General features: G+C 34.7%; 5 protein-coding genes across 7 annotated transcripts; 2 read left to right on the top strand and 3 right to left on the bottom strand.

Moving 5' to 3' along the window:
* The first annotated feature begins 29,140 nt into the window (after positions 1–29,140).
* Positions 29,141–32,045, top strand: LOC132279316 (UDP-glucuronate:xylan alpha-glucuronosyltransferase 2). Its single transcript, XM_059781255.1, has 3 exons — positions 29,141–29,418; positions 29,541–30,174; positions 31,003–32,045. Exons 1-3 carry the CDS (start codon positions 29,173–29,175, stop codon positions 31,935–31,937), a joined length of 1,815 nt encoding a protein of 604 aa, XP_059637238.1. The 5' UTR covers positions 29,141–29,172; the 3' UTR covers positions 31,938–32,045.
* Positions 32,046–34,846: 2,801 nt separating this feature from the next.
* On the top strand, positions 34,847–44,325 carry LOC132276276 (protein WEAK CHLOROPLAST MOVEMENT UNDER BLUE LIGHT 1-like). Of its 3 annotated transcripts, XM_059777629.1 has the most exons (5): positions 34,847–35,005; positions 35,122–35,166; positions 35,263–35,361; positions 40,085–40,997; positions 42,105–44,325. In XM_059777629.1, the coding sequence occupies exons 4-5, from the start codon at positions 40,119–40,121 to the stop codon at positions 43,983–43,985; spliced, it is 2,760 nt and encodes a 919-aa protein (XP_059633612.1). In that variant the 5' UTR covers positions 34,847–35,005; positions 35,122–35,166; positions 35,263–35,361; positions 40,085–40,118; the 3' UTR covers positions 43,986–44,325. The 3 variants fall into 3 exon arrangements, with proteins under 3 accessions (XP_059633612.1, XP_059633611.1, XP_059633613.1); XM_059777628.1 differs by lacking the exon at positions 35,263–35,361; XM_059777630.1 differs by lacking the exon at positions 34,847–35,005 and having other exon boundaries at positions 35,040–35,166.
* Positions 44,326–44,513: 188 nt separating this feature from the next.
* Positions 44,514–46,574, bottom strand: LOC132276279 (photosystem I chlorophyll a/b-binding protein 5, chloroplastic). Its single transcript, XM_059777632.1, has 6 exons — positions 46,317–46,574; positions 46,087–46,219; positions 45,332–45,444; positions 45,125–45,229; positions 44,959–45,047; positions 44,514–44,863 (listed from the first exon to the last, which is right to left on the bottom strand). The coding sequence occupies exons 1-6, from the start codon at positions 46,538–46,540 to the stop codon at positions 44,721–44,723; spliced, it is 807 nt and encodes a 268-aa protein (XP_059633615.1). The 5' UTR covers positions 46,541–46,574; the 3' UTR covers positions 44,514–44,720.
* A 723-nt stretch (positions 46,575–47,297) lies between these two features.
* On the bottom strand, positions 47,298–53,058 carry LOC132276278 (protein CYPRO4). The gene is made up of 2 exons (XM_059777631.1): positions 51,249–53,058; positions 47,298–48,095 (listed from the first exon to the last, which is right to left on the bottom strand). The coding sequence occupies exons 1-2, from the start codon at positions 52,875–52,877 to the stop codon at positions 47,814–47,816; spliced, it is 1,911 nt and encodes a 636-aa protein (XP_059633614.1). The 5' UTR covers positions 52,878–53,058; the 3' UTR covers positions 47,298–47,813.
* A 5,359-nt stretch (positions 53,059–58,417) lies between these two features.
* LOC132278841 (sterol carrier protein 2) lies at positions 58,418–59,601 on the bottom strand. The gene is made up of 4 exons (XM_059780737.1): positions 59,299–59,601; positions 59,135–59,195; positions 58,833–58,935; positions 58,418–58,712 (listed from the first exon to the last, which is right to left on the bottom strand). The coding sequence occupies exons 1-4, from the start codon at positions 59,425–59,427 to the stop codon at positions 58,631–58,633; spliced, it is 375 nt and encodes a 124-aa protein (XP_059636720.1). The 5' UTR covers positions 59,428–59,601; the 3' UTR covers positions 58,418–58,630.
* Between the last annotated feature and the right edge of the window lie 12,488 nt (positions 59,602–72,089).

The raw sequence follows: 72,089 nt of genomic DNA, 5'->3' as shown, positions 1-72,089 counted from the left end.
TGTTGATTGGATGAATTTAATGATCAGTGATTTGTTGTTTAAAAAAAAAAAAAAAAAAATTAAAAAGGAAAAAATTGAATTTTTTTTTGAAAAACTCAAAAAGATTTTTTATTTTTTAGTTTTTAGATTTTTTTGTGTTTATTCTAATCACTTGAGTGTTTTGAAAAATTCATAAAAAGAAAAGAAAATTTTTCTTCAAAAAGTCACTAAGAATTTCAAGACTGCACGTCTTGAACGGGTTCCAAAAGTGGTGAACCGGTTCAAGAAATCCAATTGGTTCAACCAAAATGGAGTGCCAGTCTTGAACCGGTTCCAGTTTTGATGAACTGATTCAAGGCTGCGGGGTTAGGCTTTTTAAGGTTGCCTGGTTGCGCGCTAAAGGGCACTTTGCTCTCTCTCTGCGAATTTTTGCCCATTCTCTCTATGTTGCTCACATAATCTCATATCCTCTCACAAGCTCATATTCACATACATCACTTCATACATATTGTTAATCATTCCATTATGACATTGCATATTTGGATTGAAAAACAGAAATTGAAGTTTGAAAATTGTTGGGTTTAAATTGAATTTGGAGTTTGGGATTTGAATTTAGAGGATTGGTTTAACTTGAATGATTTCTTGGGTTTTTGAAGCTTCAAAATTGCAATTGATATTGCAATATACTTATTTAAATAATTGCGTTGGGCTGAATTATTCTTGTTAGTTTTGCATGCTTGCTTATATTGTTATTTTTTGCTATGGTTTAAAATTATTCACTAGGATTTGAAATTGTTAGTCTCAAGTCTCATTTAATGAACAGGCTCTTGTTCAGCCCGTCGAAAACTGGTTTAAAATTATGATTGTGACCAGATATAACATTTATATCGTGTGTGTGTGTGTGTATATATATATATATATATATGAATTCTTGTTGGGGGTCCGAAGTCATTACACACCCCATAAACTGTCCAATTCGATCGATTTATACTAATATTTGTCTGAAATAGTTACCACAAATAATACCACGATACGAACCATGCATGCTGCAAACATATTAGATGATATTGAATGAGTGGGGGAGAGAAACTAGTAATTTTTTTTTTTTTTTTTTTTGGGTAAAGAGAAACTGGAAATAGTTTAATAATACAACATAAACCAATTAGGTGTACCTTCCAAATACTTGGACTTGGACATGCACACACTTACATTGGCAATTATTTTATTAAACCATACCCTGCATTGAAAATGTCTAGTACTTGACATCAAATCCCACTTTCATAGCATATTTCACGAGTGCATGCATCTCATTCTCACCGACGCATCCATCTCCGTTAGCATCAACAGCCTGGATACCAAGCCAAGCTCTAGCTCCGGGCCAACGTGAACCGAGTTCGTCAAACGCTTTCTTCAACTCTTCCATGGACAGAAGTTTATCCTTGTCTTTGTCGTGCTTCCAGAAAATTTGCTTCAGCAGCTCCTCTGGATCTTCCGTTGTCCTGGACTCGATTTTCTTATGCCCGGATTTATTAAACATCGGCATTTTAATTTGTACTTTGAGGAAATTTTGGTTAATTTGTAAAGACTCAATAAACAACTATATATAAAGACTTTCTTCCTGTGTAACCTTAAGTTATTCCTACTTATCTTCATGGAATTTCTATCTTTTTTCTTCGTGAGGTATGTATGTAACAGAATCAGAATTTTGAAGCTTGCAACTACAAGTGGGTGCTAGATTCCGGATATTTTTACTTATCTTTTGTTTTAAATAATTTTTTTTTCTTTTCCTTTCATATTTTACTTGTCTTTTGTTTTATATCTTTTTCTTCTAATTATTATTTTTTTTAATCTCTTTTGACGTTAGTTTATGTATTTTTTCTTTTTTTCTTTTTTACAAAAAAATTACATTTTTATCGGATCGAATATCCGTTTATTAACAAATCAGATTCAAATTGACTTATAGAATATCTGTCGGATTATCGGATCAGAACGGATCAAGCAAAATGATTATCGGATTCGGATCAAATCAGGCCTGATCTGATTCGTTTATAGGTCTACCCATAAGTGTTATGGTAACGCGCACACAATGAGTACATATAACAGATAAAAGCACACACAAGCAGCGAAACAAGACTTACTGGTTTGGTAGAACGATTTGTTTTTTTTTTCAAAATTTAATTGCACAATCTTTCTCTTTTCACAAACTAAACTCATTTTTTCTCTCTACAATTATTTTTCACTTTTCTCTCTACTAATCTTTCACACTCATATCTATTTATAGAGTCTTCACACTTATTGTTGAACAAGAATTTGCACTTTGCCTATTAAGGAATTTCCATATCAATCATGCTCAGCAACTTTCTAAATTGGAATAGGAAATTAATTTATAAACATTCTCACTAAAATTTTGAGCCACAACTCTTGCAATAAGGTCGGTACATCATCTGTGTAAGATGGATGTGAAGTACTTATATGTATTAGTATTATGTCCAAATGATGAGGTGAACTTTAAAAATAAAACTATGCGAACTTAGACCCAAAACAAATAATATTATATCATGTGGTGAGGTGGGACCTCGTTACAAATGGTATATAGTATATATGATTTCTTAGCATCTAATCGGTATATGGATAGAAACTGACTGGGCATATTAAAAGGCTGGGATCATCACTTTAGATCGCAAATTTAGCATCTCATCGTGGCCAAATGAGGTAAATTGAAGTTGAAGATAAAATATTCCAATCAAAGATTCTCTCCACTAACGATTTTTTTTTTTTTTACTATTTCATAGGACACCTCTATAATGATTTTTTTTTTCTATTTGTATTTATTTATTTATAAAATTTCACTATTATTGTGGTAGAATTTACCATTAAAAGTGGTAAAATTCATCAATAAAGAAAAAATCATTACCAAAAGAAATTCGGATCCAAAATAAATTCCTAGTAGACATAATAATACTAGTATTTGGGTCTTCCAAACGTAGTTATTAGATACCCCAATTAAAAATAAAATAAAATGATAAAGAAAAAAATATATATATATATATATTTTCCTTTTTAGTCAAATGTTCCAACATACCATGGTGGTGGTATCTTATTCAATCATTTTATCTTTCTACTATAAGAATTTTTTGTGGAAAAAGCTGCAACTGAATTGATAATTTCAGGATATGTAACGCATTCATTTTAGTATACAAAGATGTTACTGGACTTTATGGGTAGGAAGCATGGACACTCTTTTGATATTGTTAGAGCGTATTTCATAATTATATATAAAAGGACGACCAGATATAACATTTAACCTAAGAACAGTTAATGTCAACATCTAGTATATATGATTCCTTAGCATCTAATCGATATATGGATAAAAATTGAATGGACATATTAAAAGGCTGGGATCATCACTTTAGATCACAAATTTAGCATCTCATCGTGGCCAAATGAGGTAAATTGAAGTTGAAGATAAACCCTTTTAGTCAAATGGTCCAACATACTATGGTGGTGGTATCTTATTCAATCATTTTAGCCATTTCAGAGTCCACTTTAAACTCTCTACCATAAGAATGTTTTTATAGAAAAAGTTGCAACTGAATTGATAATTGATAATTTCAGGATATGGAACACATTCTTTTTGGTATACAAAGATGTAACTGGACTCCATGCCTAGGAAGCATGGACACTCTTTTTATATTGTTAGAGCGTGTTTCATAATTATATATAGGGTTAAGTATCGAAAACACTTCTAACGTGTATTTTTTGAGTAAATAATATCTCCTCTTTTACGTTGGGTATATAACTCTTTCAAGAATCTAATAATATTGTAAAAAATGATTTTTCGACTGTTATTATGTGGTTCATTTCTTCCTAGTATATATGATTCTTTAGCATCTAGTCCATGAATGGATAGAAAGTGAGTGGGCATACCGAAAGGTTGGGATCATTACTTTAGATCACAAAGTTAGCATCTATCCATTAACAATTTTTAAAATGATAAAATTTCATCTATTTATATTGAAAAATGATAAACATCAGGAAAATTTTCTCATTATTTCATCATGAATAATGTGGCAGCATTCCATTTGCAACGTTTTTTTTTTAAATTTATTTATATTTCTTTCTTTTTTTTATTTGGAAAGTTTTTATTCCTTCTTTAAAAGAGAGTAGATACATATTTATTTTGGGAATGCATCTCTCTCTCTCTATGTTGGGAGGAAAAGAATATGATATGTATGTATAAGAAGAGATAGAGAGGATTAGTTGTGAAGAAGGGTTTTTAGTCAGAAAAATGATTATTATTTAATAAATATAACCATGCTATCATATTTTGGGAATGAAAATCAATCTTCTATTTGCAAAAAATTTCTGCGCTAGTGATTTCCGTGATGTTAATTGAAAAACTTCAGTTTTATTCCGTGTGATTCAAATTCGATCACAAGAGATAAAAAAATCATTAAATTAAACTTTATTATGAAAACAAAATTTAATTAAGCGATATTATGAATTTTTTATATATTTATTTGTATTACATCATTCATTTGTCCACTTTTTTAATCGGATTTCATTTAAAACAAATTCACTGTATTTTAGGCTTTTGTAAAAGATGATAATTTTTTTTTTTAGGTAAAAAAAAGATGATAATTTTATTTACAAGAATATAGCTTAAAATTACTCATATTACCATATATATATATATATATATATATATAGATATATATATATAATTTGGCCTATGAGAGAGAGCCACGTATCATTCAAAATCCAAATCATGAAATTTATTCATTCATGATGTGTATCACACCGCTCATTTATATTTGCTTATCCAAATCATGAAATTTATTCATTCATGATGTGTATCACACCGCTCATTTATATTTGCTTATTTTATAAAACTTTACCATTATAATGTTTAAATCTACCATTATTCACTTAAAGTGATAAAAATCACGAATCACGTAAAAAAAAAAAAAAAAAAAAAATTCATTACCAAACAGATTCGGATCCAAATTAAATTACTAGTAAGAAGCATTTTTTCTGGTCCACACTTTTTTATTAGATGCCTCAATTAAGGATAACGAATTCTTTTCCTTTTTAGTCCATATGGTCCAACAACCAATGGTATGGTATCTTATCCAATTATTTAGCCACTTGATAAGTTCATGTATAACCAATGACTCAAAATCTGTTAATTATTTAACTATAGCATATTTTGAAGATAATAGAAGTCTTTCATAAGAGCGTAGGATCATGGCATTTTTATCTTCTAGATTCAATCGAGTTGTAACTTGATTCAACCAAAATATACATGTACGATGTACGATACATTATTATTTGGTGTAACACTTAATCTCTTTTCAAAATGCTAAATATAAAACTTAGAAGAAAAAATTCTAAACTTTAAATACAAAAAACTTTAATATGAGATAAAATTGAACTTAAATTCATACTTTATCCATGCTTGAATGAGAATTACTATATGGTGTTGTGATTAAAGCTGGAATAATTAATAATAGAGTTTGAACAAATTCAATTGATTTTATGCAAGTAAAAGAGTCAAAATTATTAATGACATTATCATAACATCAAGCCTTGCTCACATAAATCAATTATAAATTGTAATCAATTATAAATTGTCCATCCGTAAGGCTCTCTATTGTTTTCCTTAACAAAAATCACATGCATTAATGATTGTTTTTTTATTCTAAAGTTGGATAAAGGAGTTCCATAATTGATGCTCCTTCTGATAAATTTATGTCATTTTGAAAAGCATATATGACACCATCAATGTGATGTCAAATTGGTGTCACTTCTCTCAAATCCATAAGAGAATCGAAAGTTCATTGTTAGTCCATCAGTGCCACACAAGTTGTTTGCAAGTTGAGAGAAAAAAAGACACTCATTACAAACAGCATCTTTTGCCGTCCAACCGTTTTTTCCCTCCAAATCATGGAAAACCAATTCTTTTCCTTTGAAGTCATATGGTCCATGGTGTTGTATCTTATCCCATCACGTATAAAGTCATTTGATAATCAATCCACTTTAAGACTTTTTATCATAAAATTGTTTTTCTAGAAAAGCTTTTTGTTACACTAAGATGTAACTTGCTATGAAGAATGACACTCTTGAGACGGGACTAAGTATCCTAAAGGACGACGACCAAATCGAACCGCTAAAAGTGCATATGGAAAACTGGGCACTTTGTAACGGAGTCGATAAATATTAGTGTAAATTGATCGATTTATAGAGTTTATAACGGTATCAGATCCTTAAAAAAGAGTTATAAACCAAATAATACGTTGAAATATTGGCCGATACGGCAAACCATCCACGTACACTAGACTAAAAAACTGTGACATACAAGCACATCCCTAATAACTATACTCTCTCCCTCCCATCCAAGGAATCACTGAACCACCATCTGTCCTTTCATATCCCCAATTTGGTCTCATATTTAGAAGCTATGTTGCTTTACTCCAGGTCTCCCTCATGGAATGATTTTCGTCCAATGGCCTCTCATCACTCCGCAACAAAGAACATAAACAATGGTATTAACAAATTGGCACTCTCAGCAACCTTCTACTGAATTTGGAAAGGAACTCTCGAAATCTTCAGAGTCCTATGTAAACCACAAAGTTTTGTCCTCTCTAAAATTAATTATATTGTCGATGAAAAATAGACTGCTACGGATGTCCCAAAACTATGGTGTGGCTCCTCGATGTGCTCGTAGCGTATGGGACTTTCCATCTTCGTTCATTCACCATCCACCGTTTTAGAATTTCATGCACATAATTGGTAAATAGAACAGATAAAAGTACTCGCACAAACAAAATGAGATTTACGTAATTCGACAAATTACATACATCCACATGTGAATAATGACAAGAGGGGTGCTAATCACAGTCGCCCCAGCGATTGTGGAATCTCAGTCGGTAGTTTAGTGGTTGACGCGTATATTTTCTTTCCCGATAATTAATTACTATTTTTTGATGGGATTTATATGCCTGACATAGCAAATTCCTGTTTGAATTAAAGTGACATATGTTCTTATCGTATCTGAAATATTTATGTTTTATACAATTGGCGAATTCTATGTATTATGTTTCGATTCATTATGGAATTGATAGGGTCCACTTAATTACAAAAGATATGTATATATGTATGTGGTGGCGATCAATACATGAATATAAATAGTAATCATAAATTATTCATAGTCGGTAATTATGGATGGACTCATAATTAATTAAGACTTGAACCGGATCCGCATTAGGTTGAGATATATTGCGAGAGCCGTCGTATGTAATTGCTCCCTATCACTGTCGTGTCATTTGACTCTGACAGAAATATAGACTATTTTATTAATTAGTAATTACTTTGATTTGTACGGCGGAATCTTCGGAATCCTTAGACCGGCACTTTGGGTAATTATGTAATTAATAGTTAGAGGGTTATATTTTCAATATTTGCATCATTGCTACTTGTATTTATTTTGTATTGATTATGGTTGATCACAAAGTAAATTCGAAGGCTTTCGTGTGTTTTTAGACAAAATGATTTATTATATATTTATTTATTTAAATTATTATTTTTGTCAAACAAATATTTTATTGTGATCGAGCCATAAATAATCAAAGGTACCAAAATAAATATATTAATTAAATAGTCAGATTAATGACTTTATTTATCCGATAACTAATTATGCGTAGAGGGGTCAAAGTGCAACATTGACTTAGAGGTTATTTATTATTTAATTGGAGTTCAATTAATTTCTTTTAGTGGAGTAAAAATTAATTAATAAATTAATTTAATTGGGTCCAGGGATTGAGCCAATTATTAATTCATTGTAGCCAAGAAAATAATAAGCCCAATAAGATTCTCACTCATAGCTCAACTTGATATTGGAATCCTATTAGATTTGAGATATGTGAATTAGAGATGGAGAATGATTTATGATTTTCTTTTCTGATTTTTATGTTGCCTATATATACATGGGTTCATATATATTTTAAGAGAGACTTTTGGAAAAGAAAAAGGAATATATTTTTTCTCTCTCTAGATTTTAGGGTTTGCTTTCTCATCTAATGGAGGCTCCCACAAACCTAGTTTTCCAAGGTCATTCATGGAGGCTTATAGGTGATTCCTAAAGGTAAAACCATTACCTAAAAGATAGAGATCCAAGAAGAAAGTATCTAGCAAAGGGATCTACAATAAGTGAGAACATTCACTTTAGAGGAGGGATCTAAGGTTTACTCAAGCCTTGATGTAAATATTCAATCTATTAATTGAATGATACATCATATTTTATTTTTGCATAAAACTTGTCTCTATGTGATGAATCAAGATCTATGAATGAAAATCCCTCGAAAAGTTTTTAAAACTTGCATATTTCCCAACATTTTTATGCTAACTTTCTTTTGAGTCTCTCATTATATATAATTACTATACTAACCTCCTAACTGAGAAACCAGTTAAAAAAGTACTATAATCTGGTTCTCTCTCTAAAATTATCTGATTTTTTCAGATCCCTATTCTCTGTTTCGAAATATTCGGTTGTTTTTCAAATCAAAAAATAAAATCAGATGAAAAAAAAAAAAAAAAAAAGTATAATCTGAAGAAAAAAAAAAATTATAGTACTTTTTTCTTTTTATTTTATGATAATTTTTTTTTTTTAAATCTGAAAAATCAGAACAATACTTCGAATACAAAGAATACGGATTTGAAAAAATTCAGATTTGAACTTCAAACATTTAGATATGGACTTTTGTATAAAGAAAATTTTAGTGTTAGAACTTCAATCATTTAGATATGGAATTTTGTAAAAAAATAAAATTTTAAAGTGAGATGGAACCGTGGAGGTTTCAAAATAAAAAAATCAGTAAAAAAAAGTACTATCAGATCCCTATTCTCTGTTTCGAAGTATTCAGTTGTTTTTCAAATAAAATCAGATAAAAAAAAGTATAATCTGAAAAAAAAAAAAAAAAAAAAAAAAAAAAAAAAAAAAAAAAAAAAAAAAATTATAGTACTTTTTTCTTTTTATTTTATGATAAATTTTTTTAATCTAAAAAATTAGAGCAATACTTCGAAAACAAAGAATATGGATCTAAAAAACTTCAGATTTGAACTTCAAACATTTAGACATGTACTTTTGTTAAAAAGAAAATTTTATTGTTGGAACTTCAAACATTTAGATATGAAATTTTATAAAAAATAAAATTTGAAAAGTGAGATTGAACCGTGTAAAGTGAGATGGAACCATGGAGGTTTATGAAGTTTCTCAGTTAGGAGGCTAGTATAGTAATTATATATAATGAGAGACCCAAAAGGAAGTTAGCAGAAAAATAGTAATTAATTATCGAGAAAGGAAATACACTCGTCGATCGCTAAATTAGCAACTGAGATTCCACAGTCGCGGGGCGACTATGATTAGCACTCCTCATAATGACAATTTTTACTTTAAGATCCAATAGTACAATGCAGAAAAGAAAAGAACACACTCATCTAAGTATATGAGAGGCATCAAAAAGAGGAGTATAACTTCCTTCTTATTAACATTCTACAAATCATATGTAATAGGGCAAATTGCAAAAAAAACCCCTTGACTATTACTCACTTGCAAAAACCCTCCCTTATGAATACTTTTAGCAAGAAACCCCCCTCAAATATACTGAGGGGTGTATTTTAACTTAACACCGTGTAATGATTTTTTGAGATAATTTTTTGGACCAAATTACCACTCAAAAACACTATTCATCTTCTTCTTCACATCTTTTAAAAAAAAAAAATTTCTTACAAACCTAACCTCTCTCTCCCTTTACTATTACACCCAAACAACACACCCAAACAAAGAAAACTAAACTAGGATGATGGATCATCCCTACCTACCCAACAAGGAATACTACTAGCGTCAACTTGGAATCCCATAGAACCCACACACACACACACACACACACACACACACACACACAAATACAAACACTATTCATCTTCTTCTTTGCATTCTTCTGATAAAAATAATAATAACAATAAATAAATCCTTAATTCTTTCTTAAGCATCACTGGAGCCCAAGTATATCCCGACAAGTATTTTCCTTAATAAAATACAACTATAAAGTCAAAATCTATTTAATTTGGAATATGAGACATTTATTGCAACATAAATGTTCTTGGATTGATTCTTGCAGCATTTCATTCATTCTTTACTTGTTAATGGTTACTGAACATGTTTTTTGTTTCCAATTTTAAATTCTGTGTTACAATAAAGGCAAAGAAAGAAATAAAATGGGGAATGTAAAAACTACATTTATTTCTCATAAAGGTTCTTGTATGGGATGTCATGAAAGATTAGTTTGGGCAAGAAGCAAAGGGAGGCCAAATTTTTTTATAAGCGCACAAGAGGATGACTTGATTGGCTTGGTGAAAACCTTCTGTTTTCGAGAAAGAAAGGTTAGGTAGGACAAGAAAAACAAAAAAACAAAAAAAAAAAAAGGTTTATCAGAAGGATACAAAGAAGAAGATGAATAGTGTATGTATTTGTGTATATATATGTGTGTGTGTGGGTTCTATGGGTTCCAAATTGACACCACCAGTATTCCTTGTTAGGTAGGTGGGAATGATCCATCATCCTAGTTTTCTTTGTTTGGGTGCAACAGTAAAGGGAGATAGAGGTTAGGTTTGCAAGAAATTTATTTTGTAAGACGCGAAGAAGAAGATGAATAGTGTTTTTGAGTGGTAATTTGGTCCAAAAAATCATTACACAGTGTAAAGTTAAAATACCCCCCCCCGGGCCGGTATAGTTGAGGGGGGTTTCTTCCTAAAAATAGAGTTTTTTGAAAGTGAGTAATAGTCAAGAGGGTTTTTTTTGCAATTCGCCCTCTGTTATATTATAAAACAATATGCACATTATCTTGAAGAAATAATTAGACAAAAGGGCATTATCATCCCTTGCTATATTATATGGAAAGTATTCATTACCTGCGTCTTTTCATTTCGCTGAGAACGAGCAGCAAATTGTTCAATTGTAGCAGTTTGTTGGTGTGGGTTATACCCACTATCCATACGGCCCTACCCAAAAATAAGGTTCAGTTAAATGATAAAAAAGATAAGAAAACTTTTGAAATTTATCATTTTGCTATAAAGTTACGTATTGATAGGGTCAGTTTTGAGTGGTATATGAATATTGTTCACTATGAGCAGCGGGTTGGTTTTCATTATCTCTACCATCCATTTGGACATGCATTCCGATTACCAGTTGTTTCATTTTTGTTCGAAACCCTAATGCATTATGACAATTGTTCGATAATAATGTACTTAAGTGAGCAACAAATTGTTAAGTTGGAGCAGTTTGTTGGTATGGGTTATACCCACTATCCTTCTGGCCATAAAAAAAAATTAAAAATAAAAATAAAATTGAGGTTTAGTTAAATGGTAAAAAGATAAGGAAGCTTTTGAAATTTGCTATGAAGTTACTTGACTAGCATGGATAGTGTCAATTTGAGTGGTATATTGTTCAGTATGTGCATCCTGTTGATTTTGGTTATCGATCTCTAGCATCCATCCGGCCCTGCACTTCAATTATTCGTTGCTTCATTTTTGGATTTCTACTTTTAAATCATGCAGTTCTTCTTCACAAGCCCTTCTAGCCTTTGAAGCCTTCTTCAATGACTTCACACAACTAGGTGTTGTGCCCCAACGATCTGACGGAGAGGGACCCAAACAATACGTGCGAACCAGGCCATGTCTATCTTCGCCAACTACTTGGGAAAAGATGTCATCTCTAGCAGTTCCATAAATAATGAGGCATTTTTGTAAGTTGAGAAAATTTTGGTTAACTTGTAAGACTTAAGCTACACTCTCTTGCCTTATAATCTAGCTATGGAGGACACAAGTTCATACTTATATAGAGTTTTCAGTGGACAGTGGTCTTCCTGCATGTGTAGCTTTTAAGTTATTCCTACTTTTATCTTCATGGAATTGCTATCTTTTTCAGGTTGTGAGGTAACCACAATTCAAGGTGGTGCTATATATGGGCCCTGCTATATATACACCGATTCCTACATACATTTGATCTTTAATTTTATATGATTAATTTCCTTTTTCTTTTTCTTTTTCTTTTTTTTTTTTTTCTTTTTCATTCCCTTTCACGTAAAGATTTATCATACATGCACTAAGTTAAAAATGAAATATATTTTTAAGGAAAAAAAATGAAAATTTTATTGAGATAAAATTATATCAATAATTCTTGCTTAAAAATAATTTTTTACCTTTTGAGATGCAAAATATTTAATAAAATTTTGCATTGAAGTTTTTCAAATATTATATATTAAGTGACTTCCTTTTTTAAGAAGAAAATTCTTAATTCAAAAAATAATAATAAAAAAAAAATTAAAAAAAAAAAAAAAAAACTAGCATAACTTTTGTAGGTATTCAATTTTTTTCTAGTGAAGAAATATTGTAGTCAGCATCAGTCATATAGTATGTATGTGATTCACTAGCAACCAATAGATATATGGATGGAAACTATAAATAGATTAGGAAACTCATTCCCCGCACAAATTAGCCATGGGCAGTCCAGAAAAGTTGGACAGTAGTCTATAGTTTCTCAGGTGTTGGACTTAGGGCTACAAATTGGACAAGCCCAACTTAGCTCGGTCCCAATCTGACCTCAACTCGAAGTCGGGTTGGGTTCGGCCAGTCTAATGCCAAACAAAATTGGGCTATGCCAGTAACCCAAATCCAAATATTTTCGAGTTGGGCAGCCTAACCCGTTCAACTCATTTTTTTATTTGTTTTTAAATAATTTTTATTTTAAAATTATTCAAAAAAAACTCCTAAAAAAATACAGGAGTAAACCCTAACACAAGCCGCCGCCATCGGAGACCAAATCAAGAGAGGAGAGAGGAGGAGCCCGCTGAGCACTATGTGGGGGCTACGGGTGCAACCTATGTCTAGGTTCTGGTCTAGGTTCCGAACAATTTTGAAAATTGTCAATATAATGGAATGGTATGATTAGACCCGAGGGGCCTTTTCGTTTTTGATGATTTCATAGCATTTTTTATTCGTCAATTTATATTCATGTTCATGAATCATTCATTCTAATAGTCATTTTATATAGAAATTTATTATTGAAATGTATTTATAGAAATCGATATTAATATATTCTACCCATCCTTTTATAGGACGGACCAAGCCTAAACCGGTTGGGCTAGCCTTTGCATTTTTTTGATTCTTTGCTCTTTTCAGACACCCCTTAATCGTGAATCATACTCGCATGTGTCTCATAGGTGCTCCAAGAGCCCAACACCACCATGATAATATGGGCCACAAATGGGGAGAGTAATAGTATGTAGAGATATATATTACGCGAAACACTAAATCATATACATAAACTTTTGTCGAAACTCACTCTTGTCATTGATGCTCTTCTTACTCTATAAAATTCATAAACTGCCTCTGCTCATCATCTTTCCTTGTGAGTCAAGGGCAAATTCAGAAATTGTCAATGGAGTAGGCTAATATTTTTTTGGACGGACTAATATTAGTAAATTTTATTATTATTTTTTTTAATATTGGACTAAAATTTACTATAGTAAAAATAAATAAATAATAATAATAATAAATTGGGGGGTGCTTGAGCGCCCCCCCCCCCCGGGCGGCCGATCCGCCAAGTTGTGAGAATGCAACACGCAATCTCATAAGTCCCCATTTATTGTTGGACGGGGATTATAATTCTTTGGAGGCCGAAAAAAAAAAAAAAAAAAAAAAAAAAAAAAAAAAGGGCCAAAAAGTTCTTAAAAATTATAACTCAAATAGAAACTTGAGTATAATTTGTGATACATAACATGAACTATATCCACCCCCATCAAACTAGAAATATTTTCTTCTCGTTGTAATTGATAGCAATAATAATTGAAATTCCTAGCAAGCAAGTAGCTACACTTGTGTTTTCACTTTATCACAAGGACTTTGAAGCACAATAAATAATTTAAAGAAGCACACGTAGACGTTTTGTACAAAAGCATAGTCAAGTTACCAAACAAAAATTTCTTCTTTTATCAACCTAGGAAAAAGAAAAAGTTAAAACCAACAAAATTAAAGAAAAATCAAAGGTCTACTTACATGTTTTTTTTGTTTTTTCCAACCTCACATAACTAGATAAACAGTTAGATTAATTAGACCATTTCAAAAAATAACGGTCTAATTAATGTTAAATCCCCATTTCATGGCAAATTTGACAAGCTCACCCATCTCCTCTTCACTAATATGTCCATCCTCATTGGCATCCGCATGGCGCAGCGCTTTGCCTGCTCTCCAGCCGCTAAACCGCAAGCCCAAGCTCCGGAAGGCCACCTTGAGCTCTTTCTTACTCAGCCTGCCATCGCCGTTGGTGTCGTGTCTCTTGAGCAGACCCTTCAGTTGCTCTTCAGAAATGGAAACACATGCAGATCTCCATATGGCCATATTGTCACAACTTGTTTGTATATATGTTCTTAGGAAGTATTTTTGGTTCACTTTGAAACTTGAGGAGTGAGACACTTATATATGGATTGAAAATGTGAAATAAATAGTGTAGTACTTGAATATCTAGTGAGAGGGCATATCTGTAATATTATCCTTGGGTTTTCTTCACCCTTTTTGGGGATAAGTACTAAAAGTGGGGTCCAAAACCCGTGTTGGTACTTTGGTTAAAGGGATATATGGATAAAGAGCATAATAGAATAAAATCTGATTGTTTGTTGTAAATAACTCAGAACAAGAAGAAAGGGATACAAATTTGTGATCCATTCCCAAATATCAAAACATGATCCTTAAAAGGGTATCAATAATGTGACTAGAATTTAAGAACTAATCCTAGTCTTTCTCTCATCTTGAATTTTTACAACAAACAATCAGATTTTATTCTATTATGCTCTTTATCCATATATCCCTTTAACCAAAGTACCCATATATATATATATATATATATATACATAGATATGTATATATATATATATCCTTGTGATGCTCTTGAGCTATATAATTGTTCAAATCTCAAGGTATCCAACCTGAAGTCCAATTGACATGCTGGACTGTTGTGGGCTTACCAACGGGCCGCTGTTATAAGTTAAATAGGGCAAGCTAGGCCCAGTCTAGTTTAAAGTGTCCTTCGTCTTTCTCATAATTACAAACCGTGTCCTCTCTGGGTGGGTGTGTTGGTGTTCGAGTCGCTGATTCTTAATTTGATGAACGACAATTGGTATACTAGAGTTAGGGTTACCATTGTGTTGAGTTGTGGCCCAACATATAAGGATACTAGTGTTTGTATTATTTAAAGAAAATACGAAAAATTGATATCGAGTGTGGATGAATGACAAATGGTATATTAGTGTTAAAGGGTATATCATTCATTGGGTTGTGGCTCAATGTACAAGGATACTCGTGTATGTGTTATTTAAAGAGAATGAAAAATCAATATAGAGAGTGGGTGAAAGATAAATGGTATATGAGGGTTAGAATACACATGATGTAGGTTATAAGTCGAATCGTATTAAATCTTCACATTTTGTATCGTGTGCGATTTTCGTTTTCTGTCAATTCTTAAAATTATGTATGTCCCTTTCCTTGTGATTGATGTAGAGCTTTCCTAACATCAATTCGAAGCTACTTATGAAGGGGCGTCCTATAAATAAGTTGAGCAGGGACCTCTTAACGTTGTGATTTACTACACATCATCCTCAAATGAGTGATGCTTCATATCTCTAAATCTTTTTTAAGGCATTTTATATCTTGTGATGACTTCATTTCAACTTATCAAACTCATAAAATTTATGAGTTAGAAAAAGGAAAAATAATTGATTCCATCGAGCAAGACTTGTTAATCAATGAACCTGAATACTACTAATCACCTTAATCTAAACACTCCATGGCTTTCTTTCATAATATATGCCCTACACCTCCCATTGGCCTTTCTTTAAAATTGTGATGCCAGTATCAAATAAATCTCGAAGGAGATAAATAATAGAAATATGAATATAATAAGTATATATATATATATATATATATATATATATATATATATATATATATTATTTATAGAAAGAAAATTAATTAATACAAATAAAAAAAAAACGTAAAGAAAGAAAATATATATATGTAAATATGAGTATGATATATAGAAATGAGAGATATAATATAAGTAGGAGAGAGAAATATGAATATAATGAGTAATATATATACAAAATAGGAGAGAATAACAAATTTTAAAAATTATTTTCATGTTTACAAAAAAACCCCTGTATTTTCAAAAGTGTGCAAACAAACCCTTGTGGGCATTTTGGGTAGTGTAAAAGGGTAGTTTTGGTATTAAAGGCCAACTTTTGGTCACATGCTCGGCACATGCCAAATTTGTTGATCAGAAACCCTTATTTGTAACTTTTTGAAACTAGAAGGATTAAGTTTGAACAACATGAGTGTTATTTGTACATACTTTAAAATATAGAGGTGTTTTTTACACTTAAAAATGATAAACATGAGGAAAATTTTATCATTATTTTCATCATGAAAAATGTGGCAGCATTCCATTTGCCACGTTTTTTTTTTAATTTATTTATATTCCTTTTTTTTATTATTTGGAAAGTTTTTATTCCTTCTTTAAAAGAGAGTAGATACATATTTATTTAGGGAATGCATCTCTCTCTCTATGTTGGGAGGAAAAGAATATGATATGTATACGTATAAGAAGAGATAGAGAGGATTAGTCGTGAAGAAGGGTTTTTAGTTAGAAAAATTATTATTATTTAATAAATATAACCATGCTATCATATTTTGGGAATAAAAATCAATATTCTATTTGCAATAAATTTCTGCGCTAGTGATTTCCGTGAAAAAAAATAAATAAATAAATTGAAAAACTTCAGTTTTATTCCGTGTGATTCAAATTCGATCACAAGAGATAAAAAAATCATTAAATTAAACTTTATTATGAAAACAAAATTTAATTAAGCGATATTATGAATTAATTTTTTATTTGTATTAAATCATTCATTTGTCCACTTTTTTAATCGGATTTCATTTAAAACAAATTCACTGTATTTTAGACTTTTGTAAAAGATGATAATTTTATTTACAAGAATATAGCTTAAAATTACTCATATTACCATATATATATATATATATATATATATATATATATATAGGCCTATGAGATAGACATATCATTCAAAATCCAAATCATGAAATTTATTCATTCATGATGTGTATCACACCGCTCATTTATATTTGCTTATTTTGTTAAAAAAATCATTACCAAACAGATTCGGATCCAAATTAAATTACTAGTAAGAAGCATTTTTTCTGGTCAATTCTTTTCCTTTTTAGTCCAAATGGTCTAACAACCAATGGTATGGTATCTTATCCAATTATTTAGCCACTTGATAAGTTCATGCATCAACAATGACTCAAATTCGGTTAATTATTTAACTATAGCATATTTTGAAGATAATAGAAGTCTTTCATAAGGGCGTAGGATCATGGCATTTTTATCTTCTAGATTGATTCAACCAAAATATATATGTACCACGTACTATACATTATTATTTGGTGTAACACTAGATCTCTTTTCAAAATGCTAAATATAAAATTAGAAGAGAAAATTCTAAACTTTAAATACAAAAAACTTTAGTATGAGATAAAATTGAACTTAAATTCATACTTGATCCATGCTTGAATGAGAATTACTATACGGTGTTGTGATAAAAGCAGGAATTATTTTATAAAAGAGTAATAATAGAGTTCGAACAAATTCAATTGATTTTATGCAAGTAAAAGAGTCAAAAATATTAATGACATTAACATAACATTAGGCCTTCTTCACGTAAATTAGTTAAAAATTGTCCGTGAGACTCTCTATTGTTTTCCTCAACAAAATTCACATGTATTAATGATTGTTTTTTTATTCTAAAGTTGGATAAAGGAGTTCCATAATTGATGCTCCTTTGGATAAATTTATGTCATTTTGAAAGGCATATATGACACCACCAATTTGATATTATGATGTCAAATTGGTGTCACTGCTCTCTCAAATCCATATGAGAATCGAAAGTTCATTATTAGTCCATCAGTGCCACACAAGTTGTGTGCAAGTTGAGAGAAGACAAAACACTGACAAACAGCATCTTTTGCCGTCCAACCGTTTTTTCCCTCCAAATCATGGAAAACCAATTCTTTTCCTTTGAAGTCATATGGTCCATGGTGTTGTATCTTATCCCATCATGTATAAAGTCATTTGATAATCAATCCACTTTAAGACTTTTTATCATAAAATTGTTTTTCTAGAAAAGCTTTTTGTTACACTAAGATGTAACTTCCAGGAAGAATGGACACTCTTGAGGCGAGACAATATCTAAAAGGACGACGATCAAATGAAACTGTCAAAAGTGAATATGGAAAATTGGGCGTTGTGTAACAGAATCGAACGAATATTAGTGTAAACTGGTTAATTTATAAGATATACAACAATATCAAACCTTTAAAAAAGAGTTATGAACTGAGCAATACGTCGAAGTATCGACTCATACGACGAATCATTCTACACTTGACTAAAAATCTATGACATACAAGTACTCTCTCCCTCCCATCCAAGGAATCATTGAACCACCACCTGTCCTTTCATATCCCCAATTTGGTCTCATATTTAGAAGCTATGTTGCTTTACTCCAGATCTCCCTCATGGAATGATTTTCGTCCAATGGGCCTCTCATCACTCGCAACAAAGAACATAAACAATGGTATTAACAAATTGGCACTCTCAGCAACCTTCTACTGAATTTGGAAAGGAACTCTCGGAATCTTCAGAGTCCTATGTAAATCACAAAGTTTTGTCCTCTCTAAAATTAATTCCTCGATGTGCTCGTAGTGTATGGGACTTTCCATCTTCGCACCATCCACCATTTTAGAATTTTACACACATAATTGGTAAATAGAATAGATAAAAGCGCACGCATAAGCAAAACGAGATCGATTACATACATCCACAGGCGAATAATGACAATTTTTACTTTAAGATCCAATAGTACAATGCAGAAAAGAAAAGAACACACTCATCTAAGTATATGAGAGGCATAAAAAAGAGGAATATAACTTCCTTCTTGTTAACATTCTACAAATCATATGTTATAGGGCAAATTGTAAAAAAAAAATCCTTGACTATTACTCACTTGCAAAAAACCTTCCTTATAATTACTTTTAGCAAGAAACCCCCCTCAACTATACTGAGGAAGGTATTTTAACTTAACACCGTGTAATGATCTTTTGAGATAATTTTTTAGACCAAATTACCTCTCAAAAACACTATTCATCTTCTTCTTCACATCTTTAAAAAAAAAAAAAAAATTCTTACAAACCTAACCTCTCTCTCCTTTTACTGTTACACCCAAACAAAGAAAACTAAGATGATGGATCGTCCCCACCTACCCAACAAGGACACACACACACACACACACAAATACAAACACTATTCATCTTCTTCTTTGCATTCTTCTGATAAAAATAATAATAATAAATAAATAAATTCTTAATTCTTAATTCTTTCTTAAGCATCATTGGAGCCCAAGTATGAGACATTTATTGCAACAGAAATGTTCTTGGATTGATTCTTGCAGCATTTTATTCGATTCTTTACTTGTTAATAGTTACTGAACATGTTTTTTGTTTCCAATTTTAAATTATATGTTACAATAAAGGCAAAGAAAGAAATAAAATGGGGAATGTAAAAACTACAATTTTTTCTCATAAAGGTTCTTGTATGGGATGTCATGAAAGATCAGTTTGGGCAAGAAGCAAAGGGAGGCCAAATTTTTTTATAAGCGCACAAGAGGATGACTTGTTCAGTACGTGCATCCGGTTGATTTTGGTTATCGATCTCTAGCATCCATCGGGCCATGCAATCCAATTATATGTTGCTTCATTTTTGCATTTCTACTTTTAAATCATGCAGTTCTTCTTCACAAGCCCTTCTAGCCTCTGAAGCCTTCTTCAATGACTTCACACAACTAGGTGTTGTGCCCCAACGATCCGACGGAGAGGGACCCAAACAATACGTGCGAACCAGGCCATGTCTATCTTCGCCAATGACTTGGGAAAAGATGTCATCTCTAGCAGTTCCTTAAATAATGAGGCATTTTTGTAAGTTGAGAAAATTTTGGTTAACTTGTAAGACTTGAGCTACACTCTCTTGCCTTATAATCTAGCTATGGAGGACACAAGTTCATACTTAGGTTGTGAGGTAACCACAATACAAGGTGGTGCTATATATGGGCCCTGCTATAAATTCATCGATTCCTACATACATTTGATCTTTAATTTTATATGATTAATTTCCTTTTCCTTTTTCTTTTTCATTTTTTTTTTTTTTTTTTGTCTTTTTCATTCCCTTTCACGTAAAGATTTATCATACATGCACTAAGTTAAAAATGAAATATTTATTTAGGAAAAAAAATGAAAATTTTATTGAGATAAAATCATATCAATAATTCTTGCTTAAAAATAATTTTTTACCTTTTGAGATGCAAAATATTAATAAAATTTTGCATTGAAGTTTTTCAAATATTATATATTAAGTTTAACTTCCTTTTTTAAGAAGAAAATTCTTAATTAAAAAATAAAAATAAAAAACAAAACAAAACAAAAAAAAAACAAAACAAAACTAGCATAACTTTTGTAGTTATTCAATTTTTTTCTAGTATAATTAACCTAAGAACTATTATAGTCAGCATCAGTCATATAGTATGTATGTGATTCACTAACATCCAATAGATATATGGATGGAAACTATAAATAGATTAGGAAACTCATTCCCCGCACAAATTAGCCATGGGGAGTCCAGAAAAGTTGGACAGTAGTCTATAGTTTTCCAAGTGTTGGACCTAAGGCTGCAAATTGGACAGGCCTAACTTAGCCCGGTCCCAACCCGACCTCAACCCGAAGTCAGGTTGGGTTCGGCCAGTCCAATGCCAAACAAAGCTGAGCTCTACCAGTAACCCAAATCCAAATATTTTTTGATTGGACAGGCTAACCGTTCAACTCATTTTTTTATTTGTTTTTAAATAATTTTTATTTTAAAACTATTAAAAAAAAAAAACCCTAAAAAAATACGGGAGTAAACCCTAACACAAGCCGCTGCCATCTAAGACCAAATCAAGAGAGGAGAGGTAGAAAAGCATCGACCATTCAACACCGAGATGCTGCAAGAAACGCAACCAAAATAGTGGGATCTTGCGACTAGGTCATTGTGGGTATGGGGCCATGCGAATGGGGTGGAGCCCGCTGTGCACTATGTGGGGGCTACGGGTTCAACCTATGTCTAGGTTTTGGTCTAGGTTTTGAACAGTTTTGGAAATTGTTAATGGAATGGTATGATTACACCATAGGGATCTTTCCATTTTTATGATTTCATAGCATTTTTAATTGGTCAATTTATATTCGTGTTCATGAATCATTCATTCTAATAGTCATTTTATATAGAAATTTATTATTAAAATCTATTTATAGAAATAGATATTAATATATTCTACCCATCCTTTTATAGGACGGACCAAGCCTAAACCGGTTGGGCTAGCCTTCGCATTTTTTTGATTCTTTGCTCTTTTCAGACACCCTGTAATCGTGAACCATACTCGCTTGTGTCTCATAGGTGCTCCAAGAGCCCAACACCACCATGATAATATGGGCCACAAACGTGGATAGTAATAGCATGTAGAGATATATATTACGCTAAACACTAAATCATGTACATAAACTTTTATCGAAACTTACTCTCTCATCATTGATGCTCTTCTTACTCTATCAAATTTATAAACTACCTCTGCTTATCGTTTTTTTTGTGAGTCAAGGACGAATTCAAGAATTGTAAATGGGATGAGCTAATATTTTTTTGGTTAGACTAATATTAGTAAAAAAAAAATTTTAATACACTATAGTAAAAATAAATAAATAAATAAAATAAAATAAAATAAAATTGTGGGGTGCTTGAGCCCACCAAAGCCCCCCTTAGATTTGCCAAGTTGTGAGAATGCAACACGCAATCTCATAAGTCCCAATTTATTGTTGGACGGGGATTATAATTCTTTGGAGGCAAAAAAAAATGGCGAAAAGTTCTTAAAAAATAAAACTCAAATAGAAACTTGAGTATAATTTGTGATACATAAAATGAACTATATCCACCCCCAACAAACTACAAATATTTTCTGCTCGTTGTAATTGATAGCAATAATAATTGAAATTCCTAGCAAGCAAGTAGCTACACTTGTGTTCTCACTTTATCACAAGGACTTTGAAGCTCAACAAATAATATAAAAAAGCACACGTAGACGTTTTGTACAAAAGCATAGTGAAGTTACGAAACAAAAATTTCTTCTTTTATCAAACCTAGGAAAAAGAAAAAGTTAAAACCAACAAAATTAAAGAAAAATCAAAGGTGTACTTACATGTTTTTTTTTTGTTTTTTCCAACCTCACATAACTAGAAACACAGTAAGATTAATTAGACCATTTCAAAAAATAACGGTCTAATTAATGTTAAATCCCCATTTCATGGCAAATTTGACCAGCTCACCCATCTCCTCTTCACTAATATGCCCATCCTCATTGGCATCCGCATGGCGCAGCGCTTTGCCGGCTCTCCAGCCGCTAAACCGCAAGCCCAAGCTCCGGAAGGCCACCTTGAGCTCTTTCTTGCTTAGCCTGCCATCGCCGTTGGTATCATGTCTCTTGAGCAGACCCTTCAGCTGCTCTTCAGAAATGGAAACACTTGCAGATCTCCATATGGCCATATTGTCACAACTTGTTTGTATATATGTTCTTAGGAAGTGTTTTTGGTTCACTTAGAAACTTAAGGAGTGAGACACTTATAGTGTAGTACTTGAATATCTAGTGAGAGGGCATATCTGTAATTTTATCCATGGTTTTCTTCACTCTTTTAGGGGAAAAGTAATAAAAGTGGGAGGGGATGAGTACTAAAAGTGAGGTCCAAAACCCATGTCGGTACTTTGGTTAAAGGGATATGAGCACAATAGAATAAAATCTGATTGTTTGTTGCAAAAATTCCAGATGAGAGAAAGACTAGGATTAGTCCTTAAATTCTAGTCACATTATTGATACCCTTTTAAGGATCATGTTTTGATGTTTTGATATATATATATATAGAGAGAGAGAGAGAGAGAGAGATAACTCAGAACAAGAAGAAAGGGATAAAAATTTGTGATCCATTCCCAAATATCAAAACATGATCCTTAAAAGGGTATCAATAATGTGACTAGAATTTAAGGACTAATCCTAGTCTTTCTCTCATCTGGAATTTTTGCAACAAACAATCAGATTTTATTCTATTGTGCTCATATCCCTTTAACCAAAGTACCGTGTGATGCTCTTGAGCCATATAATTGTTCAAATCTCAAGGGGTCCAACCTGAAGTCCAATTGACATGCTGGGCTGTTGTGGGCTTATCAACGGGCCGCTGTTATTATAAGTTAGTTAGGCCAAGCTAGGCCCAGTCTAGTTTAAAGTGTCCTTGGTCTTTCCAATAACTAAAGACCGTGTCCTCTCTTAGTGGGTGTGTCCGTGTTCAAGTCGCTGGGTAAGCGACAATTGATATATTAGAGTTAGGATTAGCCCAACATACAAGGATACTAGTGTTTGTATTATTTAAAGAAAATACGGAAAATCGATATCGAGTGTGGGTGATTGACAAATGATACATTAGGGTTAAAGGATATATCATTCGTTAAGTCGTGGCCCAATGTACAAGGATACTCGTGTTTGTATTATTTAAAGAAAAAGAAAAATCAACATAGAGAGCGGGTGAAAGACAAATGGTATATTAGGGTTAGAATACACATGAATGTAGATTATAAATCAAATCATATTAAATCTTCGCATTTTGTATCGTGTGCGATTTTTGTATTTTTGTCAATTCTTAAAATTGTATATGTCCCTTTCCCTGTGATTGATGTAGAGCTTTCCTAACATCAACTCGAAGCTGCTTATGAAGGGGCGTCCTATAAATAAGTTGAGCAGGGACCTCTTAACGTTGTGATTTACTACACATCATCCTCAAATGAGTGATGCTTCACATCTCTAAATCTTTTTTAAGGCATTCATATCTTGTGATGACTTCATTTCAACTTATCAAACTCATAAAATTTATGAGTAAAAAAAAGGAAAAATAATTGATTCCATCAAGCAAGACTTGTTAATCAATGAACTTGAATACTACTAATCAACTTAATCTAAACACCATAGCCATGTGGTATTTTTGTATCTGTTGGATGGAAGCTTAAAACCTTATTTGACAACCAGAAACATTTTTGTTTTCATCCAAAATAAAAATAATATTTTTGTTTTGAAGTGTGTTAAATAAATAGTTATTGGAAGCATGTTTAGTATCGTAAAATTTGTTGTAAGATTTTTGGAAGCAAAATTATGGAAACATGTTTGGTAAAAATATGTTGCAAGTTTGAAAAAATAATAATAATAACTATTTTAAAAAGGTCGTTTAAAAAAAAAAAAAAAAAATTGGCACTATTCATCTACAATGCATAAACATCAATTTTGTATTTTTTATTTTGACTCTTTTTCAAAAACACACACGGTACTATTCAAATCGCAACAAATATTATCAAACGCGTTTCCATGTTTTACTTCGTTACAATACACTATCCATAACACGAAACAGAAACGATTGCCAAACAAAACTTCATAAATTCATAGAGAGAAAAACTATTAGAGAATATCCATTCTCATGGTTCAATGTTGCCTTTGAAATTCAAATGCATGTATAAAAAAGGTCCAGCATTTTAAAATTTTGTAAAAATTAGTGGAACCTTTATCCAATAAGTCTACTGAACTGATAAAATAAAGTTAAAAAGAGTGACTAAAAATTTATATGATGAGTCTATTGAAAAAGACAAAAAAGAAATTAAAAAAAAAAAGGTTTGTGATGAGTATATTTTACATCTCAAATTTGATTGTACATATCAATTTATTAAACCAAATGTCCCTTGTTTCCTTCACTCTATTTTCACTTGGCAGACAAAAAAAAAATAAATAAATAAATAAATAAATAAAAAACATATCCCAATAAGGGAGTCAAACCATAACAATTCCACCAATTCCCCAATTTAAAATGAGATTTGTGGCACATGGCAAGATATTAAAAGATGCATAGGGACCTCGATGATGCACCAAACGGCACCCAAATAAAAAATGGTAATATATTACTAGTAAAAGATTGGACGCGGATTTGGATTCCCTCGGGATCTCGGTGCATCTGATACATTAAATGGTACTGATTTTTTTTTTTTAGGTTAACTCGGGATGTCTGGAAAGGCACGAATCCTTAGGGTTCCTTAACAATTCGATTAATTATCGAGAAATCGAAAGGGCATCTCCTCATTCGGGCCGGATAAGTCACTACAGGAGTAGCGGAAGTTAGTCACAAAGAATACCGAGCTAAACTCCAACTCTAGATCTTGAATTTGTTAAGTTCTAAAGTCCAGCAAATAAACCGTTGAGTCATATTCAAAATGGTACTGTTTTGGTGTCGTAAAGTAATTAAAATATTCGTCCAATAAAATACACTTATATTGTTATTAGTAATTTTATAAATAAGTAGACTAACGTTTTGTTTTTTAAAACGTATATGTAGAGCACGCACAGCACACCAATATCTACTCTGTTTCAATAGATTGATGCGAAACCCAAACAAAACTTAACACGAGACCCGCATTCACTCACTCACTCAATCGACCGTTTTAGTGACACGATCCCGTTCCACAGCAGGGGGCCGGCATTGACCATTCTTTACAAAATTTATTGTTCTTTCCGAGTTTGCTTTGAAAGCCGGACCATTCTGATTGGGTTACATAATCACGTTTACGTATATTGGTTGTTAAAATATTTTATATATATATATATCTATGTGTGTGTGTGTGTGTGTAAATTTTCATGTCATCATCCGACAAAATTAACTTATACTTCATATGCAGTAAAGAAGTATAACCAAAGACTGGTGAAGCAGTTTCTAGATGGAACTAGAAATCCATTTTTCACGTACGAACCTAAACATGATTGTGTATTTTTTGGTTTCTTCTTTGTAAATATAATTAACGTAACTTACTTACCCAAAAAAAATATAATTAACGTAACAACTCAAAACACACTCACTGATCACACCTTTTCTAGCAAAATTAATTGGTTAGGAGGAGTAATGGACTTCACGCTCTGATTAGTCCATTTTCATAACACAGTTCACAAAAAATAATAAATAAATAAAAGTAAAACATTGTCAATATTTGTTTGTCGTAGGCTTGTCGCAAGAGAATTAATAATGCAAATATTAAAATTTTCAAGTTTAGTTTTGAATCTGTAGAGGAAAACATACATCAAATTCATTGTGCTTGTAAACGTTAAAATCACAAAATGACATGCCACAGATAATACATAATATTGTTAGAAACAGCAAGTCCATCTGAAAAAAATTCAAGTGCATTGATCTATATATATATATATATATATATATATATATATATTTCATTGATTAGTGTCTTGTTAAGTTTTATTTGGTTTCATAAAGCAAGACCTCTTAATTAAAAAGTTCAAGCATTTATACGTTTTTTAAAAATCACTTAATAGAATTTGTTAGCAGATTTAACTATTACAATTATAGTATTTTTTTTCTGACAGTTTAAACTTTTAAAGTAAATAATGATAAACATGGTATCAAAGTAAATAAGACATCACCGTTTCACTATTAATTAAAATTAAAATCAATCAAAATTGGTTGTTCATAAATAAATAAAAAAAGTTATACATGAGAAAGCGCATTAGAGAATTAAAAACATTAAAGTTACATTCCACGTGATAAAATGAAGTTAAAGATAGCGATTAAAAATTCATAATGGATATATTTTCCATCTCAAATTTAATTGTAAATATCAATTTATTAACCCAACGTACGTTGTTTCCTCGCATTGATGTTAGAAATATGCAACTTTTGCAATTGAAATGCAGAGAAGAAAAAAAATAAATTAATTAGTTTGGAAATTTTGTCATCAATTTTGCTTCTACTCTTGTCACATCACACAACTATACATATATTTATTCATATATATAATATGAATATCAAGAGTAGATGAAACCAACCATATCCTAAGAAGAGATTTGTGGCAAATGGCCAGAAATAAAAAAATAATGCTTAATTGGTTACAGTTTACGTGAATTATTTGTAAGTTAGCATATTTTATATATCTGAAAATATGAATAATTTTCATATTATCAGCCCATAAAAATTAAATTGTACTTCATTATACAATCTTTTTACTAAAACATGATTCTGTATTTTCAACTTCTTGTTTGTAAATAGAATTAACGTAGCAACTCAAAACAAAACTGATCACACCTTTTCTAGGAAAATTAATTGGTTAGAAAATAATAAACTTGACAATATGATTAATCCATTTTCACAACACAGTTCAAATAAGTAAATAAATTTTAAATAAAATAAAATAAAATAATCTGGTGGTCACCATACCATCATGCCACATTCTAGCTGTGGTTGGTCTAATTATCAAGCGGTTGACACTTGATATATATAAATGTGATAGTCTACCACACTATTGAGTTTGGTCGTTCAGAACATGGTTACAATTAATTTGGTGAGGTGTGATGTACATATATGTGTGTGTGTGTGTGTGTGTGTCATGAATATGTTATGGAGTTTGGTCGTGCAAAACATGGCAACAATTTGGTGAGGTGTGAGAACCAATTACCTAAACACGATTATATAATATAAACTAAAAGTGTATAAGAGACAATAACATTAAGGAAAGGGATAAAAAAAAAATTGGTGGAGCCTTGCGATTTCGTAACGGCTAAAAGCGACATTTCTCTGCATGTAGGAAGTTGACGGTGCAACCATAGAGTTGTTGGCGGGGTCATATGTGCTTTTTTCTTAATTTAGCTGTTATTTTCTAAGATTCCTACTCTAAATCCCTATGATTCACCAACAAATGCTAACTTTCCCATTCTACCCCTTCTTTGATTTCTAAATTACTCTAGACCATTCACCTCTTTTTTTTTCTTTTTTTTTTTGTAGGAACTCCAAAGTATCTTGTGACAAGTGTGATGATATGCGTCTGAAGGTGAGTCTTGGCACAACAATAATATTACTCTATCATGACCTAGTCGAGATTACATGTTTAAAATTAAAAACAGACTCTCCTAGAGATAAATATGTGTAGAACTGACTTCTTTCAAACTCTACAATGATGAGTCTCGTGCGATGAATTAGTTCTTTTTTATAATGATATTAGTCTGAAATCAAAACATTAATATAAAAGGATAAATATGTCCCAAATTCCCAAATCACAATATTGTAAGATATATGTCAAATAATCATTAATAAGTACTTGCAAAATTGTGATTGTAAGATATATGTCAAATAATCATTAGTAAGTACTTGCAAAATGAATTAAAATGAATCATACAATGAGGTACTCTTATGTGAACATGAGATTAATAGAGTGATAAACTAGCTTTAAAAAAAAAAAAAAAACAAACTTATTATTATTCAATATTGATCAACATGAGGTTGCATTGTATAGAATTAAACTTTTTTTATTTTTATTTTTTTGGGTAAACTAGAGATAAAAGGGAGTCGAATACGAATACTCTGATTAAAAAAGTTAAGCATTGTATCAACTAAGTCACTGTTGGGCGTTCTATCAACTAAGTCACTGTAGAATTGAACTATTGATTGATCACATAAAGTGACTTCCTTAAAGCTCAACTTTCTCCAAATGATACATTTGGAAGGTAGTTGAACAAATGCAAGTGAAGGGCAGCATCGTGGTTGGGAGACAAAAAACAGGGTGTATTTGGAACTTGAGAAAATCTCTCTCCAAAATGGCAAAGAATTAAAGCTTTGTTTGCTCCAAACCCTTTTGTCATTAACGAAACCAAATATAAAAAGAACCAAAGCAAAGGTGATTGACACATGGGGCTCTCTAAGTGGTCTCTAATTACTTGTGTTTAACTTCTACTCCAAATTTTTGCCCTCTTTTTCCTCTCTAACCACTACAGCCCCAATCCCCCTCATGAAATAAATTAATCCCCATATATAATTCCCCAATCCTACCCCTACATTTTTTAAAAAAGTAATCGAAAGTTGATGAATATAAAACTGTCCTGTTTTGTTCTATTGCACCTTTGGAGTTCTGGTGTCACAAGAACCCTAGGCTTTCAAAACATCATGAAGGCCCCTTCAAAGTCTCTAGTCATCAGAATCAACCTCGTTTTCCTAGCTTTCTTCCTCGTCATCTATGCCACTCTTCTCCTCCTCCCGCCATCTTCTTCAATCTATTCCGAGAACGCGGCCTCTCTTGTTAGGTGTTCGTTGCGCGAATGCCATCACAAGGTAAGGTACTAAGAGCAGAATGAAACATACATATATTTGGCGATATTTATCAATTTCCATACAATTATTGCATAGTATGTGTATGTGTGTACATGTGGTGAATCTAGTTTGAATTTTTTTAGGTGGATAAAGGGATCAAGATGAAGGCGGTGTTGGAAGAGACGCGAGGGAATCTAACAAAGCCCAAGAGAAAATTGGTGAAGAGACAGAAACCGAGTTTGTTGAACGAAATGGGAAGAGGGATAAGGGTGGGAATGGTGAATATGGAGGAAGAGGATGTGAGCGAGTGGAATTTGCATGGACAGGCCATCCCTATTCATTTTGAGCGGGTTTCCGAGTACTTTGAATGGAAGGACTTGTTTCCGGAATGGATTGATGAGGAGGAAGAGATCGATGGGCCTTCGTGCCCGGAGTTGCCAATGCCGGATTTCAAGAAATATGGTTATATGGATGTGATAGTGGCTAAGCTGCCGTGCAAGTTCCCGGAACAAGGGTGGGGGAGGGAGGTGTTTAGGCTGCAAGTGCATCTCATAGTGGCAAATTTGGTGGTGAGGAAAGGGAAGAGGGATTGGAATAAGAGGGCAAAAGTGGTATTTTTGAGCAAGTGTAGGCCTATGTTGGAGTTGTTTAGTTGTTCAGATTTGGTGAGAAAAGAGGGTGATTGGTGGTTCTTTGAGCCGGAGATGGGGAGGTTGGAGCACAAGGTTTCTTTGCCTATTGGCTCTTGTAATTTGGCTCTGCCTCTATGGCAAAAAGGTATGGTTTCAATTTTCAATTTCGAGTTTCTAAAATTAAAAAATATCCCATTTTCTAAAATTAAGCAATTTCCCATTTTAGGTGGTAGGGCCAAAAAAAAAAAAAATTTGAGCTCGTTTGCAAATATATATCAATGAGTCTACTTGTTTTTTAGGTGTAATGATTAATTTCTAAAGTCAAAATTCAATAATGACATGTCAAACGCATTTAAGACAATTTTAATCATAGCTTTCATTTGACTAAGGAGTGAGTTAGTGGATTTGTTTGCTTTAGGTAGCCAACTATTTAATCTACTTTTGATATATTTTGATATTTTAATGCATTTAGCTAGGGTCATGCTCAATTAATTGGTGTAATGTACAAGAAAAGTTTCAAGAAAAAAAAGTGTAAAAATACTTATTCAAGCATGAGTGTAGTCCTTTTATAACTCTCAAGTGTGTGGTACATTATTCCTAGTTTCTCAATTAGATTATAAAAATTGTAAGGATAAAATTCTTATATAAACAAATTATGATTTAGTATGACAGATCATTCGTCTCAAATTAAGTGTTACTTATGAAAACTGTGACTCACACTACATAATACTCCTTCCATTCTAAATTAAGTGTCTTTGAAAATGCTTGCAAAATAATTTAAAATAATAAAACACTATTTATATGTTTCCTCACTCCAAAATTTACACTAATTTCATTGTTTTTTCACCTAATATCCAAAACCCATCACATTTTATTATCTTAATTTTACAAAACAATCTTGAAAAAAATATATATATATATTTGACAGAGCTGATACATTTGTATGTGATTAAGTGACAAACATTGAATGTAGGAATCGACAAGGTGTACGATGTCTCCAAGATCGAACGCAGCACCAAAATAGTGAGACGAGAAGCATACGCTACGGTTCTGCATTCCACCGAATCGTACGTTTGTGGCGCGATAACTCTGGCCCAGTCTCTGCTACAAACTGGAACCAAACGCGACCTTGTCCTCCTCATAGACAAGTCCATCTCCCCACCCAAACGCGACGCGCTGGCCGCAGCCGGGTGGAAGATCCGACTCATCAAGAGGATCCGAAACCCGAGAGCCGAAAAAAACACATACAACGAATACAACTACAGCAAGTTCCGGCTCTGGCAGCTCACAGACTACACCAAGATCATCTTCATCGACGCCGACATCATCGTGCTCCGCAACCTCGACCTTCTCTTCCACTTCCCGCAGATGTCGGCCTCCGGCAATGACGGGTCCATCTTCAACTCGGGTGTCATGGTCATCGAACCGTCAAACTGCACGTTCAACATCTTCATGGAGCGCCGGAGAGAGATCGTGTCATACAACGGAGGTGACCAGGGGTTCCTGAATGAAGTGTTCGTGTGGTGGCACAGGTTGCCGAGGAGGGTCAACTTCCTGAAGAACTTCTGGTCAAATGGGTCGGGTGAGGTCAGCGTGAAGAACCAGTTGTTCGGGTCGGATCCTCCGAAGCTGTACGCGATCCATTATCTCGGGTTGAAACCGTGGGCGTGTTATAGGGACTATGATTGTAATTGGGACATTGGGATCCAACTTGTGTATGCTAGTGATGTTGCTCATGAAAGGTGGTGGAAGGTTCATGACGCCATGGATGTGAAGTTGCAAAGGTTTTGCGGGTTATCGGAGCAGAGAAAGATCGAGTTGAAGTGGGATAGAGGGATTGCTAAGAAAATCGGGTTACCAAATAAGCATTGGAGGATCAATATTACTGATCCAAGAAGATTGCATTGATCATTGGGTTTTTTTCTTGCCAAAGTATATTTTAGAAGGATGTATGGGTCATGCATGTTATACATATATACTATTTATGAGTGAATAGATTGAGTTATAATTGTGAAATTTAGAAGAGTGCATTTATTTGGTTTTGATTAATAATTTTCTTGATATTATATTCGATTGCATAAAATTGATATATTAAAATTTAATTTTTCTTTGATTTTAATTTCAGAACATCAATTATATGCAACTGAATATTAAGAGTTTCTAATCACAATACATTTCCTTCTATCAATTCAAGTGTTTCGAAGCCTATATAAGACGACTTTGTAGTTTAGGTGTCACATTATTAGGTATGTTAAAACATATCTATGTTTAAAAGAAAACATATATAGTGACACATAATATAATTATGTTAGAAGCATTGACTTGGAGGGGTTGGAAGGTACCTCAAATCCATCAACGTCATTGAAGCTATTATAGGCCTGACTTCTTCTTCGATCTTTTCTTAAGTCAGCTTGTGGTTTTAAACTATTTTTCTGCTGGTATATATATATATATATATACACACACACACACACACACATACATATACTATACATGCATGTGTGTGTGTTCATGTTGCTACTCTGACCAAGGCCAAATAAAGCATAGAGCTTAGTGGGTGTGAATGATATGTTATTTTCTTAACGACTTCACCTATCCAATTGATTATTTGTTTATTAATGATTTGTGTGGAACCCAAACTTAATTTGATGAATAATGTTGGAGACATGGAAGGGGAAAGGGTAACTTGAGAAAACAATTGGGTGGAGGGGAAGAATTAGGGAAGATGATAATAAGAAATGGACAAATAAGAGGTGGTGGTTGAGCAAAGCAATTTAGGTACACCTAACGAAGCTCAAGGGTAAGCTTGTCTCATACTACACAAATCATAAACCAACGTCACACTTTATTAATTTGTAAGAAAATGTAGTACCACCTTGGTTCTATAAAAAAAATATTCTTTTTCAAGAACTTAGGGTTTGTTTGGTAATTTTAATTGTTTTGTGTTTTTGTTTTGACCGGAAATAAAGATAATGTTTCTATTTTGAAATGTGTTCAATACTATTTGAAAGCCTGTTTGGTAACAATGTATATTTATTGCAAGATTTTTAGAAGTAAAAACGTGAAAACATGTTTGATAAAAAAGTGTTGCAATTTTGAAAAATTAAATACTTAGTTTAAAAATGTCTTTTTTTGCTTTTTGAAAAGTGTTTTTGTTACAATGCAGAAGCAATCGGAAGCATTAATTCTTTGCTTCCGGTTTTGGTCTTTTTTTCGGAAATGTTTCAGTACTATTCAAATCGTAACAAACGTTACCAAATACGTTTCGTATTTTTATTTCGTTACAGTACACAGCCAAAAATAATTAAAAACAAAAAAAACAAAAACAAAATAGAAGTGGTTACCAATCAGGGCGCCATTAACTTTTCAAGAGTGTAGTTTTTTAATTTTTATTTTTTTATTTTTTGTTTTTAGTAGTAAAGAATGGATTTTCAAATATGCACTTCTACAGTGGGATCACATGTTTTTATAACTTCAAGGCAAAGAGGATAAATTAGAAATATTATAAAATATATATATTAAATTTTTAACTGGGACAATTATTTAGGGATAGCCAACAAAGAAAATGTGAATGCTTTTTGTGAGACGAGTAGAGTAGTTGATATGATATATATACCACTCATATAGAAGAGTCATGTTTGAAATGTTTAAATACTTGATATACAGTCGGATATCTCACATAATTGTAGAATTCACCACAACTAAAGTGTCTTACATAATAGTGATGGAGTCCACTATCATATGAGACATTCGATCTTATTTTGACAATTTTATAATTTCTCTTAAACATCTTCTAAGATGGACATTGCATTGATAAATCTGCACCTTTAATTGGAGGCAAAGCAATTGATTTCATGCTAACAAATTAGGATTCTCAATACCATTGGTAGAGATGTGTCACGTCCATTCATACAAAAATAAACATACAAGCCCGCGCATACACGTTATACAGACAAATCTTCTTGATAGCTGATAAAAACTACAGTAATTAAATTGTACACAACAAATCTAAATTTTTCTTCTTATAAAGTCTGTTGGGCCTTAAGGCATCACATATATGGATTAGGTACTTTGGGCCAAATTGGAGCTTCGTTGCACCAAATTAAGCAGTACCTTCTTTTCTTTGTTGGGCTGGTACCCAGAATGCGCATTGGGCCTTTCGTCGCATCAAATTGAGCAGAGGGTTCTTTCCTCTTTTTATTTTTGGGCTCGTATCCAGAATGCGCTGAAGGCCCTCCAACCCAACAGAGAAAGAAAATGTTCAATTTTGAATTAGATGTGCATATAATCTGGTTCGATACAGTTCCTGGCTAAATTAGAATTGATTTGATTCTAATAGTTTTTAAAAAATTAGAATCGAAATGTTGAGACTCAGAACCAAATAGTTCTTTGTGCACCTCTAATTTTACTTTTGGTTTTGGTAACATGGCATAAAGGTATTATATTGTGGTTAGCCATTAATGAGAAGCTGAGCAAAGAAACAAAATCAGATATTGAAAGTGAAAACGATTTGGCGGGTGATTAGGGTCCGTGGGACTCGTGGAAATCAACCTCCGGCCATTTTTCAGACAACTCCTCTCGGTCCATGTATCTCAGTGACCCACCCAACTCATTGACGGATTGTCACACACGTCACGAGGGGGGTAGTTTCGTCATTCCACATAATTGTCCTTGTAGACCACTCACCGTGTTTTTAGACTTTTTCACCTACGCCCTATCAGAGACACAGTGAGAGACAGCGAGTTGAGTTATTTTGGCTCGCATATTCCTTTGTGGACCAAAAACAATTACATATATATATATATATATATATAAAACACAAGTTTTTCAGGTCATACAAAACAAGTAAAACAAAGTCATAATAGGAAATTCAAAATCAAAATTCATGGTGAAGAAGAGCGTAGAGAGAGGGTAGAAATGAAACCACTTTTGTGAAAAGAGGGAGTTTCCATGCACGTGTGAACACATCTCTAACGGTAGTATTTCTTTCTTTTTTTGCTAAAATTGGCATTGATTCTCAAACCTTTTTATTATTTTAAGCTCTGATTGTCTCTCTCTCTCTATCTCTTTCTCTGTTTTTGCTAATATCCAGAAAGCATTGACTCTCGATTTTGACTTTCGTTTCTGGTAGTTCCAGGTATGTTCCTCTCTCTCGATATATATATACGTATATATAATCAGCAGAGGTTCAATTATATATCTTTGTAATTTCGTGACTAATTCATTATTGCAGCTTTAATCATCGATTTTCGAATTGCTTTCTTTTATTGGAGCATATTCTGATAAATTGGAAGCTTGATTGTGGATGCGAATTTTGAATCTTTGATTCCGGGTATTATATATGTTTTTTTCCTTTGTTTGGTTGGTGAGAATTTTTGAAAAAGAGAGAAAATTTGGAAATCGAAAAGAGTCAATATTATCCCAAAATGTTATGAGATTCGACAACCTTTTGCTTGTTTCAATTCAATTGTCGATTAGTGAAATAACGATTGTGTGTTGTTTCAACCTTTTGATTTTTTTTTTTGTTCTTTTGGAAATAAAGGTTGTTAAAAGATTTCTTCTGCAAAAATGGCTTAAGTTACTTGGATATACACTTTTGAAACTTATAACTGTCATAGAAGATGCCAAAAAAAGGGGGGAAATAAGAATTGGCATGGTCTATTATATGCAAAAGATTGATTTTGATTTCTATTTTTGTAGATTTTTTACTTTTGTGCTTCTATGCATCTTATAACAGTGCATTTAGAGTTTCAGGTCAAGTTCTTGTCATTGTAGAGGTGGTATAAATTGCGGAAATTTACGTAGATTTTAATCAAGTTTAGACCAATAAATAAAATATTTCTATGCATGGTTTGGACTTCGAGGAATCATCTTCTTTTAGGAACTGCAATTAAATTGTGGATATTGGAAAGTGATGATATCCAGAAAGAAAAACATGATATGAAAGGAACTTTTGTTTTGCAATTTTTATCGTAGTAGTTCTTGTTGTTCTTTTTTCAATCCTCTAAGAACTTTAGTCTGCTGCATTTTAGAAATTTCAGCACTTAGCAACTCATGCATGCACACAGACTATTACATGTGTGGTCAATCGTCAAGCAACTAAAGCTTCAAACAAGTAGCGTCTATAATCTGAACAGTGACGTTTGTAAACTTTAGATACAGTTGCATAACAAAAGAAGGGAGTATTGGTGCAATAGCCTAGAGGTTAAGTGATTTAGCAGGTCATTTCTTTTGGTATTGGTGCAATAGCCTAGAGGAAACATTTTATTTTAGAAACTGCAACTAAATTGTGGAAATTGGAAAGTGTTGAAGTTTTCTAAAGCACCATCTAAAGGCATGATATGAGGGGAACTTTTAATTTGCCATTTTTATCATAGTAGTTCTTTCTTTCAACCCTCTAATAACTTTATTATGCACTTTGGTCATGTGTGGTCAAGCTTCAAACAACTACTGTTTGTAATCTGAATGATGACATTTTAAAATTTTAGATACAGTTGCATAAACAAAAGAAGAGGTATTGGTAACTAGGGAAAAAAAAAAAAAAAAAAAAAAAAAAAAAAAAAAAAAAAAAAAAAAAAAAAAAAAGAGGTATTGTTGCAATAGCCTAGAGGTAAAGTGTTATGGCAGGTCATTTCTTTTTATTTTGTTTGATTTTGCTTTCCAACTTTAATTTTAAGTTATTTAATTGATCATGTATGTACCCATAATCTTAAGCATGTAATTAAATATAAAGTAAAGCAAACGAAAGTGACGATGATTTCAATGAAAGCCTCAAACATGAAAAAGTCACCGTTCTGACACCACGTAAAGAAGAAGCACGACAATTACATCCAATTATGCTCCTATCTTGGGAACACTGACTTGTTGATTTATCTAAAATTTACACCATTCCTGTCAGTTACCTGTTGTCACGCGCAGTTCTCTCAAGCTCCAAGCACTCAGTAGAACAAGTCCAGTTGCTGTATACCTTGCACACAATCACTCACCCTGTGATCCACCTTCTTTCACAGCAATCATTGACAACCAGTCCATCACGTGAACCAAATAGGCTCAGACTCAGAGTACTTCTCCTTCCACCCATGGTCCCCCTAAAAGTTCTTTGGAAGCATTGCTTCTATTCGATTTTCCTTTTGTAATTTCCATAAGCTTAAAACATTTTCACACTTAGTAAAATAATTTTACAAAATTAGGCTTTTTAACGCGAAAGTAACAACTAGCAACTATGGAAGGGTATGCTCTGCCATTTATAACAATATGTTGTTAACCATTGTTGGTCCCATTAATCTTGAGTTCTGGCAGTGAAAGACCCCCCAAAATCTAGATATTCATGCAAAGGGGCTGCCCTTGGCCTCGAACTATTATTCTCGTACTTTACTACCTGGGCTTTCTTTTCATTGCACCATGTAGCCCTAATTTTGCTTCTGTAGCATCCATTAATTAATATGGGGGACTATCCTATTTCACCTTTTCTTCTTTCTCTCGTGCACCATTCATACCGCATATCCTCATAACACGATTAAATATAGCAATTGTTGGTTGTAATTAGAGATCAAGTTAAAAACTAGCAGGTTGTGGGTTGTAATTAGAGCTCAAGTATACAAAAGTGTGTTTAAAGTTTGTGTTGAAGCGATCATCACGGTGAAATTGAATGGTTTATGTATATTACAGGAGGTGAATGTGGAAATTCACCACCTATGTATACTGCCATTCAAGGAAACCAGAGTCACCTCCACAATTGATCCTATGCGGCTAAATTTTGAATTTAAAGAATGCCACAGTTTAAAATTTTCACATAATTAATAATGGTGACTTCAATTTGCATTATCTGTAATGGTCTATCTATAATCATTAGATGATGAATTTGTACAACGAACTACGCATGGATCATAATGAGGATAACTAATAGGTTGACCAAATGTTTCCTTGATTTTTTTTTTTTCTCGAATTGTTTTAATTTTTTTGTTCAGAATATTCTAAAACACACTCAAAATCAAAAGGTCACCCAACCAATTTGAATTTTTATATGTTTGATCTTGTAAGAGAGCCTTTTGAATGCTGGGTAATGCTAGATACTTTACATCTACTGAGAGAAGTCTCACCTGAGTGCCCTCTCTTGTGTACACTCTTTGATTTGCCACGGCAAATGGACGCAAGCATATATGTGAATTTACTACTTTTAGCTCAAACATGTCTTGACATTATACTTCGTATAACGCGAATTTGTCTTGTGAGTCTGTATTTCTATGTAAAAGTACAATTAAATAGAGGGTGATATAGGAAGAACTTAATAATGGGTTTCTTACCCATAAAAGGTAAGATGTAAATGATATTGAGCTCTTCTATAAGTGTCCACACTGTTGCAAATGAGGAGACACGTGTCATCTTAACAAACGATGTAGATGGGAAAAAAAAATAGAATGGAGAATTTATAAATATAAAATGAAGAAAATAAAGACAATAATGAATGATGATAATGGAGTACAAAAAGAATAAGAGTCAATCTGTGAGCTTGCTTACCAATTAGAGGACTATGGGCTCAAAATGGCTCTATCAGAAGTAAGAATCACAAGACAACTTAACTGTAGAACTTCCCCTATCATTCTTTATAACTCATCCTATAGAAATAGTTTTCAAAGAACACTGCCTTTGCAACAAGTTATCAGCCAATGAGAATGGTTACATGCTATGCTTCAGAGGGCTACATTAACAAGTTGTATACATGCTAATCATCTTAGTGATAATAATCAGTATATCCTAAGAGGGAATGCATTTATGGTGGCTCATTGCACTTTAGGTCGAGGGAATTAATTAATCGTGGTTCATTGCACTTTAGATTGCCTATTTATTTTTTTATTGGTCAAGAAGGACCTAAGGTAGTGTATCAAATCCCAACATTATTACTTCAAATAACAGTTCATCATTTCTTTTATGTACGGGTATAGTGTGTGTGTGTGTGTGTGTTTCCTCCTCCTTTTTTCTTTGGGTTGGGGGGGATCTGGTCAGGTTGGACAACATAATTATTTAAAAGGCCATGATTTATAAAAAGGTTATGAATCTAGGGCATTGCAAAAGTTATTGGAGGGGAAAAAACCTAAAAAAACTCACTCATGAGTAAACGAAGTAATCTTGAACGAAAGGACAAGGAGTGTCTGGTTGATGGAAAGTACAAAACCTTTTGACAATGCTACATGAACATAAATGGTGAAATTTTGGAATGTCAGAAAAGGATATCTAATTGCTGACATACAGCCATGCTATTACTTTCACATGGACATGCATTAAGGCAACAACTTGTACTTCTTTTATGTAGCCATGTTTGACAAGAGGGAGGACCTTGGCGCAACGTTAAGGTTGCTCCATTGACCTGGAGGTCACAGGTTTGAAACGGCAAACAACCTCTTCGCATGCTGAGGTAAGGCTGCCTATATCCGACCCTCCTCAAACCCCCACAATGGCGGGTGCCTCATGCATTGGGCTAGCCAAAAAAAAAAAAAATTATTTGACAACTTTAAAGATCTTGGTACCTGGCATTTAAAATCCAGCAAACTTATACAAAATCACTCAACCTCACTTTTGGATGACTTTTCTACCTTTGTCTACCAATCCTTTCTAGTTAAACTATTGCAAGACCTGTATCCTGTGCAGAATCCCTCACACTAAATCCCGATTCGGCCACACCATACCTTTCTTCTTTTCCAATTTTTTGACCTCTTTCAACGACCCTATAATGCTAAAAAAAAGAAAGGACTGTACTGATTGGTGATGCATGCTTGATGCAAAATAGTTATATTTAATAGTGATGAAAATTTTCTGCAAGCCTTATCTTTTACCTATATTGAGTTGATAATGTTGGTTTTGAATTATTACCATTTGAGTTCTTCTGCAGTTGAGTTTGAATATTTCCTCTTATATCAAAAAAATGGACATTAATTAACAACTTACCCTTGTTTCATATATTAAGCAATGATGCTTTTTTTTTTTTTTGTTTTGGATAATACAAGCTTTCCTTCATCTTTCACTAATTTAGTTCTTCTATTCTTTTGCTTGGATTTCAGATACTTGCTTGGCTGTTCTTATCATTTTATTGGAATGGATGATGTGAAAAATGCTGAAGAAAATTTTCCTCCAGAAACTTCTGCAGCATCAATTTTATCCTCCCAAAATAATTATTTAAATAATGAAGCTTCAGAATACCAAGGTTCTAATGGAAAAGTGGAATCTATCCATCAGGGATCAGATGATTCTAAATCAGCATCTGTACAGGATGCTTCTGATGCGCCAATCATGGGAGATGGCCAACTTCTTCCAAACGAAAATCCCATTTTAACCACTCCTGTTAAGGTTGATGAAACAGGACCTAACCATAAGGGCACCGTGGTTGACGATTCTGAAATTAGAGCTATGCAGCATACTCCCAATGAACCTGTACTTGTGCAAGAGGCCTCACCACTATCAGCCAATAACGTAGGAGCATTGGAGTCTCAAAACGTGGAAAATAGTAATTGTTCCTTGAGCCATTCCCATGTTCAGCCAACGGTTCCTTCTGATGGACCTGTAACTGAGCAGGAAGGCTCACTTCCATCGACTAAGAATCAAGAGACACTGGAGCCTCATCAAAAGGAGAATGTAATAGGCCTCTCAGAACCCGTTGCATCATATACCTCAGAAGCAAAATCAGATGATGCTTTGCAGCAATATCAAGAAAGTGCCTCCTTTGTCAGCACCCAAGTGAGAGACTCAAACGGCCATCATTTGGTGCCTTCCAGTGAGGTTGCTCAGCCCCTTGCTAAGGTGTCCTCGGTTGCTATTAGAACTACAGAGCCCATTGACCATTATAAAGATCTTAAAAAGGATGATATAAACAATGGGGCAATTGATACCGCAGCACCTTTTGAATCTGTTAAAGATGCTGTTTCAAAGTTTGGGGGAATTCTTGATTGGAAGGCCCACAAAGTCCAGACTGTGGAGGTATGGTCTTTTCTTGAGTTCATTCTTTCCATTACTTGAACTGATGCTTTAAATAAATTTCTCTAGGTTGCATGGACACTTGATTACTATTCAACCTCTGTTTTTCATTTTGCTGGGATGGCTTGTAACAAGGAATTATTAGCCACTTTACATGTTTCAATTTATATTAAATCACATTTTTTACAGCATATTTTTGAGAAGGGAAAAAAAAGGAATTCTTTTTTTTTTTTTTTTTTCTTGAGTTTTCTTTTCAATTATATATTCCTTCCAGGTTTAAACTTTTCATTTTTCTTTCTTATTTTATTTTATTTTTCTCTTTTATTGCAAATTAAAGACGCAAGGATTTCTTGGAATACTGAATGCATAAAGTTATCCACTTTTTGTTGACATGTGCCCAAAGATTGCATTTAATAGAACTGTTAGGAATTAATCCTCCCAAGATCTCACACAACAAATATGCAATGGCAACAAAGGAAATATAAGATGGAAATAACACACAAAACAAAAACAAACGTGGTTCGGCAAATTGCCTACGTCCATGGGCGAAGAATGACTAACTTTTCTTACTAAAAAATACAAGGATTACGAATCTCGAAGGACTACCTAGAAGTATTCCACACTCGCACAAAAGAAGACACCCACTCTTCTAAAAGGAATAGTATAACTCTTGACCCTCACTTACTTCACTCTCTTTTTTACTCCACACTTCTGTTCATGCTTGACACTCCATATGTATAACCAATTATGCCTGACTTACAAGCTGTCACAAGGCTGTCACAAATTTTAATTGGCTTCATCTTCGGCGCCACATTGTAAAGTCTCTGCACTCACTCAATGCAAGCAAAGCACACCTTCTCATTTGTTCTCTTTTCCTTTTCTTCATTCAGTGCACTGACACCATCACCTATAACTTCTTTTACTGTCAAACAAAGACCACACATTCTCACTGAACAATATTCACTCACCATTACATTAACCGCCTTATGCAATTAACGCAAACTTTATACATTTCTTTCCAAGACACTCAAAGCATGAATTTGAACCAAAATGATGGTTGCATCCAGTTCTTCCAAAATCTCTCTTATTGTGCTCCTTTGGCCCATGCAGAGACGCAAGCTCATAGAGCAGGAACTTGAGAAAGCACTAGTGGAGATTCCAATGTATAAGAAACAGTACGAGGTTGCTGAAGATGCAAAAGCTGAAGTGTTAAAAGAGCTGGACAGCACTAAGAGACTCATAGAGGAATTAAAACTTAACCTAGAAAGAGCACAAACAGAAGAGCATCAAGCAAAACAGGATTCTGAACTTGTCAAGCTCAGGGTGGAAGAAATGGAGCAAGGGATTGCTGATGAGGCTAGCATTGCAGCCAAGGCACAGCTTGAGGTTGCCAGAACCAGGCATGCAGCTGCAGTCGCAGAGCTGAAATCCGTGAAAGACGAGCTGGAAGAACTACATAAAAATTATGCTTTATTGGTGACAGAGAAAGCCGCAGCTGTCAAGAAAGCTGAGGCGGCTGTTTCTGCATCCAGAGAAGTTGAGAAGACAGTGGAGGAACTGACTTTTGAGCTGATGGCCGCAAAGGAATCCTTGGAGTCCACTCAAGCTGCTCATATGGAGGCAGAGGAACATAGAATTGGAGCAGCTATGGCAAGAGAGCAAGATACTCTTTATTGGGAAAAGGAATTGAAGCAAGCAGATGAGGAGCTAGAGAGACTAAACCAGCAAATTTTGTCAGCAAAGGATATGAAATCAAAGTTAGATACTGCTTCAGCCTTATTACTCGACTTAAAAGCTGAACTAACAGCATACATGGAATCAAAATTGAAGCAGGAAACGGATGAAGGACAGAAAGATGAGCTAGATGTACCAGAAAAGAGAACTCATACTGATATACAAGCAGCGATTGCTTCAGCCAAGAAGGAAATTGAAGAAGTGCAGCTCAACATTGAGAAAGCAACTGCTGAAGTGAGTTGCTTGAAGGTGGCCACAACATCATTAAAGTCGGAATTGGAAAGAGAAAAATCGGCACTGGCCACCATTAGGCAGAGAGAAGGAATGGCATCAGTCACGGTTGCATCAATAGAAGCTGAGCTGAACAGGATTAAATCGGAGATTGCTGTTGTTCAGATGAAGGAGAAAGAATCAAGAGAGAAGATGCTGCAGCTTCCCAAGCAGTTGCAGGAGGCAGCTGTAGAGGCAGACCAGGCCAAGTCACTTGCTCAAATGGCTCGTGAGGAGCTGCGGAAGGCAAAGGAAGAAGCAGAGCAAGCCAAGGCTGGAGCAAGTACTACTCAGAGCAGACTACTTGCGGCTCAAAAGGAAATAGAGGCTGCGAAGGCAGCAGAGAAGTTGGCGCTAGCAGCTATCAACGCACTACAAGAGAGTGAGTCTGCTCAAAGCACCAATGAAGAGGATTCACCAACCAAAGTAACAATCTCTTTAGAGGAGTACTATATGCTCAGCAAGCGGACCCATGAGGCGGAGGAGCAGGCTAACATGAGGGTGGCTGCTGCCATCTCTCAAATTGAGATCGCCAGGGCATCTGAGTTGAGAAGCTTGAATAAGTTAGAGGAAGTTCATAGGGAGATGGCTGAGAGAAAGGAGGAACTAGAAATTGCTAATCAGAAGGCTGAGAAGGCTAAGGAAGGGAAGTTGGGTGTAGAACAGGAGTTGAGAAAATGGAGGGCTGAACTCGAGCAACGACGAAAAGCTGGTGAATCTGCTCAAGGAGTGGTAAACCAAAATAAGAACCCAAAGACAGTCTTCGAGGAGAAGAAAGAATCAGGGAACTTTGAGCGGCCGCCAGATGGCCTGCTACCTGTTCGTACTAGGTCGAGCCCAAAGGTGGATTTGCATGGAAGCAATACTGAGACTGAATCTTCAACAGAAGTTAGGATTATTAAGAAAAAGAAGAAATCCTTCTTTCCGCGAATTTTCATGTTCTTGACCAGAAAAAAGAAGGTGCAGGCACCCAAGTCATTAAAGTAAGTTTTGTTTATAGATTGGTTGTTTTATGCCTCTCCGTTCCAGGGCAGTTCCTTGCAGTGACCAGAAAGGGAAGAGCACATTTTTACAGAATTTCTTGTTTGTAAATAAGTTGCATATTTTTATATAATATAAGAAGATTGTATAATATTTTTGGTTTAGATTTAGGTTATAAGTCTTGTAAATGGTACTTGATTGAGGAAAGTGATAATAATGTGATTTTGTAATTTTTGGGCCGGGGGCATACAGGTTTGATCTAAGAATTCGAGCTCTGAAAGTTGACTTCGTGTGTGGACATACCGGTTTGTTGAAAATTTGAAATCATAATTTTCTTATTTTGAAATGGCAATGCGTGTTTATGGATGAAGAAGAAATTTAACCTTTTGTGATCTCTGTAGAAGAACAGTTATTGATATCAAGCACTTGTTTAATAAGTTTGCATACATTAATCTTTGATGGCCTCACTCAAATATAGAGGCCATCCCACATTCAAATATATATATATATATATCAATTTGTGCACATTGCATATGAAATCAAATTCTCTCTTATAATGTTTATTTTCAGTTTGATCAATTTAATTCATTTGTGAGGCAAGCAAAACATTCACGCAACAGTCCGTCGAATGATTCTAACAAAGCACAAGACTAGGCTTGAAAAAATAAGAAAAAAATTGTAGAATATGATGCACATTTCAACTTGTCATGAATGATAACCAAGCCCCACTACAAATCAGAGTCAAGAACTAGAACTGGCAAGGATTTGGATAACAGTTCTATGCCATGGATCCGAGAGGTGATCCAGAAGATTTTCGACAGGACCAACATGAGTCACGGAAGCTTGGACAAAGAAGCCGAGCATGGCCACCATGGCCAGCCTTCCTGCATTTTCAGGGAGATCGAGTTTGTAGTCAGAAATGGTCGAAAACAAAGAAGGAAAATATCCAAGAAAGCAGAATTGATGGAGTAGAACAAACCATTCTTGATCTCTTTCAGCTTCCACACTTTAGCATTCTTTATATCTTTAGCTAGTCCAAGTGGATTTAACAAAGGACCACCAGGGTATCTGTTCAATGCAAAACAAAAAGAATGCAAAAATCTGAAGAATGATTCAAACAACCTTGTGAAATGTTGGAAAATTACCCTGGTTCTAGACCTTCTAGTGCAGCTTCCAACCCAAAGAATGATCCATCTTTGGCTTGAGATCCAGGATTAGCAAAATCCATATACCTCTTGGTTTCAACGAATCTGCGCAATCAAAGGAGATGAAGAAAAAAAATCAATAATTTACGGAAAGTGATTAGTTGAAGCAAAAAAGGTTTGGCATGTCAACGAACAACTGTTTTCTACCCCATCAAGATCAGTTGGACAATGAACAGAGTTCTCGTGCTGGCAAACGAGAATTTCATGGCACCTGCTTCATACCACACCGGCAAATTGCTGATTCCCGTTACACGGAGCAGCTGCAACAAGAAACTGAAAGAATTGCTGATAATGTAATGCAATGAGAAGGAAAAAGAGAGGGGTCGAAGGAATGTGGAAGAAGAGATAAAGAAAGGGTGGTTTCTCAGAAACTCAGAGGAAAATGATCTAGTACCAGCAGTTATTCGTGTTGCAGGAAGATAAATAAATAAATTTAAACAGTGGAAATCATATAAATGTTTTATAAGTTCTTGCAACAATGTCTCACTCTAAATCCTGCATGGCCTTGAAGTGGTCAATCAGGTGATAGCAGCCATTGAAATCAAAAATTGTTTCAGATTTTAGTTTTGTAATGAAATCAAATTATAGGGGACACAAAATCACTCTCCCTACAATACTAGAGATGAGGTTGCTTAGTATAAATCTTATAAGTTCTCTCATTGCAATTTGCAAACAGTTTTAAATGCTAAAGAAATTTCACTTGATTGGCTCCAAATATTCAGAAAAAAGCCATTGATTGTTATGACGAAAATACAAACCACCACACGCTGGACTGACTTGCAATCTTCTCTTTGTATTTTGTTACATTGTTTTTTCCTTTTTCAAACTAGAACTGAAAAATCAGGACAAAAGAAGAAAAACTAAAACTGGATAATAATGAAGCAAATATTTCAGTCACTCACATCCGTGGCGAGAATTCCTGCAACTCCAGCCATAGCAAAGCGAGCATGAACCAACTCAGCCTGCACATACCACTTCAAGCTTGCAGGGTCCTCGCCAAGCCCAAGTGGGTCGAACCCAAAATCTCCAGCAAGACTACAAAAACAAACAGAAAAAAATGGAACAAATAACTTAAGCAGAAGCATAAATGGCATTGAATTGTCACCAATTAGGTGAGACTGAGGGGGCTCACCTTCCATCCAGATAGGAGGGAGGATCGAGGCCAGGAAGCCACGTGGGGCGTTCCTGGGCTTGAACCACAATTCCCGAGCCACGCCTGGTGTGTCCTATACCAGCAGGTGAATATGTGTTTGCTGCCCCAAATGAGGATTTACAGACGTGTTTCTCTAGGGAGGATAAAGAAGAGCAGCATGGCAGAATTGGGAAGCTTCTTCCCAAGGCAGAGGCAACAGCCATCTTTCCTCTGTCAAAAACCTCCCCAGTGGAGGGATATACACCACAAAATTCACACATCCAGTTAACTGCGTGACAACAAACATGATAGCATGGGCCCACTTATCCTTATTCTTTGAGCTGTTGGATTTTACATATTTACATATCCTCAAAGCACATGGATTCAACTAATTTACTCTCAAATGCACCTTCAAATGGAATAGCTCTAAATTGGCTCATACACCACATGCTGCAAAGGAACTTCATAGTAAAAAAGGCCTTTTCTGTTTAAATTCTAACAAGCTTTCATGTCAGCTGAGGGAAGATGGCGAGCCAGGCTTTGAGATAATTTGATACATCCACTACTGTACCATAGACATCAATCGTTGTGATTTCAGAATCTTCAGACTGCATGAAGCATCCGATGAAAAACGGAACTATCATGGACATACAGTAAGTTCAGTAACCAAGAATATCTTCATTTCAGTTGCAACCACAAAAACACACAACCCAGATCAATTAACAAAATAAGGGATGACTCAAATGATACTAATGAATCTCTAGCCTTCTGACCGTGAGTGTTATTAGCTGTCTCCTTGTGAAGAGTTCCAGGGTTCAAACAACTGCAAGAAGCAGTTCGCATGAACTGAGTAAGGAGCACCACGGCAAAGGCTAAGGGGTTCAATTATGGGGAGAGACAAAAAAGTATTGCTTGGAGTAATTCTGGGCTTTTATGCTTGATCAGAAGATGACAGATGCATATAAACTGTGCTAATATAAGTAAATAAATTCAGCACCCCATTCCACAAGTGCGGCAATTGGAATTACCTGTGCAATAAAAAATTATCCCAGAACAGAATGAATTCCAAGGATCAACATGTCACAACAATACAGTAGAACTATTTTTCATGCAAAATGCAGCTTTAACTTGTCCCCTCCAACAACAATATCTGACCCTTAGTTTCAAGTAATACAACAACAATAAATCTGCTGGAGCTCAGAGAAACATTTGCAATGCAGTCTCAGAACATAATAACGAAAAAAAAAGTACAGTTAGAAGTCAATCTTCTCTGAAATTGCTTCCAGATAAACCCTAATCAAACAACAATCCGCTAACACACTAGAAAATGAAACAAATTTATTGATAAATCTAAGGCGCACAAGAAAACAAAGGGTTTTGTTCAAGTGTGTCATCGCCTACTAGATATGCTGAAGGAGCTAACTTTCATTTGGGTTTCAACCACCAGAGGAGCTTCTGGTAAATCAAAGACTGCAGATTTCTTATCCATGAAGTGTGTCATCGCCTACTAGATATGCTGAAGGAGCTGACTTTCATTTGGGTTGCAACCACCAGAGGAGCTTCCGGTGAATCACTGACTGCAAATTTCTCATGCATGAACCGACTATCAACTATGGATTGATCTCTTAAAACTACCTTGTAACAGTAGCAGCTCTTCAGGCCCACCTGATCACGGTAGCACTCGTGAGAACCATCTTTCACCTGTTGGAAGTTCCATATCACACTAAACTTGCCAACTGTTGCAACCAGATGACGCTCCTGCTTCCCATTCTCCGTGACCTAAGCAATTTTATAGCATTGTTGGAATCAATCCAATAATAATGAAAAACCAACAAAAAACCTAAAAGAAAGATTTGTAGTGTCTATCCAATTCACAGCAAATAAGCAACTGCATTTGCACACAGAGAAAGGAGAAAGCACAAAGGGGAAAAAAGAAAAAACTAATAATGATAACTCTAGCACCACTTGTTTTCTTTAAACAAGGGAAAATCTTAGAAATAAATTTAAAAAAAAAAATGGTTTAATGAATGTACTGCAAGTACATTTGGTGACACTTAGTGCAGCTAGAAATATTCTGCATTGTTTGAAAAGTTGAAGATTCAAATAGAAGTCGGGTCAGTTTCGCAAGCGGCTCCTTTACGTTTATTGCGCAGCATATGGGGAGAGGCCATCTTTTGAAGGAATCGAATCCACTTTTTAAGAAGGGAATAATTTTTGTTGAGCTCCCTCCATTTTATGATCAAAAAGATTTTGTAGTTCTTTGGGGAGATACAAAAGCAAAACAGTTTCCTTGTGTATACATACTTTGTACATAGGTGCCACTCTTTTTATGGTGCATTGTAATGAAATTTCACAAATGATAACAGTGAAAATTGATGAGACTGTTAATAACAACAATAATACCTAAAATAATAATAATAAGAATTGCCAAAAAAACCACCTTAGATAAAATAAGAAATGCAAACAAGGTACCACATTTGCAAATGATATACAACAAGGGAACTGATATATACAAGGTAAGATCTGTTTTAAAGTTATTGGCTACAGCTGTTTTATTTTACTTTTCTGCCTTATCTTTTAGTATAATCTCCAATAAGATGACAAAAGACAACGAAGAAACATGAATCAGAATAGTAAACTAATATATACTTTCCCTGGATGCAGAAAAAATGACAAGACTTTCAAATCGTTTCTCAATGAAAGAGAATTTATAAATTCCAAAAATTAGAAAGAAAAAAAAGATTATACGAACACATCAAAATTTTGAATTAATCATAAAAATTTCAGACAGACTTAGGAAAGTCAAATGTCATTAAACACGGTAAACACATTTCAGCAAGTGCCTTTTGGTTGCCAAGCACTAGCAGCTCCATAGCTTGATTGCTTAACCATTGTATGAAGGCACTTAGGCACACTTTGTTAAATGTTGACTATAAATGATTTCACAGAGAAAAAAATAATAAAAAAATTTTCTTATTGTAGGTACTTGAATTACGACCTCCAAGTCATGGCTTGACCCCGCCACCTGGCGGGCTCAGATATTCACAAATACATAGAAATGTATATATCTATACATGTTGACATGGTATTCTTGAGCAACTATACTTGATAATGTTCTTTTAGATTGAACTCAGGAAAGGAAATAACATAGAACTAGAGTAGAGGAAAAGCAGTTAAAGCTCTAAAGGGGATCCCCTTACATCTTCAGAGAGGCAATGACTAAATCCTTATCTTTCTGAGAAAATCATCCCGACAGACAAACCTCAAAACCTTGAGGCGTTCCTCCCAACGGATAAACATCAGGGATCAATGAATTTTCCGAGGAGTTCCTCCCACGAATAAACCTCGAAGTCCTAAGGAGTTCCTCCTGATAAATAAGCCTTGGGGATCAGTCAAAAGACCTCCGAGGAGTTCCTTCCAACAAATAAACCTTGAGGATTGAAACAGGACCTCCGAGGAGTTCCTCTCGACAGATAAACCTCAGAGTTGAAATAGTGAACCGTGCTCTTAGGTCTAGAGAGGAAGACCTCAGAGACATATCCATCTCTCTCGCGGGACCTTGGGGTTTTGGCTTGGTGGCTGAGGTTTGAGGATTCATTGGAGGCATCAACATTGCCCTCCAGCCTGTCATGGGAAAAGAAGAAGAGTGATCTCTCAAAGAGGAACAATAACCCAACCCCTCCATTAGAATGGTCCGAATGGAGGACCCTCATTTAATGAGGGTCAATCATAGAAAAATGCAGCCTCTTGTCAATGTCAATTGAGCCACGAGACTGTCCTACCTAATCCCCCTATATCCCTCCCATAGACCCACTCAGTCTCTTTCACTTCATCTTTTAGCTAGAGGTCTTAACGGTTGCCAAATGTCTTTGCCCACTACCATGGTAGTATACAAGGAGCAGTTGATGCTCCATTAAAACAATTCAACAACCCAAAGACTAGGGACTTTACGAACAAAAGAATTAACCCATTCAGGAGCTTTTTAGCCTCTATGAGAGATCACATAGAATAACACCTCACCCCCTTCTTTACTTCTCTTGGAGGTCCCTAACAGCTCAGATCTCCACCAGGCCGTACACTTTGTGGGCCCATTGTGCAAACGTGAACCTCGTCCAAACACTTATCTTAAAAAGTTGATCAAGCAAACTAGTTGACTGCAGACGCTATTAGTCAATACATTTACAACTGAAAACAGATTGATTCGAGGCCAAGCGCATCATTGCAAGGAGAAAAATATCACTAAAGAAAAATCTCAAGCCGATTAGAAAGTAGCACCTTTTTAGCAAGCCTATACTGATAAATGTGGGGTCTACTCATCAAATACCCAAAAGCAAGGGTACAAATAAAAGGTCCATTTAAGGGGACCAACAAATCAAAGCGCAGTTGAAATCTCCTTGATTTCCAATGGCTGGCATATTGAGATTCAATATATGAAAATTGGTCCAAACAGCTACACAAAATGACAACACACAGAAGGCCCTTCAAAGAATTAGCACTACCTAAAACAAACTTTCTTTTACGCAAATCTTGAATCTAAAATACGTTATGCATCAGAATAAATTTCAACATCTTTAATGAACCATCTACAATGAATCCAGAATGTTACTATCACATAATTCAAATGTCAAATATACACTTAGTATTTAGCAATTACCATATGCTTAGAAAGTCGAAACCAAGAGCATCTCAAATCGTGGAAAGTGCACATACATGTTCTATAGCATTGAAAAAACAAAACAAGCTCAACCATAAACAACACAATGTCACCAAGTGACCAAGTAAAAGTTCCAGTCAGTATAGAAAAACTGAAGTCATGATTCAAATAACAAGAACAAAAATGAATAAATGCCCCAAGTCAAGGTGGAAGTTAGCAGATAAATGAACACAAAGAAACAAGCAGCAAAGAACAAAAATGCACAATGATATACATACCCACGAGAATTGGGCGCCACGGAACTTATTGTTTACTCCAGCCATATGTGAGTCCAAAGGATTCAACTTCAACAATCTTGGAGCTGAGATTCTATTCCCCATACGACCAGAAAAACCAGTCTTTGTCTTGCCAACCTTGTCAGTAAACAGGGTGCATATAAGGATCAAGTAGGTATCAGTTGTGCCAAGTATCCACTTCCCATCAAAGGTAACATCCACGTGAGTGATAGGAGAACCAAGACCAGGAAAAGCAGTTTTCGCCTGTCTCATAGAATTAATCGAGTACAACCGAATCTTCCCATCAAGAGATCCAACCACAATTGAACCATCACCAGTGGTTGCAAAGCACTGAAAGTTTGTCCCCCTAGAGAACTGATGACCTTGAGTCCAATTCAGTACAGGGGCACTGGCAGTAGCAAGATTCTGGACCATCCCATTCCTATCACGCATGTCCCATCGACACAGCCTATTGTCATCCAATCCCAAGAATGTTGAACCAGAAGGATCCATTTGGGCCCCCTTACTATCATTTGCAATGTCCCTCATTGTTATATCAGTCCCATCCTTTTCAAACTTCCATTCTGTAACAATCTTCCCAGTTTCAATGTCAAGCTGATGGAGCCCCCTTGTATGGGGCTTCCCATCAGCCATAGGACTCATGAGGAGCATATTAGTTTCAGCCTTCATAAGAAGAGCCTTTTTTGGTGTGGAATGAACCAAACCAGACCTTGCACTATCAATATTCACATATGCACCTTTACCATGAATTCCATGACTGAAATTCTTAACAACCTGAATACCTGAATCACTCACCAAGAAACTGTTGTCCAATGCACCCAATGCCAAGCTCTGTATTGCCCCGCCATTAGCTGCCGCTTCTTCAAACTCCTCCCTCAAATCCTGAGTTGCTCTCACCGGAGTCGCCGAACCAGGGCTCCGCAAGAAGTCATCCGCCGCATCCTCCCACAGCGAGTCATCCGCCGCTTCTGGCTTCGCCCACCCCATAAAATCTTTACCATAAACCTTAACCTTATTCTCCTCTTTCGATTCCATCCCATACGTGTTCTCAAACAAACAATCTTGAAATTTTGCAATGAAACCCTTGTAATCTTCCTCGTCAAAGAATTTCATGGCCCAAACGCCCTGTGATACGAAATCAACGCGACGTTGGTCGCCTAGGGTTTTCAATTGCAACCCAGTATCGACCCTGGCGTGAACTTTGGACCCAACCTTCAAGACCCACCAAGATTCTCCCTCTTCTTCGTCTTCGTCACCGCCGTCGGAAGCGTCAATCTTAGATGTTTTCACGAAGGAATAGGTGGTGATTTTGTCGGAGACAACCCATTTGGACTTGGGGGTGTTGCCCCCAACGTGAAGATATAGCTTGACGGCGTTCTTGAGATTTGGGTTTTGAGAAGGGTATTTGAGCTTGAGAGCCTTGAGCTTAGCCTCGAGATCGTCGAGAGACGACGGCGTCTTGGATCCTCTGCGACCTGAAGATCTCTGTTGCCCTTCATCGTCTTCCACATCTTTGGAGTCCTCATAGCTTTCTTCTTCTTCTACTTCTTCTTCGCTTTCTTCTTCGGACTCTGAGATCCCCAAGTCCTCGTGACTGTGATTCGCCCCCATTCTTTGTAGATTTTCAAACGAGGAGAGATCGGAAATGGCGGAGATGAACGAGAGGAGTGGGTTTGGTGGTATGAACTAGTACACAATTTGAGGAGCGTCGTTAGGTTTCAAATTTTAGAAATAGCGCGAATTTCAAATTTTGAAATTTGAACGTTGTAAAGTCTCAAGTTTTAGGGTTTGTTTTTGGAAGATTTGTCTCTGAACTATGAGAGAGGAGATGTCTAGTAATGGGTTGGCCTTTACCCATTTCGTTTTCGGATCATGAAACCCGGATACAGTGCATGTATGGGTAAAATCACTGATCTCCCCTAACGTTTAGTGAAACTACAGAGAGTGACTTGGTTTGGAAAAAATTTACACTGGGCCTCCCACTATTTTTTTTATTTTTGTAGAGTACCCATAATCTACTATTGGGCGCATGCAATCCTCCTGTCCCATATGCATCGAGTAATTATTGCGAAAATTATCTCGAAGAGTTCTTAAAGTGATTCAAACTCTCAACTTTTAAGATGTGAGGTGAGAATTTCTAAAATGATTTAAATTCTCCACTTTTAAAATATGAGGTGAGAGTCTTTGTCGTTAGGCTATCCCTTTTAATTTTAAATCATGAGAACAACACGATTTGCTTATACTTGTCAAGAACTATGTTACGAAATTTGAAGACAAGGAGAATTGTTGAGCATGTGTTTTCATTGGCCGGTTCCAATTATGGCTTGGAAGTTGAGTCTATGAGGTTTGACATGGGGTAAGCGGCTGATACATGTTTGAAAAGAAATACCACTTTAACTATAACAATCGGTAAGTAGTATAAGAAGTTACAGACCTTCGAAAAAGAAAAAGAAAAAGTTGCAAAAGATAAATAATTTTGTCTTTTAAAGAAAAGGAAATTTATTGTCACTCCAATTAAGCAGTGCAAATGCTAAATTAATAATAAATTAGAAAACTATGGAAGAAACTTCTAAATACTTTCACACAGATAAACAAGTTAGGGTGGGTTTTAATTAAGAAAAATGATAGGTTTTCCGATATTAATTATCGACTCTTCTTACAAATATAATGCGGTTGGATCCCATTGAAACTCTTAAAAAAATTCTCGTAAACATCTCTTTTTCTTCTACTCATTTCTAACCATGTTATATTTGGAGAAGGAGTCGGCAATTAAAGCCGGATCACTTCTCTTTAATTAAATAACTTGACACAAAACTTTCAACTCAAACAGAGCACAAGTCAACAAGTCCTACCAGTGCTTTTAGTTTCATAACTCAATGTTGGCTCATTTTAAGCCTGTAAGGTTGACCTGATTGGGTTAGATTCAGAGTTAAAATTAGGTCTGATTTGGATTTTGGACCCCAAGCTAGTACGACCATAATAATAATTTTTTTTTACTACCATAATAATATAGATCAGGTTTTGTATGTGTTTAGGTTGCATGAAATTTCTCTATCCCAAGATGAAATTTTGTAACCCAAATTCAACTAAAATAACAAAAAAGAACTACCAAACCTTTTTTAAAAAGGAGTTGAATTTGATTATCTCCTCATTTCTAAGGAGAATTTGAATCCTCTAAGTTAAATATTATCTAAATTATCTTAAGTTAAATTCACTACAGATTCACAAGTGACATTTAAAATATATCTACTATTGGTGTTTAATCAACATTAACTAATTTTTAAAAGGTTTGAAAACTGTACCGTTTTGAGATAAAGAAATAATTACCAAAGTTTAAAAACTGCACCCTTTTGAATTAAAGAAATTCACCTGGTTATCTATCCCTCATCTTTTCCAAAAAAGATTCTTCCTCTATCTCCTCTTCCTCATTCCCACTATTGGGGGAATATTTCACGCCAAAACAAATGTTCTTTGCAATGGAATTAAGATGGACGAAAATGTGATTGCACGACATACAACTTATACTAGTAATAATAATGGTTGGAAAAGAATATATATATATATATATATATATATATATATATATATATATATATATATATAAGAATGGATATTGATGGAGTTAGAAAAATACAACCAAAAAATCAAAAATCCTGTATATGAAAAAGATGAGAAAGGACGTCGATCAAGTTAAAAGAGAAACAAAGACCATCGCGACTTGTTAAAGATAGGAATAAAAAGGAGAGAGATGGAAGATTTTTGACGTTAAACGTTGTTAGAATATGGTGAATTGATAGAATATGGTAAATTTTCCTTAATTCAAAATAGTGCACTTTTTCTTTGGTAAATTTTTCTTGTGTCAATCTGTAGCGAATTCAACTTAAGATAATTTAGAAATTATTTAACTTATAGGATCCAAGTCCGTCGGGATGAGTAATCTCCGAAAATTCTTCTATATTTTTTTTAAAAATAACCAGGGTGTTTAAGCTTGGATTATATCGGCGGGGCCTTAAAAAATTATTTACACCTAATAAGAATCAATCCTAAGAGCAGATATTTCATGAGATGCCAGAACCCAAATCTTTTCCAATTAGAACAACACATAGGAATGCTTTCACTTTTGGAAGAAAAGTTAAAACGTTGTTCAAGGTGTTAACCTCTCCCTATTAATCACACTCATTTCTAAGGGTTACAAAATCCTTTGGTTGCATTCTTCAGGCTGAAGTACACATCATGCTACTTGTCTCTTTTTCTTTCGCTGACATTCCCGTATTATGGACATGTCAAGTCTTCACTCGAATAACCATCCACTATGTTATGATTACCTAATGGCATGCATGGATAGAAAAATTAATAGGGAGGATCCAAATCCCACACAAAATAAGCATTTTTCCAAGTAAATAACATTCATCAAGACACCAGTCATGACAGTTGGCTAGAATTGTGGTATTCTGTTTCTTCACCATCATCATTAGGATATTTTTTTACATCAACAAGTGAAATCAAGAACTGTGAAGTGGAACATAAAAGCACCTCAAGCTCCTCAGAGTTCTGTTTCATTTTTCTTGGTGGGGCGATGGAGAATCTGAACTTGAACGGGTACTTGCAAGCACCACGTGGATCCAACAACAGACTTACAAGAGGCTGGAAGAGCTGGTATTGGAATCTATCACCACCTAAGTTGCACAAAAGTGACAAAATCCAAGTCGCACAGAGTGTGTTAAAGTAGCGCTCATTTAAAAGAATTGTGTACCTTAGATCAGCACTCTCTTCTTTGATAGTCGCACATACTGTTGACACAACAGGGGCCCTAAATAAATTGAAATGAAAGGAGTAGGTACCACTTAAGTCGAGGCAACATAATTTGTCAACTGATTTCTTACTAATTTGCAAATCAAATCAGTCTACTATACACGCACAAAGAAACCCTATCCCCAACCTTCATATTCTCAACAAGATAACCATCCATCAACTCTCTACTAGTTTCACCACCTAGATGAAAACAACAACAAAGTCGCAGCATTTCTGTTACTATAATGCGGATGAAGCAATGAATCATACTGTGAAATCCCAGTGTCCTTCCTAGTGCGCACAATCGAATAGTATGAAACAAAATTATTTTTTATGCCAAGCACCAAAGAAAGAACAAAGCACAGAAGGTTCAGTGTTCCTCCAGCCATTTCAGATACAATTTTCCATGGCAGCGTTCACGCAGAGTGTTGCTATCTTAAAAAAGAATTGCACAAATATGAACATTTTGACAGGCAGCAAATCAAATATTCCTCTTCGAAGATGATAACAGACAACATTTCATTCCTTAGGGGAGCCATTGCAAGAGAGATGCAAAGCTCTCCTCTAAAAGCATTTGCTCCACAAAAGGGAAAACACACAAAGATCAAGACAAGCAAGGACATTTAGTTTTTTTATTCGCCTAACGTATCTTAGAATTCTCGAGGAGTGCTTACTTTTCTCCCTCTTTTCCCAATCTGCAACTTTTAAACACATTCTTGCTTCTAAGATCGCACTTTCTCTTGAGGCATCAACTCCTACAACCATTTCTAACTCGAACACATTCTTAAAAAATGCTAAAGAAACTAAAAATTATATCACCGCTCTTTTCTTTGATAAAATTGCACATCCACTATTGCCATAGTAGGGGCTTACCTTAGTGGTTTTCTATTAGAGGGGTCTTGTCCCACATCAAATTCGGATGGGGAAGGTCTTGGGCATATAAGGGCGGGTATCCGTCCCCGCTGTTGCGGTCGGATCACCAGATCACCCTACCTACCCGTCTCCCCTTGCACTTCCCATGAAAGGAGTAGATGCCACTTAAGTTGAGGCAACAGAAATTACCAAGTGAGTTCAGACTGATTTGCAAATCAAACCAGTCCTCTACGGCTCTACGCACAGCAATAAATCATTCCCCAACCCTCACATTCTCAATAAGATGGTAACCATCCATCAAATCTCTACTGATTTGCACAACAAATCAGTCCTTTACAAACAGCAATAAATCATTCCCCAACCCTCACATTCTCAACAAGATGGTAACTATCCATCAAATCTCTACAAGTTTCACCTTCTAAATGAAACAATAAAAAAATTGCAGCATTTCTGCAACACAAATGAAAAATTGAAGATGATAACTATCCATCAAGTTTCTACGAGTTTCACCTTCTAAATGAAAACAATGAAAAAGTTGCAGCATTCCAGCAACTCAAATGAAGATGAAGCGTGCTGTGAAATCCCACTGCCCCTGCTTAGTGAGCAGAACATCAAATAGTATAAAACAAAAGTAATTTTATGCCAAACATCAAAGAGAAAACAAAAGACAGAAGTTCAGTGTTCCTCCAGACATTTCACATACAATTTTTCATGAGTGTTCATGCACTTTTGACAGATGACACTGTTGATATCCTAAAAGGAACTGCACATATATGAACATTTTGACGTTTGAAAGATGATAACACACAACTTTTCATTTCTTAGTTGAACCAATACAAAAGAGATGCAAAGTTTTATGTGTCTCCTCTAAAAGTATTAGCTATGCAAAAGGAAGTGAGTAACACACAAAGATCAAGAAAAACAAGGACATTGAGGGCCTGTTTGGTTCAGTTTTCTGAAAACAATTCTCGAGAAATAGAAAATTGTTTTCAGAGAACTATTAAAGACATTTTTTTAACTAAGTATTCATAAAAAAGATTTTAGAAATGGTCAACAAAACAGTTTTTTTTGACAATTCTCTGATTTTCAGTCTTCAGAAAACAAAAAACTGAACCAGACACGCCCTTAGGTTCCTAATTCGACTAACGTGTATCTTAGAATTATTGAGGAGTGCTTAGTTTTCTCCCTCTTTCCCAATCTGCAACATTATAACACATTCTTCAACATTATAACACATTCTTCGCTTTTAAAATCACAGTTTTCTCGAGGCACCAACTCCTAGAACTATTTCTAATCTGAACAAAATTCCTAATAAATAATAACAGAAACTAAAAATTATGCACCGGGGCGCATTGCTTGAGATTAATAACTAATCCACCACAACTGGTTAAACTCTTAAGTTGTACGATAAGCTGACTAACAAGGTATATATGGAAAATTACAGATCCAGGAATGCTCAAGATTTCAGTCTCGACGAGAACTCAAAATAATTCAGAAAGCAAATTTGCAAATTTATATTTGAAATTCCTTTAGGACTAATAGCTTTCAATCTAATCCCATAAGTGTTCAAGGATGGTTTCAGATTAACCCCAATTTTAAGCTAATATCAGAGAAAATCGAAACAATCCTCTAGTAAAACCCCCTCCAACATAAATCACTGCTTTTTTCTTTCTTTTTCTTTTTTTTTTTTTTGTCTACTCTCACATTTTTGAAGGCTTGGGGAAAATGTCAGGAGTAAATTTCTGAGCCGCACTGAGACTGCCCTTAATCTTCATGGCACCCCTGCATCCATCAACGTATCACAAAAACATCAACCTCAATAAAATTTATCATAAATCATTAACAATTAAGAATTTTGAAAAATAAAATAATAATATGAACGACTAAAAAAAAAAAAAAAACCTCATGAAAGCAATCTGGGGGTTCATCTTGCCACTGGCAACCTTAATAAAATCATCATCCTTGAAAGAAAAGGTGGCATCAGGTTTCCCACCTTCATATGGCCCTGAATTCCCCCAAAAAAAAATGAATATAAGAATTACACAAATAATATTAAAAAAAAAAAAAAAATCACAACAATTGTAACACATTTCTTTGCTTGTAGTAGCTAAATTATGTCAATGCAGTGGACAAATAAAATTGGAAATGAAGTTTGTTGGACGATTATTATGGTAATTTGGATTGAAGAGAATAAAAACCCTAACCTTTGGTAACATCTCCTTTCTTGAGATCGACAACATAACTGACCTCATTAAAACCGAGTTTCTGTAAACACAACATGATGATATATCAGGTTAAAGAGTCTAAAATCAGATCGAACATGGAGTGTGTGTTTGTGTGTGTATATAGAGAGAGAGATTACTGTTACCTTGGGGGCGATGTTGATCTGATAAACGAGGCCGATCTTGGTGGCGAGTTGTTTGCCAGCATCGGTGGCGAGGTGGAGTTTCATCTGGTCCATGAGGGCGTCGGACTTGAGCTGACTGGAATCGGCCATGGGTGATTAGGGTTTGGTTGTTGGGTGAGTATGAGGCTGAGTCGGTGAGTATTGTTTGAACAGACCATGAACTCAGGGACTACCTACTACTTATTATGGAGAGAGACGTCTGGGTTAGAGCATTAAATGATAGAGCAGTGTCCGGAACGAAATGAGATAGGGGGTGGATGGGATGGACACGCAAACCAACATTTTATTTTTTCTGGTATTTTCCAACATCATGGTGACGTAGCATAATCAATAATAAGATCACTCGATTCACTCCGTGCCGAATCAAAATCCTCTCGAGGAAGGAAACAACTTCAACTGCACTTAAAACTAGATTTTTATTTTATTTTATAACTCTCCTTGTTCCAAAATTTAATATATTAGTGAGTTTTTAATATTTTTTATTATTTTAATAAGACTGAATTTTTAAATTTATTTTTATAAAAAATAAAATAATATTATGTAATTAGTGCACTTGCTTCATCAAATCAATCTTATATGATAGTTTGAAAATATTATAAAAAATAGGTACATTCATTTTTAAAACTATACATATATTTTGAGGCATTTCAAAATAAAATGATGAATAATAATTTTGGAATTGAGAGAATATTATTTTTAAATAAGAAAAATTAACTCACTGGCTCATCACTTTGGACTTTTGGATTGTTTGTAACTCTAACTAATTTTAGTAATTTTTAATATAATTATTTTTTTTTTACTAATGATGAAATGAAAAAATAGAAAATAAAATATTTGTGTGTTGCATGACTTTTTGGTGAGATTTTGTGTAGATCTTCTCCATTTTGAGCTGATTCTCTTGTTGTAATGTGCTAGGTATAGTTTTTTATCTCAAATAAATTTATTTTCAAGACATTAAATATAGGTACATTTAATATATTTAAGGGCGAATTGTAAAAAACTCCCCTCAAGTTTCACATGTTAGCAAAAAATCACCTCTCATAAATTGTTTTAGTAAGAAACCCCCCTCAACTACTATGAGGGAGGTATTTTAACAGCGGTCTATTTAAGGAATTATCTTTTAGACGAAAATACCCTTAAACATTACACTATCTCGATCTCATCCTCAGCCGTCCAAAGGTTCCAAAGTTGAAGCTCTGTTCTGGGTCTTCTTCCTCCCCTACATCATTGATGCCGACAGCGGCCACCAAAACCCAAACCCAAAATCTCAATTCAAAATCCAAAATCAGTCAACAGAGTTAGTCATCCTCCAATGTTCCAAGCAACAGAGGTCGGCACAATTAAAACCACCGCTGGACAACTACGCGAGCAAAATCAGATGGTCTAAGATCCAATTGTTGTGGTGGGTCGTCTTGCTAGAGTGCCGTCGGCGCGCTAGACAACACACGAGTCATGAGTTTGTACCGGTTACAAGTCCATCTTCCGCCGCAAGGTCGGGATCGTTGCAAAGTCATGAGTAAAGTCATGAGTTTGGTGATAGGAACACTACGGAACAGAATGTAATCCCTTGACAGATCTTCCGATGGAACGAAAAGAAACTTCGAACACCCATTTTTCACTTCAACAGACATTATGAACTACAAATTAAGGACACATCCCACCAATTAAAACACAAACTTTAATTCTTGAATCGATACAAACAATTGAATAATCATTTATCAGAATTCTGCAAAACTACAAAGGTGAAAGACAAAATCACAGTAAGCATACATTTTGAACCATACTTGTACAAAATTAAATCAGAATTAACGAAGCAAAATGGAATCCAGTTTTCACGGATCTGACAATTTCCAAGAAGCAAGACATTGGAAAACAAAATTTGATAGATTAAAAAAAATTCATGACAATAATCCAAACAATGTACGGAATCAAATTAACAGACCTATTTTAGAATTGATGGAACAGAACATCTATAGTGACAATTACTACGAAATTTCAGTTTAAATCCCAAGAAAGCCCAATTGTGACAAAAATTGGACAAACAAAAAAAACACATCTTTGATCAAATCATAGACAAATGCTTATAAAGTGAATAGAAGAAGCAAAGCAGAGAGGAATCAAACCCTGCTACCGCTGAGGGCGAGATCGGGACAGTGTAATGTTGAAGGGGTATTTTCATCCAAAAGATAACCTCTTAAACAGACAACAGTTAAAATACCCCCTCATAATAGTTGAGGGGGGTTTTCTTGCTAAAACAACTCATAAAGGGAGTTTTTTTACTAACAGATGAAACTCGAGGGATGTTTTTTGCAATTCACCGTCTATTGAAATTATTTTTAATTGTCTTAGATAGATTTAATATACTAAAATTAAATTTAATTGTAGCGCACATGCATGGTGCAGTACCCTGCAAATGATCCTGTTTATAATTTTGAATTTGGACTTTGCTCAGCTTGATTTGTTTAGTAAGATGATCTAAATTTGATCTTGATCCAATTTAAGTTTGTGTTCAAGATTGCTCGGTTCATTTAGTAATAGTAATTTTTGTAATTTTTGTTTTTTTTTCCTTCCTAGCAACAACAACACAACCAAACAAAGAAGCCAAACCCAACAAAGGAATTAAGCATGACAACCTACAACATCACTCAAGGCTAAAACAGCAATCGAAGGAGGAAAAGTCCCTAACACGAGATCAGAAACAAAAATCTCACGAGAAAGTTCAGCAAGGGCATGAACCACCCGATTACCAGATCGCCGGACATGAGACAGCAAACTCGTAGAGAATGCCTGCAACTCCCGATTGATATCAAACACAATTGAATTAATTTTAGTTGGACAAGAGGAACGTTTGGCCAAAGCATTCACAACCAGTTGCGTATCAAATTCAAAACACACATATTGATAACCAAGAGAACGAGCCCAAAAGACAGCACGACGAAAGGAAATAGCCTTCACCATCAATGCCAAAGAACAAGGAAACTGTTTAACACCATAGCATGAAGAATGGTGCCAACAAAATCCCGAAAGATTGATCCCCCGCCACCCAAAGCAGTATGCAATTGAAAGCTAGCATCAATATTACACTTCACAAACCCAGGCAAAGGAGGTAGCCAAGTCGATAAGGAGGTATATACAAATTCCTGCCCCACCTTCATGCATTGAAGTTGAGCCGCTTTAAATTCCCAAAAATGACACACAGCCATACTCACCACCATATCCGATTCCCACTCCTCACCCTTAAAAACTTTTATATTCTTAGCCTTTCATAGATACCAAGCATAAAAAGAGGACAACCCCAGAATAAAGAATTTATTCGGTGAAGATTCAGCATGAGAGACAATATAACACCAGGCATCCACAAAAGACTGAAAATACTCTAAGGAAAAATCAAACCTGAAGGGAGATAATTTCCATACATGTATAAAGTGAGGACAACGAAAAAATAAATGAAGGACATCCTCCTCCTTTGACCCACATCTGGTACAAATAAGAGACTCCAAGCATCCTTTAGTCATAAGAGCATGTCTTGTAAGGATAGCGTCATGACAGCATCGCCATATAAAATGTTCCACTTTAGAAGGACCCAGGCATCGCCACACCAAATTCCAAGGAAAACCAGCAATATTAGGATTTAAAGTAGGCCGACAATTCATCGCATGCAAATTAGTAGACGAATCAGAAAGGTACATAGCCAAATGTTAAGTAGAGTGCACTGAAAATTTGCCATTAGATTCCGGGGCCCAAATTTGGACATCGTCTTTATCCCAGTGGCTAAAAGTGATACGAGAAATAGCGGCAACCTCATTTGGTGGAAAAACTACATTAAAATATCCAACTTCCAAGTTTTATGGTGACTATCAATTAACTCAGCTACATGAGAAAAGGAAGTGTTACCGTACGTGTTTGTTAATTTGTGAGAAAGAGAAGGGACCCAATGATCACGCCAAATGTGAATAGATTGACCATTCCCTATTGACCACCTCAAACCTTGATTCAGAAGGCATTGGGTGGACCAAAGACTACGCCAACCCCAAGAAGGATTTAAACCAAGGGATGCCTCCAAGAACGAACATGAAGGGAAATATTCAGCCTTGAGAACCCGATATGGGAGACCTGTCCTCCGAACTTGAAAATTCCAAGCATGTTTTGCCAAAAGAGCCAGATTAAAAGCTTCAAGATCCTGAAAACCTAATTCCCCATTTTGTTTTCCTTTACAGTGAGTCTGCTATTGAAAAATCAATAACAAGTGGTGGCCTGAAGTTTCGCCGAGAACAACCTGCATGAAACAGAGATAAAGAAAAAGGAGGTTGATGTATAAGTGCAGTATCTTAACTTACTCTTTGTGGATCTGGAGAAACAACAAGCCCCTGTGTAGTGCCTTTTTGTGTTGTAAAAGAATGCCCCAAAGATTCAGATTCTGAAATCTGGTCAGCAACCCATCGGGTCCCAAATTTGGCATTCACCCGACCCACATCAGAAGAACAGTTTACGACAGACGCTATACCCACACCTTAGAAAGTGTGCACCGACTCCGATGAATCGATGACTGCCGATGGTTTTATACATCCATAGAGACCACCAAAATCCGTAGCAATAGACAAAGAAGGTGCACCAGAGTACCATAGCGCCTGAGTAAGGGAAGAACGGGACACCTCGCATTGCATTCCATGTTAAGAATTAAGAGTTGAAAGGTGATTCAAGCGATCGGCCATATTATTTTCCATAATTGAGGGAAATTTTGAACCCACAATAACTCGTCTGAGAATTGAAGGCCAAAAAGTGAAACACACCTTAAATAGAAGTCAAACAGAACAATCCCAGCCCAAAGAGATAAATCAACACAGAAGGACAGGCAAAAACAAAGAAAGCAAAAGGCAGAAGAGGAGACCTAATAGAAGAAGTGGAGAAAAGAACCTAAGAAAAGGAGAGGCAACAATAACTCCGACGCGCAGAGAAAGCTCCTATGAAAGGAGAACTCCTATGAATAGGAGAGAATTTAGTTGTTCCCTTAATAGTAATATTTGTAATAGAGTAACTAATTATAGACTGTAAATATTCAAATTTGTTTATTTACAAAATAAGCTTAAAAATCAAGTTTGAGCCTTCTATTTTTTATTTTTTTATTTTTTTTCTTAACAAACAAACTGTTAAAGTTGTGGCTCAAGTGAAGAATCATGTTTTATAAAAGTGGAACCGGTTGCACTTGCCTGATAAATGTTAGAGACAGTTTCTTTTTCCGTTTTAGAAATTCAAAAACTTGAGGAGTAAGGTTGAAAATTTAGGAAGAAAGTTGCGGCATATTAGGCTGATTTTTTAGAGTTGTGATGGATATGATAACTCCTTGGAGGCAAGTTGGGGAATTCTTGTTCGATGAATAATTGAGTTTGAAGACTCAATAAAAAGAGAAAGGTGTCAGAGATTTACGAAGAGGAAATATGTAAGGGGTTTTATGATACCTCCGGATTTCCGGATGCGGGTTAGCCAGGCCCACGCCCGATTACTCGAGGACATCAAACTAATTAGCAATTAACGAACACAGAATACAATTAATATAATAGGAACGAATAAAAATTTTGCTGAAAAGAAACTAAAACGAATATCCTTTATTGAAAATCCTCAGAAATAAAAATTTTATAAATAAGAACTAGTTTGATACATCCAACTTCTAATATAACTCGGGAATCCAACTCGGGAATCCAACTCGTGGAACCCTACTAAAAAATCCAATACTGAAAAATGAACAACTGAAAAGAAATCCAATGCTAAACCATGAGGAATACTCCTACGTCGTCGGTAGAGTGAGTGACCGTCTCTGCTCAGCACAAACAAGTCTAAGTCTGGAACTGATGAGTGCCTGAAAAATAGTAGTGGGTCAGGCCCACGAACAAGTTCTAATCTACTATAATCCAAGCAGAGACTCGATACGCATATACATTCTAACCAACTCAACCATAGCTAATAATCCGTACGTATGTATATTCACACTACAGGACTCTCACTGGGCTATGAAGAGGGTCTCAACCTGAATAAAAGGCAACATGCGAAAACGCACCCATAGGTGGGCATGAGTACCTAAACCTAAACAGGGTATACCTCAACCCTCACAGCCAGCTATGCATCATATTGCATATATACACCCTAACCGTCGAAGCTGAGACTCAAGCTCATATCGCGGTATCATAAAACTATATTTAAACTCCGTTCCTAACCATCCACAATAAATCCAGTAAGTCGTTTGGTGTATTCAACCGCACCAACTCATAAATATAAGGAGGATTTTATTTAATAACCCGTGCCCTTATTCCAAAATAGGTTGGATTGAGTATTTTGAATAAGCCAGTCCCTAGTATGCCACCATCTCATATCGGCGCATACAATCCACAAAATCCATATAATTGATAGAACAAGTAAAACTATTCACCAATTAACATCCATAAGGTAGGAATTAGCGTTTTAAGCTAAACCATATCTAGTATGTCACCATCCCATACCGGTGCATACAATCCTCCATATCCGTGTAAATTACAATAAATAATAAGCCAGTAATTTACAGTCCAAAACCAAATATTCCTACCATTGCAGAAGAGTATTTAGTATTTCAGCAATTTAAATCCAAAACCATGTAAATTACAACCGATACATAACAGTTTAGCAATTTACAATCCAAAACCAAAATCCAAATAATTGCAAAAAGAAGATTAAAAATCTCGCAATTAAAATCCAATATTAATCCATGTAATTGCATCAAAGAATTTAATATTCTAACAATTAACATCCAGAACATGCATAGTTCCAATTTAATACAACAATGACTCTATTATGTATTTAAAATAAGTTCTATAATCATATTATAGTCCAATAAATCACTAAATTAATTTAAGCAATTTAATTCCTTCCATCCGGTAACAGCGTACTAAGTTGTATACTTATCTTCTGTTTTATCTTTTAGCACAGAACCACACCCTATGCCACAAGTCCAATTTATTAATTAAAAGACTTCACAGTGCATTTAAAATAAATTTAGAATCATTTTATAGCACCCTAAACTGTCAGATTAAAACTAATTAGTAAATCTCCTTCCAGCCGTTAACCGCACACAAAGTTGTCAAATAGCGTACTGTTAATTCTATTAATACAAAGAGGGTATTTTATGCAATATAAGACCTTAATTTCATCCTAAAATAATTATTGAAAACCCCATTAAAGTTTCAAAACTGTTCAGAAACCCCAAGTGCCCAAACAGTAGCTGAAAACCTACAGTACGCATTAAAATGGAAAGAGCCTGCTCTAAAAAAAAATAGAGCAGGCTCAAACCAACATTGAGCCAGCTCCAAAAACTTTTGGAGCAGGCTCAAAGTGCTTGGAGCCACATCCAAAATATTTTGGAGCCGCCTCCAAGATGGGGAAGCCCACTGGTCCACTTCCTTCTTCGTTTCTGATGATCTGCTTCGACCCCGGCCACTTTCTACCCTTCAGTTGGTTTCTAAAACTGATCCTAAGGGTCTTATTAATACCAAATAGCATCCCAATGGTTTAAAAACAATAATTGGAATTAAATATGACATCAAAACAACAATCGACTTAACATGTCTTTATGCTCAAAAACTGAAACGAGTTAAATTCTATATGTCAGTTAATCCGTAGCTAGCAGTAATTTAAAACTTAAACATACTTGTTCCTACCACTGTTCCATGATTAACATATTGTAACCATCCATAGTAATCTGCTAAATTAGTTTTTTAAGCGATTAAACTCTTCATCTCCAATGACAGTATCCGGATTTTCATATTCCGACTTATGTTCTGTATCACCCTGAACAATGGTGTTTTAATACTCAGTAATCAACTCTTGAAAGTTATAATATGAACTTAGATCATCTCAAAACACCTCAATATAGCTCCTGCCAGAACTTAAAAATCCCAAAATCTGAGCACCACAGCCCAAACAGTTGCCCAAAAACTCAGGAAACTGAAAAACTGAAAAGAAGCTGCTCCAAACAAGTTGGAGCTGCCTCCAACCTAGATGGAGCCGGCTACAAAACCACTTGGAGCCGCCTCCAAGTTACTTTGAGCCGCCTCCAACTTCTCCCCTCCTCTCTGCTTCAACTCATCAATTATATCTTCTCCGGTGACGTCTTATTTGATCAGTCCTTAACTCTAATGATTTCTACTGATTAAAATTAAGTTCCAATGCCCCAGATATGTTAAAACCTTTAATCTTAAATCCATCCTAATTAGGACAGAAAAATTCAAGAACGAAGTAAAACAAGCCAATAAGAAACATGAAAAATGTATACAGTTGCAAACGATCCTAAACATGCAAATAGTTTAAAATTAATACTTTCCAGTGTTACAAGCTAATTTAATTCCTTGTATATTAATTCACATGCATCATACATCCCGTTTCATGAATTATTTTATGTGTTGAAATACGTAAAACCATAAAACAAGTAGTATAACTCATGGCTACCTTCCGTGAAATATAACAGAGACATGTAATCCAGTTTAAGTTTGATTCTTATTTAATCCTGGAGTTAAATTAGACATGCAAAGAACACAAGTCTAAGGAATAGAGATAGGATTAGAACTTGCCTTACACTGACATCGTCCTAAAGTCTCCGGCCAACCCTCTTTGTTTCTTCCCTCTCTGTTGCTTCCCAGACTTCTCCCAAATTACTTCTGCCTTTTCTATATCATGAATATAACCCTCAACCCTAGGCAGAACATCACTGGTATATTTATAGACCACCAATTCTAGGTTCCATTAAACCCTAAATGATTTATCCGGCCCATAGACCAACCTATATTATACCAACGTCGGTTGCATAATTGAGGGTGATAATAACACTAAAACCCTAACCTAATCTTACCATAGTGGAAAAAGAAATAGAACAATACAATTAACAATTTAAATAATTCAAATAATTCACATAAAACAATTAAATCCATCTAACTAATTCAAATTGCAAATAATAAATGCAAATCAATAATTAATTAAATTAAATTAACACATCAACACATAGCCACGTTAGCTCCCAAAAATAATAATAAAAAAAAATAATGAAAATAATAAAATAAACAGTAAAATTCCAATTATATCCCTTTTTAAATTAGGGGTATTACAGGTTTAAAGGTGAGTATTATGATAGGAAAGGTGAGTATTTGTAATTCTCAAGTGTATTGATGTAGCCTTAAAAGAGATGATAAATGAGTGAATGGTGTTTTGACATCTGTTGTATATTCTCTTCCTTGATACATAATAATGAAATCTCTCTTCATAGACGAAGCTCTAAAGTGTGTTAACAATGTAAAATATTATGTTGTGCGTGAATGTGTATGATTGTTATTTCTATATATACTTGTGTGATGATGTGATGATGATACTTCCGCTATGTATAATGAAAGAGAGATTTAACTTTCAACTGCAGCCGACCGTTAAGTTGGTTGGAGGGAGTTAATTTCCCTAATAACAAACTCTAACCAAGCTTTAAACAGTCAATTCAAATAATTTAGTTCATCTACAAAACTACAACCGTACTTATCCTTAACTGTCCAAGGGGGTCCATAGCGTTGAATGTTTGGTCTCATCTAGAGTTCAACTGAAATAGAACCAACCTAATGCTATGAATCTTAGGCTCTTAGCTTAGCTCAAAAATTGTTTGGTCAAATGATCGACCACAACCGAACTAGCACAAATATTGACAGTCTTATATATATATATATATATATATATATATATATATATATATATATATATATATATTCCTCGCAAACATGCAAAGAAACCAACAAGGATCGTACAAACAAAAACCATAAGGAATCAACCACAACCACCCTACCAACATAAGAGAACCACTCGAATCTACACCAGTACAAGCCCAACCCAAGAGAATTAGCATAAAGAAAGGGAGAAACATGCGTGTAAGAACATTAAAGCTAAACTCTACCAAGCTAAACAACTTAACAACAATTAGCTCAAGCTCTACACACAAAACACCCTCGGCTGAAGCCATAGAAGATTGAAAGATATTCGGACCAACTTGATAAATTTCAAATTTCTTTGGCGAAATCTAAGGTTGACGCTCTTTAGGCCACAATTTATAAAACATCTTCCTAAACATATGTTTAACCCCGGCGAGTGTTAAAGTTTTGATGGACCAAATCTTCCCAACAGGATTGGTTTTACATATTTGGATACTTTGAGTTGTGATCTCAATTAATAGTTAAATTAATTATCTTTCTACTTAGGTAAGAGTTATACCCTGGACCAAGTCCCCAATTTGAGTAATCTATAAAGAATGGGATGGATTTGGTCTGGTAAAAAGACTTGGAATAAAAATAAGACAATATAAAAAAGAATGAGGATAAAATGAAGAGAAATGATGTACAAGGCCTTAGAAAGTCAGAGGAGTTTATATACAGTTGTGTCATGGAAGCTCCTAGAGCATTAGTATCGGTTTTCTGACACAATGAGTTAACAAGGTATCCTATCAAGTCCTCATCTCGAGGCTCAATGAAGCTACTCATACTCATTTCATCAGCATCTGCAGAAACGTATTAGACACAATTAACTTCAAATGGCAAGGAAGACCGGACTGGGTTGATTAAGTCCACAAGAAACTTGGGCTCATTTCCAGTGTAAAAGTTAAGTGAATGAACAGTAAAGCCTAACTGTGTTAATGACAACATAAATCCCATAAAAGAGGTTATTTTCAAATCATGACCCGATCCAGGAGGCTCATAATGATCGCCCGTTAAAATGTGGGTTACCTTTTTTTCCTCTAGAAAGTGCAGCCGCCACCAATTCCCACCACTTGTATTCCATTGTATGCGAAGAAAGAAGCCAGATCATGATGTCAGATGATAAGACCGCCACCTGGCATTATAATTTTCGTAGGCAACCTCGTTGACTGTTATGATAGTCGGAATATGTAATGTCCCAAATTATTTTGGATTTTTCGTTATTTTATTATATTTATTTTTCATGCATCGTTTTTCGCGTCATGCGGGTCCCAGTATATTTTATTGCATTTATTTATTTATTTGAGCATGGAGGTATTATATATATATGGGTATGTATATATATATATGTATATATATGAGGATGGTTTGTGGAGAGAGATATTTTGTGGTATGTGTTTGTTGTTTGTGTAGAATGATGGGTTAGTTTGGTAACTTGGTAGGTCAAAGGAGGAGATTAATGAGGGCCACTCATTTAGAAAGGCTAGAATCAAGCCTTGGAATTTCATTTTCCACCATATCACCCACACTCTCCCTCTTTCCTTCGGCACACTCTCTCTTTCTTCTCCATTCTTCCTTTTTTTTTCTTCTTCTCACTTCTCTCTAAAATTTCTCTATTGTTGGAATGATATTTTTGAGAAGCCATAGTTAGAGAAGTTATAGAGCTTAGCAAGGAGAACGTTTTGACAATGGTCTTGCAACATTTTAGTGGAATTTCAGATTTAGATCTTAAGCTTGGGTTGCTTTATTTGAGGTAAGGAAGTCTAAATTGTAATTTCTTTGATTGTTATGAGTTTTCTATTATATGTATTTGTTGAAAAGTATGATATATGTGAAGATATTGTTAATTACAAATTTGATATTCTTGAGATGATTGTGCCTTACATGATTCATGCAATAAATGTGATGATTTAACGTATTTAATTTAAAGCATGTTATGATGATAATGTTCTATGTTAATTTTCTTGAGAAATGTTAATGATTGGTATATTTCATGCATATTATACACATTGGTTGGGTTCATGGGTTGGAAGGATTTGGTAAAATGGTTTAAAAGGGTTGATTTGAAATTGAAAAGTTTTGAGAAAAGTTTTGTGAAAATGGGGCGCCTTGGAGTGAACTAGTACACAATTTGAGGGGCGTTGTTAGGACATGGTAAGGAAGTTGTAGATGATGCACCCCCGTAAGTTTAGACGTGGTTGACGACCATTTTGTATCTTTTGAAACGCATTCTTTTGGAAAAATTGACTATAAGTAATGACCTTATTTTTTTGTCGACTCCATATAAAGTCGTTGTATTATAGTCATGGAGGCCTTGAATTGTAATCCTATTCTTTTGGATATGTATGTATGTTTTTCGAAGATTTTGATTCACAAAAGATGTATGAATGATATTATTTTAATGATTCAATGCAATGTTTTAAAGTTGATGATGTTTATGGAACTATATTTTCATGTATGATTGCTCTGGGTTGCATTTGAATAGGTTTGAGATCACTTCACTTTTGGGCATCATTTAACCGGTTAGATCAGATTTGGATGTCCATCTAACTGGTTAGATGCTTCTATCTACCCGATTAATTGGTTAGTGTGATACACCTCGGATCCGAGACACGGGTTGATCAGGCCCAAGCCCAAACACGAGGGAATATCAAACAATTAATTTTTAAAACGAACACGGAATACAAAAATGAAATAAAAAATAAATAATTAAGAGCTGAAAGAAATCTAAGTTTAAAAATCCTTGAATAAATAAAATTAAAATCTATAAATCCAATCCTCCATAAAACCTCCAATAATTAACAACTCAGGAATCCATCTCTAGTGGACCCATAATTAAAACCAAACTGAAATGAAAGTAAATTGAAAGACCATCTAAAGTTAAACCACGGAGAGAAGTCCTACGTCGTCAAAAGAGTGACTGATAGTCTCTGCTCAGCACAATCAATCCTAAGACTGGAACTGTCGAACACTTGAAAAATAGAAGTGGGTCAGGCCCATGAACAAGTTCTA

Source organism: Cornus florida, unplaced genomic scaffold (assembly GCF_030987335.1).
Source record: "Cornus florida cultivar Cherokee Brave unplaced genomic scaffold, ASM3098733v1 CherokeeBrave_3.0.0_Hap2_Chr10, whole genome shotgun sequence".
NCBI classification, from domain to species: domain Eukaryota; kingdom Viridiplantae; phylum Streptophyta; class Magnoliopsida; order Cornales; family Cornaceae; genus Cornus; species Cornus florida.
Note: the sequence above shows the minus strand (reverse complement) of the source record. Positions and strands in the feature narration are given on the sequence as shown.

Coding starts and splice junctions, on each gene's coding strand:
- LOC132279316 (XM_059781255.1), top strand. CDS start 29,173: ATGAATATAAAACTGTCCTGTTTTGTTCTATTGCACCTTTGGAGTTCT. Junction 29,419..29,540: donor TGCGCGAATGCCATCACAAG/GTAAGGTACTAA, acceptor GAATTTTTTTAG/GTGGATAAAGGGATCAAGAT. Junction 30,175..31,002: donor TCTGCCTCTATGGCAAAAAG/GTATGGTTTCAA, acceptor CATTGAATGTAG/GAATCGACAAGGTGTACGAT.
- LOC132276276 (XM_059777628.1), top strand. CDS start 40,119: ATGGATGATGTGAAAAATGCTGAAGAAAATTTTCCTCCAGAAACTTCT. Junction 40,998..42,104: donor ACAAAGTCCAGACTGTGGAG/GTATGGTCTTTT, acceptor TGGCCCATGCAG/AGACGCAAGCTCATAGAGCA.
- LOC132276279 (XM_059777632.1), bottom strand. CDS start 46,540: ATGGCTGTTGCCTCTGCCTTGGGAAGAAGCTTCCCAATTCTGCCATGC. Junction 46,220..46,316: donor CCCTCCTATCTGGATGGAAG/GTGAGCCCCCTC, acceptor TTGTTTTTGTAG/TCTTGCTGGAGATTTTGGGT. Junction 45,445..46,086: donor CAGGAATTCTCGCCACGGAT/GTGAGTGACTGA, acceptor TTCTTGTTGCAG/CTGCTCCGTGTAACGGGAAT.
- LOC132276278 (XM_059777631.1), bottom strand. CDS start 52,877: ATGGGGGCGAATCACAGTCACGAGGACTTGGGGATCTCAGAGTCCGAA. Junction 48,096..51,248: donor GTGGCGCCCAATTCTCGTGG/GTATGTATATCA, acceptor AAAATTGCTTAG/GTCACGGAGAATGGGAAGCA.
- LOC132278841 (XM_059780737.1), bottom strand. CDS start 59,427: ATGGCCGATTCCAGTCAGCTCAAGTCCGACGCCCTCATGGACCAGATG. Junction 59,196..59,298: donor AGATCAACATCGCCCCCAAG/GTAACAGTAATC, acceptor TTGTGTTTACAG/AAACTCGGTTTTAATGAGGT. Junction 58,713..58,832: donor CCCCAGATTGCTTTCATGAG/GTTTTTTTTTTT, acceptor TGATGGATGCAG/GGGTGCCATGAAGATTAAGG.